This window comes from Ascaphus truei, chromosome 4 (assembly GCF_040206685.1).
Source record: "Ascaphus truei isolate aAscTru1 chromosome 4, aAscTru1.hap1, whole genome shotgun sequence".
In the NCBI taxonomy this organism is placed as follows: Eukaryota; Metazoa; Chordata; class Amphibia; order Anura; family Ascaphidae; genus Ascaphus; species Ascaphus truei.
In genome coordinates, this window is record NC_134486.1 from 354,971,810 (window position 1) to 355,031,230 (window position 59,421).

A 59,421-nucleotide genomic window follows, 5' to 3' on the forward strand; every position below is an offset into this window, starting at 1 on the left:
CGTTGTGAGGTACCTGCCCAGGTGCTCCAGCACCCGGGTATGGCCGAAAGAACAAAAGGGATCCGCTGATCCAGCGACGGTGATGTCAGCGAAGCTTCCACCTCTGCGTGGGGTGAACTTCAGTAGGAGGGTCTCTCACCTTTGATAGTCTATGATAATGCGGTGGTGGTCCTGACCCAGGCAACAGTCCGCAAATTGCTGTGCGGCATCTACAAATGGCTCTATACACTAACTGTATACAGCTACAGGGGAAATGCCCCCTAGTTAGGGGTTTCCCTGTAGCAGCCACCATCTGATTAGGTGAGAAGGCCTATCTTGGACCTAAAGGGTTAATCTGGCCTAGTCTGGATGCCACTGACACCAAGACCCTACCTTCCCTTGCTCTGTCCTGGCTCCAACTGCCTAACTGTTCTAACTGTCCTAACTGCTCTAAATAAAGCAGCCTTATTGGCTGAGCCGTGCCACGTCATCCGTCCATCCCAGGATCTTGGGAGTTGTAGTTCCCCTGCGGACCTCTGTTTGTAATGGCCGCCGCTTCAGGATGTCCACTGCGCATGCGCAAGGTGAACAAACATGACTGCCGCGATCAGGGGGACACTGCGCATGCGCTAACATCACTGTGCATGTATACAAACATGGCGGCGCCCTGAAACGGACACCGCCGAGGACCTCCGGCGACCCGCTCGCCATCCTGAATGCCCCCATCACTCACCGGATGCACGGGCAGCACCCGATCACCTCCCCTCACTCTCTCCAGCCTTTGCAGCGCCTACTGACCCTCATGCCGCACCGGAGCGGCTCCCGCTTCAGCCGCATACTCCCGCCACCAAACGGGAGGTAAGAGGCCTAAAAGGGAAGCCCAGAGGGGAACCCAGGGGGGACCTGCCTACACAGTATTATGTTCAAAAACCTAAAAAGTATCTGGCTGCACGTATATTCTAGGATAAACATATAACACATTATATGCAGTGGTTGGATTCAAAAATTTTAATAACCGGCTTTTACCTTCACCTGGGCGGGTGGCGGGCGGCATCTACCAGCATGCTCCCCCTGCAAATCTTCTCAAAATGGCTACGCGGCGTCACATGGCACCGCGTTGCTATAGCAATGGATGTCACAATATGCGGTTGCGTCACGTGGCATTCCCATCGGCATGGCAACGCGGCGCTATTTGACGCCGCACGGCCATATTGACAAGATATGCAGAGAAGAGATGCTGGTAGATGCCGCCTGCCACCCGCCCGGACAGGTAAGAGAATTAAGCACCGGTTCGGCGGACTTGTGAAATTTTAGTAACAGGTTCGCACTAACTGGTGCAATGTGTGTATGTATGATCAAATTAGATACCAATAATAATACAATAACTAATAATTATACAAATGAAACATATGATCAAATAATAACAATGATCTCTAAATTAGCTAAATTCATATAATCCATTTTATAATTAAAAAAAACCCTGAAGATTAAGGTCAGATCCACAAAAGCGTGGTAAACTTTAGCATGCCTCATCTTACATTCATATGAATGGGAGTAAAGGTGTGCTAAAGTTTAGCACGCCTGTAGTGGATCGAGGCCTAAGTAAGTATGTATTTTGTCTGTTTTAATGAATTGTGTAGTTTCTATTACCATATATTGCAATCCTTTAAAGCAGCAGTCAAAGCTGCCGGGTTTTGTCCCTCCTTTAATATGTGCATCAATACAATGCACACAATGATAACTAATAAGCTAAATTGCCAATGAATTCGTTCTCCTGTGATTAATTGGCAAAGATTCGGCTCAGGGGTTCACTAAATGGCAGCAGAGCAGTATTGAATCAGTATCTGTGACTTTGTAAATAGTTGCTATAGAAATAAAAAAGGCTTGTTACATTGTAATACATTAAAAATGTCATTGAGTTGGGAAAAAAATGCTACAAGTATTTTCTCATAGGAAAGAATTGATTTATTCAATTTTTTTTTAAAACCACACGTAGGATATTGCTTGGTCTGCAGATTTAATCTACCCTTGAAAATATGTCAAAGGAAAAATAAATCTATGTATATGAATTGGATTATGTATGCCCAACCTACCTCCATGTCATCAAAAGTTAACAGTACGTCCCTGGTTCTTTAAATATCAATTGGTTATTAAGATGTCAGAGTAGTGTGAAGTTAGAAGGACTGGGATCAGAGATAGTAAACAGGAACTGGATCAATATCTCCCAATGGCAAAACAGGAACTGGATCAATATCTCCCAATTGTATGGACGGCAATCATCAGTGATGCAGGGTTTGTGGTCTCTACGCCGCAATTTAAGTCAAAAGCGTTTATGCCTGTGAAAGCATGTGTTAACCGCAAAATATCCCTTTGATAAACACCGGTGCCTTTAATAAACACATTACCTCATCATCACTAATGTATCAAAGATGGACAGAATTCTCATACAATTGCTTCTGCTGCTTTGAATGATTTTATATCTTAAAGAAGCAGTCCAACCTGCGTTTTTCCCCCCTTTAATATGTGTATCAATATAATCCACAGAATAAGTAATTAGCTAAGTTGCCAATCAATCTGTTCTCCTGTGATCGATCGGTGAAGATTCGGCTTGGGGGTTCACTAAATGGCTGTCAGTGCAGCAGAAGAGAACCAAAGATGCAAAGTTCTGGTTGGGAGATCATGTAACCAGGCAGTCACAAGATACAATTGGTGCACTGCTAGAGAGAGTTCAGGGCTCAAAAAGGGGTGTGACAGAGCCTGTTTCAGAAGAAGAAGGGGATGTGACTTTGTAAATGGTTGCTATAGAAACAAAAAATGCTTGCTCTATTATAATACATAAAAAATGTCATTTAGAGCTGTTTTTGAAAAGAAAAAAAATACAATTATTTTCTCATAGTACAGAACTGATTTGTTTAAAAAATAAAAACACATGTAGGATATTGCTTGATCTGACGCTTTAAGTGGCCAGTTGAACATACAGTAGCTGGTCCAAACCAAACCAGCTTTTTTAAACAACTTAATCGTGTAATTGACTTCCTTATAAATATTCAATCACCCTTAAAATGCCTCTTATATTATATTGGATCGTGTGAAAAATTAAGGTACAGCTCAACCCCGTTAAAGCGTGGTCCGCAACAACATGGATCCGCTTATAACGCGGTTTGAGCGTGGCTCCCGATTTAAGCAGAAGATCTCCTACCTTTCTTAATTTCCTTTTGTCTGCTTTTCTTGATTCTGTGTTCTTGCTTCTGGCGCACCACCCCTCCTCCTTGGCTTCGGCGTCAAATGACACTGCAGAGTCATGTGATGTCATGTCGCCATGGCAACGCGATGTCACGTGACCCCGTGGGGTCATTTGACGCCGAGGAGGAGGGGGGGGAGGGGAGCGCCGGCAGCAAGAGCACACAATCATGAAAGCAGGCAAAAGGGAATTAAGCGCTTTTTGGTGGGGCTTTGTTCTAAACTAAACAAAACATTGCACACACAAATTAAGCCTAAGTGAGTGCCGTGGATAAAGCCAATGCTGCTGCTCATTGCTACATACACTGTTTACTCTATGGTCAGAGGCATTAGCAGAATGGAAAAAACATATTTCCTTTTCCTTCTATTCCAGTGAGAGAGAAAAATCAGTTTACAGTGTTATTTAAGATTTCACACACACAAACACACACACACACACACGAGAGGAGAGAGCTGATACCAGGTAAGTCCTGCGTTGGGGTGCCACTGTGCCTCCGGGTTTGGGACAGCTGAGAGAGTTATCCCAGCTCTCCCCCTCCAGCGGACGCAGAACTCCTGATCGCGGCCATTTTCCCCCAAAATACGATTATAACGCAATCGCGTTGGGTGGACCCGAGCACCGCGTTACATAGCTACATAGTAGATGAGGTTGAAAAAAGACGTACGTCCATCAAGTTCAACCTATGCTAAATTTAGAAAAAAGATACTTTATCCTATATCTATACTTACTTATTGATCCAGAGGAAGGCAAACAAAAAATCCCAGAGTCATATCATCCAATGATATCTCATAAGGGGAAAAATAAATTCTTTCCTGACTCCAAGAATTGCCAATTGGATTAATCCTTGGATCAACATCATTCCCATGTATACTTATTTGGTATATCCCTGTATACCTTTCCTATCTAAAAAGATGTCCAACCTTTTTTTAACAAATCTATTGTATCTGCCATCACAGTCTCCATGGGTAATGAATTCCACATTTTAACTGCCCTTACTGTAAAGAACCCTTTCCTTTGTTGCTGGTGAAATCTCCTTTCGTCCAATCTAAAGGGATGGCCCCGAGCCCTTATTACTGCCCTTGAGATGAATAGTGCTTTTGAAAGCTCCTTGTATTGTCCCCGAATATATTTGCATATAGTCATCATATCCCCTCTTAGATGCCTCTTTTCTAATGTAAATAAATCTAATTTAGCTAGCCTCTCCTCATAAGTTAGATTGTCCATCCCCTTTATTAATTTGGTGGCTCTTCTCTGCACTCTCTCTAGTTCCATAATGAATTTTCTTAGGATCGGTGCCCAAAATTGTACTCCATATTCAAGGTGAGGTTTTACTAATGCTTTGTAAAGGGGCATAATTATGTTTACTTCCCTTCCATCCATTGCCCGTTTGATGCAAAATAAGATCTTGTTTGCCTTTCCAGCTACTGCATGACTTTGGGCACTATTGCTAAGTCTGCTGTCTACAAGCACTCCTAAATCCTTCTCCATCAAGGATTCCCCCAATTTATCCCCATTTAATTTGTAATTCGCCTTTTTATTCTTGCATCCCAAATGCATAACCTTACATTTATCTGTATTAAACCTCACCTGCCATTTACCTGTCCACGTTTCCAGTCTCTCCAAGTCCTTCTGAAGAGAAATTACATCCTGCTCTGATTCTATTACCTCACACAATTTAGTATCATCATCAAAGATGGAGACTTTGCTCTCGATGCCAACCACAAGGTCATTAATAAACAAGTTAAAAAGCAGGGGTCCCAGTACCGATCCCTGAGGTACTCCACTAATGACTTTAGCCCAACCAGAAAAAGTTCCATTTATGACAACCCTCTGTTGTCTGTCCTTTAACCAGTTTTCAACCCAGGTGCATATATTATTACCGAGTCCAATTTTCTTTATGTTGTACAACAACCTCTTGTGTGAAACCATATCAAAAGCCTTTGCAAAATCTGAGTAGACCACATCAACTGTATTACACTGGTCTAAATTCCTACTTACCTCCTGTAGGCGGACGCTCACAGAGGTATGCAAGGGAGACTGGTTATGGTGAAATTAAATAAGGTTTTTATTGCGCCTGTTTCCTTAACATCAGGAAACCATCCAAACAAGGGGTAAACAAAGCTTCTATTCACTTGGGAGTATTTCTAGTGAAATACTATGCAGTCCACAACTCCTTTTAGATAAGCATGTCTCCCAGCCCCAAACATTTAGCATGAAATGAACAGATATAAAAAGTCTTATAAATGAAATTATAAGTTTGTATATAAGTCTGTTTGTAGTGGTTTGGAGGGAAAATCTTCTCTGTCCCTGGTTGCTCCCTTTTCCTCAGGGTTTGTCAGCATTCAGGTTTAGAAGTTTCCCCTGTGTCTTGAAAGCAGCACTGCTGTTTCTTCTTGCAGGCTCAAGCCAAATGTCCCTATGTTCACTCTCACAAGTTGTGAGACTTCAGGCACAATCTCTCTTCCTGTCTCAAAGACAGGCTATTCTAAGCAATCTAATCAGGCAGGTGGTGTTTGTTAATTGACTACCAGCAGTAAACCACCACACTGCTGGATTAGAGGCACGTTACCTGAACAGGGATAACTCCCCTGTTACATACCTCCCCTGTTTGTGGGAAGCTTGGGCTTGCCACGGCCAAAGCCCATCCTTCCACTCTCATTCTAGATATCTCTGTGACTTGAATGAGAGTGGATGGAGGAAGAGAACCCTCACTCCCGCTGGGATTGGAGCCCTTTCTCCAGTTTATTCGTGTCTCCTCCCGAAGGTGCTTGAGATCAGCACTCCTCAGTCGCTCGAGGAGGACTTTTTCTAAGTATAGTCTTTTTGCTATGTGTGCGGTCATGAGATTTCCCTCGCGTCAGGTGCTTGTCTTATTGTAGGCAGACTGTATGGCAGCAGTTGCAGAGTGTTTAAAAACAGCCCTTTGAGTTTTCTGCTCTTGAAGCTGTCTCTCTGCCCTTTTCCCACTCAACGAGGTTGCTAGTTCAGCCTCTTTGGGATTAAGTTGCAATTCCACACCCACTTCCAGAGAATGTCCCATCTTTTCAGCTTCATCAGCTAAGGATTCTTCTGGTTTTGATTCAGCACGTGTACCTTCTTTTATTGCCTTTTGGGTGGCTGAAGGTTTTGCTAGTGCTTGTTTAGGTGGTTCAAATTTTGCAACCTTGTCTTTCAGACGAGCGGTATTCCCAGCTCTCACTGCACCCTTGTCTTCATGGGATTTTGTGGCTGTGGGATACTGACGCTTAGTCAGGGTCAATACTTGTCCTTGTAGAACTTTTATCTCATCCGCGAGAGATCCTTGTTTTTTGAGTGCGTCTTGCAAGTCTCTTCTCAGGGAATTTATCTGCATGCTTTGCTTTCTCTGAGCTTGCTTCAACATTTTTATTGCATTGTGAAGCACTATGAACTTCTTTGCTTGGGCCACAGTTACTTGTTTCAGTTTCTGGACCTTCTTGTGCTCCCTTTTGTGCCGAGTTACCTGGGTTCTAAGCTTGGCCTTTAGCGATTCTTTGGTGATGCTCAGGGTAGCCTTCAGTTTCTCATGCTGCTTTGCGGGGACATACTGGGTAATCAGACGTTCCTGCAGCACTTGTATTTCTTTAACAGCCTGTAGATTGTCTTCCTGCAGAGTTCGCTGCTTCTCCTCGGACATCTGGAGGTGCTTACGCAGACCTTGCAGTTTGTTCTGCAGTCGGTGCTCAGCTTCAACTTCTCACCTTCCAACAGTCTATTTCTTTCCTTAAGCTCGTGTAGCTTTTCATTCTTTTCCTTGACTTCGTCTGTCAAATGAAAATTTTCTTCCAGTTTTAAGTTTTCTCTTTTTAATCTTAAATTTTCTCCTTTTTCAGTCTCTGTACTATTCAGGGCCTCCTTGCAGTCCTCCTTCCATTTACGCACATCTGCTTTGAGAATGACAGTCTCCTGGCATGAGACTTCCTTCTCTAGGTTGAGGGTCTGAAGCTCCTTCAGAGATTTTGAGACCTGTCTTAAGATTGACAATCGTTTCTTTAGATATGTCCAGCTCCTCAGTGAGACTGTGTAGTTCCTTTCTGGAGACTTCCAGGTCTGTGCAGCAGCTGTTGGTATCATGATGTGAGGCATCCAGTGCTCTGCGGAGTGTCTGAACCTCTTTCTGAGATACGTCCACCTCTGTCCGGACACTGTTGACCTCCTGTTGTGAGGCATTCAGCTCTACGCGAAGAGTGTGAACCTCTTGCTGAAAGACTGTCATCTGCTTTAGTGCCTCCTCATATTTCCGCTTCAGCTTAGCCATCATTTTATCAGATTGGCTCTGCTTTTCATCCATGGCGGAAATAGTAGTGTTTGCAGTATCTAGCTCAGTCTTGAGATCGTCCAATTCTGTCCTGGCCAAAGAGTAAATTGTGAGCACATCTTTCTGTAGCCTCACGTTATTTTTCTGTAGCTCTGTGTAACCATCTTCCTTTTGTTTCAATTGTTCACGGAGCATATCACAGTCACGCCTGGCATTTTTCAGGGCATCTTCAGGGCTCGTCAAGGGATCGTCACTCACTGGTTCCGGCTCCACTTCCCTGGGATGGTTGGTTGAGGGTTCCTCACTGATGGCACCGGACAGACACTTCTTTGGGGTACACGACTTCTGCCTTGGGCCCTCTGGATATTCGGTTAACCGCGGGACGAATTCTCCATTTTCTCTAGGCTGCAGGGCAACTCGGTCCCCCTTTTCCTCCACAGGATCTGCGGACGTGTCTGTTCCTTCCACGGTAAGTGAAGAACCGTTTTTCTTTTTCCGCCTTTTTGTTTTGGATGACTCCGTCCCATCAGGAATACTGGGGTCTCCTTTATTTTATACTTCAGCAGCTTCATTATATTCGCCAGGCTTTTCTTGCAGTTGCTTTAGCTGACAGAAATATTGGGTGATCTGCTGCTCCCGCTCTTTCTCCTGTCGACCATATTCATCATCATAGAGAGCGGTCTTTTCTGTTCGTGCCGAGTTCAGGCACCCCCACCATTCTTGGGGTGTTTTGTGGGTGTGACTCGGTTCGGGTTCCCCGTAAGAGATGTCTTCCTCCTCATTGGACTGGAAGGGCCACTCTTCCGTGGGGTAGGGTTCATTACAGGAACGCTGCATCTTGTCCTCCATTTTGGGGCTCTCAGGTGTAGTTTTCTTCCTGACCGCAGGAGGCGCTATTGCAGCTGTTGCCACTGTATTTGCTAGAACCCCCAATTGTGGTAGTCTTACAGGTGGGCATATTTTGCTTGTAGAGGTCGTGGCTCTCACAGGCATCTCTGTAGACTTTTTACTTTTTCTTGGGTAAGTTTTACAATATCAGCAGTACTGTGCATGCATTCTCTCTCTTTAGGTATACTGGATGTGCAGTTGCTAGGTAAAAACTTCTATTTTCTTTACACCATTTACTTGCTAGGTGCAATCTCTCTGCTTCAGCCAAATAATGTGGTTTTCTGCTTGAGTTCAGTCTCAACTTTGGGTATTATGACATTCACTCTTCACACTTTGGGATACTTTTTACACAGCTCAGCAATTCCTTTTTTATAGTAGGCAATTTTACCCTCAGCACTTGTTTACTGAAAATTCCCCTGCTTCAGCACAGTCTTGCATCAATTTTCACATTTTTCTGCATATACTCCATTCACAACTGGTAGTCCTATGCGGTGTGGCAGCCTTTACTTGCAGAATCAGTACTGCTCATAGGTCACCATCTGTATTCACTGCTTCAGCTAAACATTTGAAAACAACAAACGCCTATCCCTTTTAAGGGCTAACTCACTTCTTGAACCCTGACTATGGCTGGAAGGCAAACCCCCTATTTCAATGACCATATTACACTTTATTGTGATAGGCAAATAAGGTTTACCTGCTTCAGCAGTCTCTCTCTCCTCTTGGGATTGGGGAAAAGAGTCCATCTGTGGTTTTGTAAGTTTCAGTGCAGTGTAAGTTTCCTGCCTGGGTGTGTATCACTTTAACTATGGTCTCTGCTGCATGAGATTTTTTTTGTTTATGTTGCTCAGACTGTTTGTAGGCAAAAAGCATAAAAAAAATTCACAGCCAAACTCCGGGTTCCTTCTAACTTCAAGAACCCCCTCTCGTACCACTTCTGACGACCATATGTAGGCGGACGGTCACAGAGGTATGCAAGGGAGACTGGTTATGGTGAAATTAAATAAGGCTTTTATTGCGCCTGTTTCCTTAACATCAGGAAACCATCCAAACAAGGGGTAAACAAAGCTTCTATTCACTTGGGAGTATTTCTAGTGAAATACTATGCAGTCCACAACTCCCTTTAGATAAGCATGTCTCCCAGCCCCAAACATATAGCATGAAATGAACAGATATAAAAAGTCTTATAAATGAAAGTCTTATCTGTTTGTAGTGGTTTGGAGGGAAAATCTTCTCTGTCCCTGGTTGCTCCCTTTTCCTCAGGGTTTGTCAGTATTCAGGTTTAGAAGTTTCCCCTGTGTCTTGAAAGCAGCACTGCTGTTTGTTCTTGCAGGCTCAAGACAAATGTCCCCATGTTCACTCTCACAAGTTGTGAGACTTCAGGCACAATCTCTCTTCCTGTCTCAACGACAGGCTTTTCTAAGCAATCTAATCAGGCAGGTGGTGTTTGTTAATTGACTACCAGCAGTTAACCACCACACTACTGGATTAGAGGCACGTTACCTGAACAGGGATAAATCCCCTGTTACACCTCCTCAAAGAAACAAATAAGGTTAGTTTGGCATGATCTATCCTTCATAAATCCGTGCTGACTATTACTAATAATTTTGTTTTCCATTAGGTATTCCTGAATATTATCCTGTATTCAACCTTAAAGTAGTTTCCCCACTAATGAAGTCAGGCTTACAGGTCTGTAATTCCCCGGTTGTGATCTAGCTCCCTTTTTAAATATAGGCACCACATCTGCTTTACGCCAACCTTGTGGTACTGAGCCTGTGGAAATGGAGTCCTTGCATATTAAATATAATGGTTTGGCTATTACTGAGCGTAACTCCTTGAGAACTCTTGGATGTATGCCTTCGGGGCCAGGTGCCTTATTTACTTTAATTTTTTCAAGTCGCTTATGAACTTCTTCCTCAGTTAACCAATTGTTAATTAATATGGAGGTTGTGGCTTCCTCCTGCGGCACTATTATTGAACTTGATTCTTCCCTGGTAAACACAGAGGCAAAGAATTTGTTTAATACCTCTGCTTTATCCTTTTCTCCAATAATCTGCCTACCCATCTCACACTGAAAGGGTCCTATATTTTCTTTTCTCATTTGTTTGTTAATAAGGTACTTAAAGAACATTTTAGGGATGACCTTACTTTCTATTGCAATCCTTTTTTCATTATCCATTTTTGCTAATTTCATTGCCGTTTTGCAATTTTTGTTACATTCCTTATAATTCTGATACGATGTCTCCATCCCTTCTGACAAAGAATCTAAACGCCTTCCTCTTCTTGCCCATTTCCTCCCCTATCTGTTTATTTAGCCACATTGGTTTTGACTTATTTCTTTTATACTTATTACCCAAGGGTATACACTGATAAGTGTGCTTTTCTAACAATGTTTTAAAGACTGCCCATTTATCTACTACATTTTTCCCTGCAAAAACATCATCCCAGTGTATTACTTGTAGATTAGACCTCAGTTGATTAAAATCTGCCTTTCTAAAGTTTAAGGTCTTTGTTGAACCCAAATAATCTGTTTTTGATAATTTATTTCAAAAGAGACAATGTTATGATCCGTTACCCAAATGTTCCAGGACTTGAATATTTGTTATTACTTCTACATTGTTTGATATGACCAAATCCAGTACTGCCCTTCTCCGGGTTGGTTCCTCAATAATTTGGGTCATATAATTGTCTTTAAGCACCCCAAAAACCTGTTTCCTTTTGTTGTAATGCTAATCTCATTGCCCCAGTCTATGTCTGGATAATTAAAATCTCCCATTATGCAAACATGACCCAGTTTTATACCTTCTCCATTTGCAAAAGTATTTTAGCTTCCTCAATCTCACAGATATTTGGTGGTTTATAGCATATTCCCACAAACATTTTCTTTATACTTTTACCTCCACTACTAATTTCTATCCACAAAGTCTCTACATTTTTATAATTCCCTTCATAAATATCATCCCTTATAATAGGTTTTAGATCTGGTTTAACATATAGACATACTCCACCTCCCCTTCTATTTGTTCGATCCTTCCGAAAAAGGGAATAACCCTCTAAATTAACTGTCCAGTCATGAGTTTCATCCCACCATGTTTCAGTAATGCCTACTGTATGATATCATTCTGCTCCCTTGCAGCTATTAATACAAGCTCCCCCATTTTATCTGTCAGGCTTCTTGCATTAGCAAGCATGCATTTAAGTTTTTTTTCAGCCTGTAATATTATCTTATCTGCTCCTTCCTTTCTGCGCCCACTTGGTTTAGTCTTTAGAAGTTTTCTAGTATTATCTGTATTTACTATGGGTGTCTCACTGCTTGTCAAACTCGCACTTGCCCCCATTTTACCTCCATACCACCTTGTATCCTCATCTATTCCATTTAGTTCATTATCTGTTTAATTCCCCTACCCTCCATCCTAGTTTAAAATCTCCTCCAACCTTTTTAGCATTCTCCCCCCTAGCACAGAAGATCCCTCTTCATTGAGGTATAATCCGTCCCTAGAATATAGATGACACCTCTCAGAAAAAGAGTCCCAGTGCTCTAAAAACCCAAACCCCTCCTTCCTGCACCACTTTCAATCCCAGACCCCCTCCAACAATATGTCTATCCGATCCGCAATGTGCCAAACCCGAGCACCCGGGAGACAACAAACTGTTCACAACGGGGTTAAGCTGTACCACTTTTTTTGTTTGGAACACTGGATTCAAACATCAGCTACTTATTTCTATTTGATTAATGATGGCACCATAATTAATGTCCAAGCAGACAGAGCAAACAGTGTTTCCCCCACCCCCTGGGAGATTCTACCATTACTGGTCGTGTGGTGCATGGTACCTGCTGGTAACGGGAGGGTTGAGCTGTCCGCCGGTGGTAATGGGGACACAGGATCAGGTTTCTGGGGTACATTACCCACATGGTTCTCTAGCAGTGCAGCGCCTCCATTTGCTGTAGGCTCCAGATTGTTACGCTGGTGCTGCCCGCAGACCAGACCCATCCCCTGAGCTGAAGGGGGAAGTGGTAATACACGCTTCCACAGCAAAGGGAGCATGTCCGGAGTGTGGTATAAAGTGTTGCCAGGCCAGGTGTAGTAAGGTAGACAATACTTGCCGGTACCGGTTGTAGAGGTAGAGTGAAGAATGCCTTGCCGAGGTCAGGGAGTGGAGAGCGGAGATAGGTTGTAGTCCAAGCCGTGTTCAGGGGTTACCAGAGTGAGCGTTGTCCAAGGAGTGCCGAGATCGAGAGCCAGAGGGGGTAGTCGTACAAGCCATGTCAGAACCTGTGAAAACACTCAGAGAATCCAGAAGTACTTCCATACAGAGACTATGTCGAGCAAAGACTGAGAGCAGAGAGGAGCTAGATAAAGCAGGGAGATCCAATCAGGAATGGAGGCGGGACAGGAAGAGCTACAGGGAGACACTGCAGATTGGTGCAGGCATAACAAGCCAGGTGAGTCTTGTTGGTAACCTGAGTATGCCTGTGTGTCGTGCGGGGGCGGAGCCTGAGGTCCGGGGGAAAGGAAGAAGAGTGTGCAGAATGAGCGCGCTCTGTAATGCGTGTACACGCGTGGACCGCGCCAGAGGAAGGTGCAGGTGTGCGCGCGGGAGGCCGTGGGCGTGCCCGGCGCTGAGCAGAGGAATTGCCGAGGGGAGTGGTCCCGCGACAGCAGCAGGAGTGGAGAGCGGTAAGGTAGGGTTGAGTTGTGTGTCCAGGGAAGAGAGTGCTCTGTGTGGGGAGCGCCGATTCCTGACACAGATAGGTGAAGATGATCTCCTATAGTAGAACTAATCACCTCTCCTCCCATTAAGATCACACACCAGGCAGGAGGTATAACAACAGGAACTACTTTATTCTTTCTTTCTGTACAGCACAGTAACAAGGCAGGTCTCTGACCACTGTAGTCCCTGGGATGGTCAACTGTAGGATGGTCCCTGGACCTACACTACAGGCCAATGGCACCTGCAGCAGTCCTAGCTCTTCCCTGGCCCTAGCTCTTCCCTGGTCTCCCCTGGCCCCCCACAACCCTCCCTGGTCTCCTCTGCCACCCTCCGCCCCCACGGCCTCCCCAGGAGCCCCTTGGGCTCCCCTGAAAACCCCTGGTCCCCCCTGGTCTTCCCTGCCCCCCTTGTCTCCAGTCAGTCACCTACCTATCCAATCAGTCATAGTCACCCACCCAAGTGGCAGTCATCCACCCATCCACCCAGTCAGTCATAGTCACCCACACAAGTGTCAGTCAGTCACCCAGTCAGTCACCCACCCCCTCCCTGTCACCCACTCCCTCCCTGTCACCCACTCCCTCCCTATCACCCACTCCCTCCCTGTCACCCACCCTCTCCCCGTCACCCACCCTCTCCCCGTCACCCACCCTCTCCCCGTCACCCACCCTCTACCCGTCACCCATCCTCTCCCCATCACCCACCCTCTCCCCGTCACCCACCCTCTCCCCGTCACCCACCCTCTCCCCGTCACCCACCCTCTCCCTGTCACCCATCCCCTCCCTGTCACCCACCCTCTGTCTCTCACTGTCTTTCTCACTCTCTCTCGCTCTGTCTCTCACTCTCTTTGTCTCTCTCTCTGTCTCTCTATGTCTATGTCTCTCTGTCTGTCTCTCTCTCTGTGTCTGTCTATCTCTCTGTCTGTCTTTCTCTGTCTGTCTGTCTCTCTCTGGCTCTCTGACTCTCTGACTCTCTCTGGCTCTCCATTACACTCTCTGTATCTTACACTATCTGTCTCTCACACTCTCTGTCTCTCTCTCACACGCTGTCTCTCTCTCCCACTCTGTTTTTCTCTCACACACTCTCTCTCTCACACACTCACACTCTCTCTCACACACTCACACTCTCTATGTCACACTCTCTGTCACACTCTCTCTGTCTCACACACTCTCTCTGTCTCACACACTCTCTCTGTCTCATACTCTGGATCTGGATATCTTATTTACCCAATATATCTTAACTGCCCTATACCTACACCGAAATAACAGATCTGACTCTCAAGCTTCACACGGGAGACATCGGAATCCCCCATAGCCCAGAAGACAGGTAGGGAACACCTCCCCTCCAATATATAACATTGCGGGAATGAGGGTACCTGAACATTGAGGGACTGCGGATCAGTAAGATATAAATAAACTGTTATGTCAAAAACGATTGTTATTTTTAGTTCTTACTAGGAATTTATTCAATTAATTTTTTTAAAGGCGGGGCAGGGGGCGGGGCTAGGTGGCGAGTAGATTATTTTTGGTTCGGCGAGTAGTTTTTTGGGTGATTTGTCATGCAATATATATATATATATATAGATATATATTAAACACAGAATATAATAGTAATAAACATATAAAATAAATTGGAGACAGTCCACAATAAAAGTTCAGTGTAATAATATCGTACTATAAATATATATATATATATATATATATATATATATAAATGCACTCCATATGGGTTCAGAACGTGAAGCAGTCTGAATGTGGCTGCTAAAGGACAGATAATGGTCGGGTTACACTAAAAGTCAATATATGGCTAGTCGGTAAATGACGTGACCATGGGATTAGGTAGTCCTTGATGTTTAGCCTACACATAATACCCACGGTGCCAGAAAGGGATTTACACTGAAGGCACAGCATCCTATGAGCGCCAACAGATAGTAGTCAGCTGATTTCATTGACCACAGAAATGTGGTCTACTAGCAATGACCAGAGACCAGGCAATGTGTCCTAGGGGTACCACCTGATAGGGGTCTGCTGGGTAAATTTGCCACCAGCCTAGTGGTCTGCTCACATCTTGCCCCAGTGACAATATGCAGGGGTCTGCTCATTGCTACTGATCATAGGGCACCAGGTAGGAAGAATAATATTTAGTAAAGGTGCACATTTCTGCAGGCATCCAATAATAGTTAGTACTCAGACCTTTTAAATAGGATGGGATATTCAGTCGCCTTGCCCAAGTGGCAATATGCACGGGTCTGCACAGTGCTAATGATCGTAGGGTAAAAGGTAGGTAGGATAATGTTTAGTGAGGTGCAAGATCATCCAGGCTGCCAAATAGTTCATACTCAGACTTTCAATAGGGTGGTAAAATGAGCCATGTGTAGTACAAATGTTGCTCAGTAAAGTAGAGGCAGGTCACCTCCGTAGGGTGTGGTTCCCGTGATCAACAAACCTCAGGCAGCAGTCAGAGGCTGACCGTATTAATAAAAATCACTTGCCCTACATACAGAACCCTGCGGTAAAGGGAGGTGCGGGCAGTGGGAAGGGAGAGGTAAAGCTAGCAACTTTGGCTGAGATGTCCCTAGGTGCGATCCTGACACTGCTGAGCACCTGATGCGATCAAGGAGTACGTGTCGCGTGATACGTGATATCATGTGACACCAATACCGTACCATTTTGGGGCATGCCGTACCGGCCTACAAGCAGCTTCCCCTTCTGCTGCTGCACGGCATACTCGCTGCTTCTCTGCGACAAAGGGTCAATCAGAATATTTGGCGATGCTGATAGACTGTCCTCATTGACGTCACTACATGGCCAGTTTATCAGAGTTGCTGCAGCTTTTAATTAGCCCTTTGTTGCAGCGTGAAGCGGTGAGGAAGTTTCTTGGGACCCTCAGATCTGCTGCACCGGGCTACCATGTGGTGGAGGTGAGGACTCTGCGGCTGCGCCCGGTACTCTGCCACTACCTGCCCTACCTTCTTAGCACTGCAGCCTGAGACTTAGAGTAAGAGGCTGGTTTGTGTTATGTATTTATAAACATGGTTGGCAAGTGGCTTCTCCAAAAACACTGGACACAATGGTGAAAGGTGCGACGCGCTCACCTTGGCCCCCAAGCTCCTGATACCAGCAGCCAATCAGGATGGAGGAAGCTGCCCAACCCCCTAGCAACAGCCGACTCTCTCCCTGTTCGGTGAAATCTCACGGCCCCCCAAGTCGGTCAGGTCACTATATTCAGAGAGGTAATATCGGATGTGACGATAGGGGTAAATATGGCTGCTGTTAATAAAGGTCAAGCCTGCCATTACCCCTACCTGTCAATAATACAGTTGTATTATGTGATATATATATATATATATATATATAGCAGATAAAAAGATCACTTGTGAGCACATTCACATGTCTTAGGCCGCGCTTATAGTGCCGGCGACGCAACGTCTCCCGAAAACAAATACATTGCCACCACCGCGGACGGTTATAGTGCACGTGACGGCGACAAAGCGACGTCGCGGAAACAGGAAGCTGGCAAAATTTGATTTTTCAAGGGATGTCGCGTCACGTGACAGCCCTTGAACAAATCAAATTGCCGGAATCCCGCGACCCCGCCGCCCTACGAAACATAACTTTTGCCGGTGGCGGCTGGTGACCTCACTCCCCGTCGCCATCGACGGCACTATTTCCTGTATTACCTCTAATTTTTTACTGGACAGATTCCAAATACACTACAGTCCAATTCAATACGGGACACCTTACCCCTATTTGTAAATGTATTAGGGGTAGGGGGTTCTTATGACGGGTTTTGGGGTCTATATGAGGGGTGTTGGAGGTTTTATGAGAGGTTTGGGGGTCTGAGTATGTTGGGGGTCTATATGAGGAGGGTTTGGGATCTGTACCTTTTTTATACGCTTATGATTTTATTGGTACATAAGGACTAGGAATGCTATGCTTCAGGGCATGGATTCTGCCAATTGTATTGTATGTCTTTATTTATATAGCGCCATTAATGTACACAGCGCTTCACAGTAGTAATAAATGTGGTAATCAAATAAAGACTTAGAACTTTCCAACTAATATTTACAGATTTATTATAAATCATTCTTCCTGGTATTGCACAGGTTATTAAGAATTTATATTAGTGTTAGGGACCCTTGAAACGTGGTCTGCCGTGCAGTTGGCTCAAGGGCTTACAACAATTTGGCCAAAATGTTAAACTAAAAGACCATTTTATTTAATAGATATTTATACATATATATTTAGGCACTGTACCGTGTATGAGTTTCACTGGATGTGCACTGAGCTCTGTCTGTGTTTTATGTTCTGTCTCTGGTTTTAAATCAAATAAATAACAGATAATATAAATAACAGATCATGGGAATAAGTGCTTTAGACATTAAAGTAACATTAAGGAAGAGGAGTCCCTGCCCCGAGGAGCTTACAGTCTAATTGGTAGGTAGGGAGAACGTAGAGACAGTAGGAGGGAGTTCTGGTAAGTGTGTCTGCAGGGGGCCAAGCTTTATGTATCATGTGTTCAGAATATCTACAGTGCTATTCATATGCTTCTTTAAGCAAGTGTGTCTTAAGGTGGGTCACCACATGTACCTTACATTTTATTGATATCGTTATTTATGCGGGAGTGGCCCATATTTATCCTCCCGTTGCAGATTTTTTGTATACCTCACAGAAACTTCTGCTGAAATACAGTACTCATATAATATTTATATTGTGACAGAAAAAATGTCTCACAAAACGGTTCCTGACTTCTGCAAAGTGATGCAGTGAGTGATCTGCCTAAGTTCCTGTTCCGCATATCTTTGTTTACCCACGCTTTCTAAATATGTATCCTTGTATCTCTGGTATATTGCTGGCTCACAAAACCTGTCCCGAACAAGCATGATAGAAATTTGGTAGCTTTAGCAATACTGTATCTGCATTACAAGCACATCAGGTACTGAGGACTTTGAACTAGGAAAGTAGAAGTTACGTTTTTGTAAAAATATAAATAAAGGCACTGATACTATTTATTTATTTTGGCATGGCATTGCAATGGAGTCTGTCAGCTCAGAAATTATTTCTGCCAGCCAAAACATGGCTGCCTGCTTTAAACCTGAGCAAGGGTTGCAAGCACTTCCGCCCTCACTTTCTCTAGAGCTTCAGCCGTACTTCTGCCCGGACATTACGCCAGAGGCGGGGCAAATGAGAGAAAAGCTCAGGAGAAATTTCCCATGGTCCTTTTCGCCTACCCGAGATCTGGCGCGCTCTCGCGGGTACTCGCCCTCTTCCTAGGCCGTCACTGAGAGAGGACGGTAAGGGTGGCGGTTCCTTCCCGGTTCTGTAATATGTCATCTTCTTTATATTTGCGGCCTGAAATAGTCGCACATGTCGGCAGTAGAAGGTCCCTTCTTGGCTGGGTCACACGCGGCTCGGCGCCGGGGGCCGTTGCTGCGGAGGATGGCGGCGGATGGTGATAGATTGAATGTGGCGGCCGGCGAGTGATGGTGGCTGCGGGGGGTTCTGGGCGATGGAACCCGGTCAGTGTGGGACACGTGCGGGCGCCATGTGGTCACACAAGTTTGGTAGTGTGTGTATATCTATATATCACGCTTAAAGGGCTGATCTGTGTATATAGTCACAGTGCATGACCTGACCGAGGGAGAAGTGCCTTGGCCTCTATATCCCTGTATGTAGTGTATATACAATGTAGTTTTCTGTGGTGGGATCACACTACTGTGTGTGTGTATATATATTTATTTATATATTTATTTCTCATTAGCAGTGGTGGTTGCGAACTATAGTAAGGGTTAGTGTGTGGGTTGCTGGCTCAGGCCTAGCTGTGTGGTGTGCAGATATATACGTATGAATATAGGTGTATTTTCAGTGTCACATTATATACACTGCATATACAATTTATCTGAAAAACCAAAACAAACTTGTGTTAACTATTTAATAATGCATATCTTCAGAAGTAGCTTTCTGGTGGATTGATTTCTTCGTTTCCATAGAATAAATTGTAGTGTACACTGCTTTAAATAAGTTCTATACATTAATACCTGAATAAAAGGGCATTCTGATGTCATAGCATCAATGTTAACAGAGAATATTATTTGGGTTGAAAATTTTCCATTTAACTTTGTATTCAATGATGTGACTACAAACCAACGTGGATATCCCGTGAGGTTGCTCTCACGGGCCCTGTCCAGGTGGCGTATGGGAGCGTAGCGTCTTCTGGCGCAGTGACGTACAGTCCCCTTCCACAACGTTGGAGAGCAAGTGTGCCCCCAGCCCTCAGGCTGGTGTGGGCAGCGTCCTGTATATTCCTACAACTTCCCAGAGCCCTCGGGCAGTGATTGGGGAGACAAACCATGCAGGATACAGACTGTTATTCAATCTCTGTACACTACATTTAATCTATGAATTTACTTTTTGTTCTTTTTAAAGATCTCATTCCTACAGTAAATTCTACACTTCAGGACCATTATAACTATTGAAACTCTCACTACATCCATAGCCCCATGAATGTATTCACAAGCACCACTGTGATTGTAGTCTGGGCCATGTGCATGTTGCTAGGCCTGAAACATACATCACAGACCGTGCTGCTTCTTCCGTGTAGTAGACCATTAAAGATTAAGCAGCTGCTCTGAATATCTACATGTTGCAGTCGGGGGTAGATAATGTATTATCAGTTGATTTACGGTCTCTCCATCTCCCCTCTTTTTACAGAAAGGCCATGTTCAGTTCAAGCGCCAAGATCGTAAAGCCTAATGGCGAAAAGCCCGACGAATTCGAGTCGGGCATTTCCCAGGTCAGTAAGATGTCGTGTTTGTTACTGCGTGTTTGAAATTGTAATACTAGTTATGCTATTGAACGGGTATTGTAATATTGTGGATTTAGGTCATTAACAGAGAATATTATTTGGGTTGAAAATTTCCATTTAACTTTGTATTCAATGATGTGACTACAAACCAACGTGGATATCCCGTGAGGTTGCTCTCACGGGCCCTGTCCAGGTGGCGTATGGGAGCGTAGCGTCTTCTGGCGCAGTGACGTACAGTCCCCTTCCACGACGTTGGAGAGCAAGTGTGCCCCCGGCCCTCGGGCTGGTGTGGGCAGCGTCCTGTATATTCCTACAACTTCTCAGAGCCCTCGGGCAGTGATTGGGGAGACAAACCATGCAGGACACATCTGAATAGAATCATGCAGTGGTATTTAATGCAGCACTACACGAAAATGATTTCAGGTACTGCAGTTGGCACATTAGTCCCATTTATTTGGGGAACAAGAATATAAAACGACAGCACTGTTTTTATAGCAAAAGGTGCTAAGAGTCTCAATTAACTTATGAGAAGCATCTTGTAAATAATTTGAGCTGGTTCTTTTACAAATGTTAACGGTTTTAGGACATGTCAAAATTCCTGCTAATATAATTTATGGTTTAAATATAAAAGTTGTAGTGTGAAACTTCCATAGAAGCTGTAACTAACGAGAACGATTACTGATCATGAATGTATGTTTCTTTATTGTAGGCTCTGCTGGAGTTGGAGATGAACTCTGACCTTAAAGCTCAATTAAGGGAGCTAAACATCACAGCAGCAAAGGTACAAAAGATAATTCAATACCTTTAAAACATGTTTGTTCTTCAAAATAAATTGCTACTTTTTTAATTTTATTTAAGATTTACTCAATGCCCAAGACAAGTATTGTATAAATATTAAACCCATATCTTAGTTTTGTGGCATTTCACATCACTACATAATTAGCATTTCTTTTATTGTAAAAAAAAGTCTTGGTGAACCGAGGCTCTCCATCTGCCAGGCATTTTGTAGAATTGTAAATGAATTACATCCTCAATTCCATTTAATTTATTACAAAATAGATATACCACATTACATTATTTTATTAAGATAGTAATACATCAAACCAACGTGGATATCCTGTGAGGTTGCTCTCACGGGCCCTGTCCAGGTGGCGTATGGGAGCGTAGCGTCTTCTGGCGCAGTGACGTACATTCCCCTTCCACGACGTTGGAGAGCAAGTGTGCCCCCGGCCCTCAGGCTGGTGTGGGCAGCGTCCTGTATATTCCTACAACTTCCCAGAGCCCTCGGGCAGTGATTGGGGAGACAAACCATGCAGGATACATCTGAATATGTGGATTTACAGAAATCCTTGCAAATGTTTACCATATTTACTTATGTTGGTCTGTAACATCAGCTACCCTCCTATGTAATATATTAAAATATACTTGACAAGCGCAAAAAGGATTTAATTACCATTGGACGATTGAGCTATAGAACTGGTTTTTATTTAGAAGATCATTCCTACAGTTAATTCTACACTTCAAGACCATTATCACTATTGGAACGCTCACTACGTCCAAAGCCCCATGAATGTATTCACAAGGACCGCTGAGATTGTAGTCTGGGCCATTTACAAGTAGCTAGGCCTGAAACATACATCACAGACCGTGCTGCTTTCTTGTAGTAGACCATTAGTCTGAATAGGAGCATGATTCTGTGGTACAAGATTCAGCAATATACTTTTGGTTAACAAATATTCCAACTTAAGCGCTGAAGGGGCCTGTAACACGGTTATATTGTTGCAGGATTCAAGTGTTGTGGGCAATACTGCTGTTTTAAAAAAAAAAAATAGATATATTTTAATTGCCATTTTTCATGCATTAAAAAAAAGGGAGGAAATATCGTCCTTGGTGCATATACTTGACAATGTAGCTATATACATTGATGGCGCTATTTAAATAAAGACATTTTACAATGTCTCCAATATTTATCGTATTAGTGGTCTCGGATTCAATTGTAAATAGACCTGTGCAGTGGCTTTAATAGCTTCCCTTATACTGTGCGTGATTCTTAATTCTTTTTAGCTGCCAATTGTAGGGAGTACCTGGAGGGGCATCTTTATGTACAAGGTTTTAAATTTGGCGTTCCGGTTCAGACAAATTTGCATTAAGAATCAGAGAGCTAGAAGTTTCCATGTTTTCTTATTCTTCCACTAGTGTACAATAACTTTTTGCTGTTTCTCTTTCGCACAGGAAATTGAAGTCGGAGGTGGTAGAAAAGCCATCATCATCTTTGTTCCCGTTCCTCAGCTGAAATCTTTCCAGAAGATCCAAGTGAGGCTGGTGCGTGAGCTGGAAAAGAAGTTCAGCGGCAAACACGTTGTCTTCATTGCTCAGGTGAATAGAATGAAGTGATTTCTGCATGGTTCTACTGGACAGTGTATGAAAGTATATATGCTGGCATTTGTGCTTCTGAGTCTTTGTATATATGCTTTGTGCTTCTACGAGTCCAACACACTTCTTTGTTTTCTATTAAAACAAGTTTCATACTTAATGTATTTACCTTTTATCCAGTATTCTAATGGTTTTAAGCCCATCAATGTTTTATGGTCCTTAGGCCGTGATTATACCAAAAAACGCGGACGGCTTAAAAACAAGTCGCTGTAATCAAATGAAACCTACCTCGCGCTCCGCGCATACTGCAAAGCGTCAGCCTCCTGGAGAGACTTTCAAAATAGTTTTTCTTGAGGCGACAGCCGCGTCACGTGAGCGGTTCAGCCAATGAGGGCGAACCGCTCACGGCCACGCCTCCCTGTCTCATCTCCTGTTTCCCCTGTATGTTCAAGGTGCCGGACGGCAGCTGCGCAGGGTGACGTCACCGGATGGGGCTGCCGCTCGGCTGTATCTGGTATAATCAAGGCCTTGCTATTTACCTGCTTACTGTTGAGGATTGGCTATCAGGGCTATTGGCTTTATTCAAGACACAGATATTTAGCTCTGCAATAGATGTCAAGTGATGTCCTCTTGCTGAGACGCAGTTTCATATGCCAGTTTTTGGACTTCTGTTTATGTCCCATTTTCTGTAAAACACTTCTTTGGAAAGAATGCTCTCCTGCTTAGTTTTAGATCTAAATCAGTCTAACAGCATTATTTGCCTATTATTTTGTAAAGCAGAATGTGTACTGTACATTAGTATTAAATCTAGCATTCAGACTTTTAAGGCCCAATGCGTTGCTAATTTTGCAAGCTTTCTCATTTTAGTGATTACTTTTGGTGAATATCGGCACAATATTTCCCTTGTTGGTACTGCACTGTTCCTGTGATCCCTGCTGTTATCACTCTTGCCATATTAATGCTTTTAATAGATTAGATACGGTGCACTGCAGTCTCCTTACAAGCCGCATTGTTTTGTGTGCCGCATTGATTATTGGTAATATGTACCCCATGGTAGATCCACAAGTTAACTCCAAAGTCGTGCAAAACAATACATTTCAATATCATTTTGATGACCAGTAGGAAACAGCAACGTCATCCGTGTGGGCTCCTTTATTGCCCGTGCGACGTCTAAGTTTTAAACCTCCATGAAGTACCGGTGACAACTTCCCTGGTAAGCATCTCGGGAAGAAAGGGGCCTCGAGCTGAAATTAATGTGCGTCTGTGCCAGAGACACCCTGCTTCCTATTGCTGTAAAAGAAAAGGGAGTGGGGGGCGTTTCCCAGACAGTGTTGTTTTGATTGATTTGTTGCATTTAATGCCTTCTATTTCTGTTAGTCTCATTCTGCTAGATTCAGGACATCCATAGCTTTGCATAGAACAGTGGTGGGATGCAACTCCCGCGACTCGTAAAGTCGTGAGTGGAGTACCTCAGGGATCGGTACTGGGACCCCTGCTTTTTATCCTGTTTATTAATGACCTTGAGATTGGCATCGAGAGCAAAGTCTCCATCTTTGCTGATGATACTAAATTGTGTAAGGTAATAGAATCAGAGCAGGATGTCATTTCTCTCCAGAAGGACTTGGAGAGACTGGAAACGTGGGCAGGTAAATGGCAGATGAGGTTTAATACAGATAAATGTAAGGTTGTGCATTTGGGATGCAAGAATAAACAGGCTACTTACAAATTAAATGCGGATAAATTGGGGGAATCCTTCATGGAGAAGGATTTAGGAGTGCTTGGGCACTATTGCTAAGGCTGCTGTCTACAAAGTCATGTAGTAACTGCAAAGGCAAACAAGATTTTATCTTGCATTAAACGGGGAATGGAAGTAAACATAATTATGCCCCTTTACAAAGCATTAGTAAGACCACACCTTGAATACTGTATGGAGTACAATGTTGGGCACCAATCCTAAGAAAAGACATTATGGAACTAGAGAATGCAAAGAAGAGCCACCAAATTAATAAAGGGGGTGGACAATCTAACTTATGAGGAGAGGCTAGCTAAGTTAGATTTATTTACATTAGAAAAGAGGCGTCTAAGAGGGGATATGATAACTATATACAAATATGTTTGGGGACAATACAAGGAGCTTTCAAAAGAACTCTTTATCCCAAGGATGGTACAGAGGACTTGGGGTCATCCCTTAGGGTTGGGGGAAAGGAGATTTCACCAGCAACAAAGGAAAGGGTTCTTTACAGTAAGGGCAGTTAAAATGTGGAATTCATTACCCATGGAGACTGTGATGGCAGATATAATAGATTTGTTCAAAAAAAAGGTTGGGCTTTTTTTTTTTTTTTTTTTTTTTTTTTTTTTTACAACCTAGAGGCAATACAATGTATTGGAGTATAAATAATTGTACCAACGTGAATATCCCGTGAGGTTGCTCTCACGGGCCCTGTCCAGGTGGCGTATGGGAGCGTAGCGTCTTCTGGCGCAGTGACGTACATTCCCCTTCCACGACGTTGGAGAGCAAGTGTGCCCCCGGCCCTCGGGCTGGTGTGGGCAGCGTCCTGTATATTCCTACAACTTCCCAGAGCCCTCGGGCAGTGATTGGGGAGACAAACCATGCAGGATACATCTACATTCCAATCCATAAATATTCCTATTTCTTAAGATGAGATTTATTCCAAAACAGTTGATATTTAGTTTTAGCCCAAAGCAATTCTGCATCTGAATAAGAGTGCTTGATGGTTAGACGCTAATCCCCCCCTCCCCCCCCGCCCAACAAAAAGTAGGTGCGCCTCACTGCTCCTAAACATGGGGTGTTGTGATTGGCTCGGACGTAACATAGTGTTTTTGTCATGCTAGTCTAAACTGCTTCATGTGTTCTAGTTGTCCATATTTCACATGGAAATTTGGTGCAAGTTTTAATAATAACTTTTTTCATATAGCACTTTTCTCCCAATGGGACTCAGAGCTTCACAATTACAGTATAGTGCTTGGTACGCAGCATTGTACATAGGATTGTTACACAGTCCCTGCCCAGGTGAGATTACAATCAGGGGGATAATGACTTGCCCAAGGTCACAAGGAGCTGTTTGGGATGTTCCAACTTTTATGGGATAATGGGGCCTAAATGATTCCTAGAAGTGTTGACTTTGAATCTGTGAAAGTCACTGTGGGGTAGACTGCCCCCTCACCCTGTTAATGTTTTGAACATTGTTGCATTTTGTTTTTTTTAAAAGTGGCCATTTGTATATAATTTTTTTTTTTTAACAGAGAAGGATTCTGCCCAAACCAACAAGAAAAAGCCGCACAAAAAACAAGCAAAAGCGTCCCAGGAGGTAAGTGACCATATCCTGTCCAGGGGGGTGGAGGGGAGAGGAGGGGGGTGTAAGTGAGGTGAATAACAAACGGTTCTTTTATACCCATGCAATGCGAGCGACTGCAAGGGAGACAAGGTTGAAGTCTGTTCTTTGATTGGACGGCTGCGTCACATGATGCGGCTGTCGCAACCAGAAAACAAATTTGTCAACCGCTTCCAACTGTCGCCCGCATTGCAGTAGCAAGCGGCGCGACAGTCACGGTAGGTATAGGCGCTTTGTGGGGATGCATACCATTTGTTTTGGTGCTGTGCGGCCTGCCTCCTGTCGACGCCGTGCTTTTTCGGTATAATCACGGCCTTATACAGATTTGCATGGCTTCATTGTTCTTTTTGCTGAGGTATGGTGGGATATGTTGCAATATTCTGCATTTATAGTTAAATCCTATGATCAGTTACCCTGAGATATATTGTGTTCTCACTGGAAACACAGGCTGGCTACGTCTTGTTTTATTTTAGTAGACCTTGATTTGTCACGCTGTTTCAGCATATCTGTGCTGGTGAAAAGGATTTAAAATAAGTAACTTGTAAAGAAGCAGGGGAAATACTTTGCCAGTGTTGGAATATGCAAATTTTTAAGTGTTAAATACATCCCCATTTTTGCACTGCTTTTATTTGCAGGCTCTAGCTCCACACACCTTGTAAAATACGGGGGTTACGGAATTACAATGCTGATTTTGGACTTCGGCAAACTGAATACCCGGTTTAATCCATACTTCTAATCCTGCTGTTATCTGTCAGATCCATGACACTGGGAAAACTAGTTGAAAACAGATGCGATTTGCACTATTTGTGTGTTCTTGGGTCCCCTGGCCAAGAAATCCATTTACGTGCAGGTGAATCCAAAAACAAATGGTTAGGGACACCTTATTAGAACCAACGTGGATATCCCGTGAGGTTGCTCTCACGGGCCCTATCCAGGTGGCGTATGGGAGCGTAGCGTCTTCTGGCGCAGTGACGTACAGTCCCCTTCCACGACGTTGGAGAGCGAGTGTGTCCCCGGCCCTCAGGCTGGTGTGGGCAGCGTCCTGTATATTCCTACAACTTCCCAGAGCCCTCGGGCTGTGATTGGGGAGACAAACCATGCAGGATACATCTGAATATGAACATGTACATATTTGAATAGTTAATACATAGTCTTTATTCCCAAATGGTATTCTGCTACATTGATCTTCAAGTGATTATATAAAAAGCAACAATCCCGCTTACTTTTGTTTGTTTTGTTACATTCCCGTTACTTTTGACAGGATGTGAACATGGGGTTCCCCTGGAGCGGAACTGTGGTATTTTCAGCTTTGGGGACCACCCAGTTCCATGGACACTTACCGGCTTTAAATATCCTTTTAGCGGAAACAAAATGGCTGATAAATCTCAGGCCAATAGGAAGGAAGCCACAATATCGATTGCAGCTTCCTATTGGACGGCCGTTTAAAGACCAGGAAGTATTAACTTCACTGGTAAATATCTTTGGAGCAGGGGGTCCTCAAAGCTCTAGACACAGCGGTTCAGCTTTCGAGGACCCCCTTGCTAGGTTCCTACTTTGTATAAAGAAAAAGTGTTGCGGTTTCTGCTTTAAGGAAGTGTTGGGTAATGATCCCAATAAATATTCCCCTTGATTATGAACACTTTAAGACTGCTGCCAGGGTGGCGCTGAGCGTGCATGCGCGGTGGCGCAAGCAAGCGGCAAATGTGCTTACTCTGCAAGCAGCTAAGCACCGCTCTTGCTCACGCTGGCCACACACATTGCCGCAATGTTTCATCGCGGTGAGCGTGCCCGCCTGCTCAGCACCAACCTGGACAAGGCCTAATGGTCTGGCATCCCAAGAAAGAAAAGAAACAAGTACTAGACTCCAGACCTACGTTTAACAAGTTCAAACGGTATATTCTAAATTTGTTTGCCAATTTTTGGTAATAAAAAAATATATACTTAAGGGGCTGGAGATATAGCCTGCCAAATCCATACCTCCCATCAGTATTAAGAGGCACAGTGAGGGTGTTGCATGTTATAGCAATCGAAAGTGATGCGCGTCCATTACACATTAACTTTGAGCAGCTTCACCAGCCCAAGTTTCATTCCACATGTAGTCTGTGGGTGAATCTGTTCGAGACATCAAAAAAACAAACAAAGGGGAGGTGTATTCATTGAACTGTGGTATTGTTACAAACGTCACAAGTGACTGCGTGCAGTGTGAGAGCTATGGGGTGAGTGGTTTGTCCTCTCTCCTGCTATCATACATAAGAAATCCCCACATGTACAAAAAAATACTGTAGATGTATACATGATAAATATAGCGTATGTATATATGTGCATAAATAAAGACTTGCTGTATGCACACATGCAAATCACACTGATTTAATTTGTGGCACTGTCAGGTCGTTGCCGCTTCCTTCTCTGAAAATCTGTTGGCACACTGGAGTGTCTAGTTTTTGATGCACATGTGTGATATGTATTTGTGTATATGCAGGGCTCGACAAATACACGCCTGGGGACAAGTGCATTTTGCCCCCTGTCGAGTGCTTACCTGCGGCGTCTCCCGGCATTCTGCGTGTTCTCCCCTGCAACTTTGACTGTTTTCCCTGCAGCTCCTGTTAAAATGGCTGGCGGCGTCACATGACGCTGCGTTGCCATGACAACGGGACACTACGTGATGTCACGCGGAGTCATGAATGACAGTCAAAGTTGCAGGAGACAGGGCGGAGACAGCGCACTACGCCGCTGCCAAAGGTAAGACGGGGCTAGTGTTTTTTTTTTTTTAGACTTTGTTGAGCCCTGTGTATATGTATATGGATAGATATAGATATTGTGCTGTATTGCAGTGTTTACCTTGTAATAATTTGCAGAATATTTTAGAGCCCTCCTGCTACTACGTTGACAACACTCCCAGCAGTAAGGATTTAAATAAAGTACTTGTAATACTGATACTCGTTGTTTCCATTTCAGCCGCACCCTGACCGCAGTACATGATGCCATCCTTGAAGACTTGGTGTTCCCAAGTGAAATTGTGGGCAAGAGAATCCGTGTAAAATTGGACGGCAGCCGGCTTATCAAAGTCCATTTGGACAAAGCACAACAGAACAATGTTGAACACAAGGTAGTAGTTTTAATTTGATGCTGGAATAAACCAATCGACATAAATTCTTGTGAGGTTACAAATGTAAGAGCATAGATGTCTGATGACAAATCATGTCTATTTGACTCCTGATGATCACTTTATTCCTTATTGATTGTAGACAATTCAAATTTTCTGTGTGTTTACTACAAGCAAATACGTAAGAACTACAAGCAGACGGTTTTAACTAGACCAGCACATTGTGATGCACCAGTTGGCAAAATGCTTGTTTTCCTGGCCCCTCCAGCATTGAATGATTTTAATAATACTTTGAAGGAGCTATTATCTTGCTAAGAAAACAAAATCTCCTTCAATGTATTTGTAAATCTGTCAATGCTCATCCAGTTAATTTTGGGAGAATGAAAATAAGAAATGTTATTTGCCTTCATAAAAATTAACATGTAACTGAGGTTACATGAGATCCTCAATACTGAAGTTGATGGTGCAGAGGTAACCAACGTGGATATCCCGTGAGGTCGCTCTCACGGGCCCTGTCCAGGTGGCGTATGGGAGCGTAGCGTCTTCTGGCGCAGTGACGTACAGTCCCCTTCCACGACGTTGGAGAGCAAGTGTGCCCCCGGCCCTCAGGCTGGTGTGGGCAGCGTCCTGTATATTCCTACAACTTCCCAGAGCCCTCGGGCTGTGATTGGGGAGAAAAACCATGCAGGATACATCTCGGTATTGATGTAGTCAAATGTGACACCCCAACCATTTTGGTGCTAGAGCGAGACTAATGTGCTTATGGAAGATCTGATATGTATTTTAATGGCGCTTATTGGTGGATATTATGTCCTCTGAGTTATGACTTCAATGCCATTGTTTTTCCCCAGGTTGAAACCTTTTCTGGTGTCTACAAGAAACTCACAGGCAAAGATGTCGTTTTTGAATTCCCCGAGTTCCAGCTGTAATGTGCAAAATGACATAATAAAAAGTACTCATTGTTACATGCGTGTCTATTTTCCTTTTCAGTGTATAAACTGTTCAAAAAGTATTAGGCAAATCTTAGATGGGTTTCTTAAATTTTATATATATATATCTATATATATATAGATATATATAGATATATATATCTCTCAATTGTCATAGTTTTATAAATTCCCCTATCTATATACACACATCATAATGCCAGATCCTCAAAAAAATGTTTTAGAAAGCTAGAAAAATATGTAACAGTAGTTTATTTTGGGACAACAAACAAAATGAAATGTGTAGGGTTCTCCCCCCCCCCTCACTGTTTCTATAATTTTGTAGTATTTCAGCTTGTTTTTAACATAATCTGGGTTTAAAGGGACAAAATAGAAAGACATTACCTTCTCACCCATATCTATTGTAAGTGGTTTTACAAAGCACCAAGTCATTAATATGAAGACAAAGAATAAATCAAAAGATGTAATTGAAATTAAAGTGCAAAAGAAGGTCCCCAGCAGTGCAGTCCAACGATTATCCTACTCCCAACTCATCAGTTTACGTGTTGAACCTCACAAACCATTCTAAGCAAACTTCTGTCCTTGTCCGCGTTCTTCATTGTCTAATCCAGGTTTTCTTGATTTTGTGTTCTGGAGCGATCAACCCTTTTGTGCCTCGGGATCAAAGAAATACAGCTCACCGGACGCGGTAATTAATATAATGGATTAGCCCAAGGGGGGGGGGGGGAGAGAGAGAGAGAGAGAGAGAGAGATAAATATTTACTTGATTGCAAAATGTAGATGGTAATTCCGCTAATGGGTGCTTACAGATCTGGTTTTAGTGAACCCCCATTTGCTAGCTGTGGATGCAGAACGCTAATATGCAAACTACATTAGTTATCAGTATTATATACGATTAAAACCAACGTGGATATCCCGTGAGGTCGCTCTCACGGGCCCTGTCCAGGTGGCGTATGGGAGCGTAGCGTCTTCTGGCGCAGTGACGTACAGTCCCCTTCCACAACGTTGGAGAGCAAGTGTGTCCCCGGCCCTCAGGCTGGTGTGGGCAGCGTCCTGTATATTCCTACAACTTCCCAGAGCCCTCGGGCAGTGATTGGGGAGACAAACCATGCAGGATACATCTGAATATGTGGATTTAAAGAAATCCTTGCAAATCTTTACCATACTGGTCTACTTATATTGGTCTGTAACATCAGCTACCCTCCAATGTATATACCATGGGAAAAGTATGGGAGGGGTGGGAAAGGAAAGTAAACCTCTGCTCAGCTAACAGGTTAGTTATTAATGGTGTAGATGAGGTGCTTGTCTGAGAATTTGCAATAAACCGAAAGAGAAAGAACTCAGTTGAAGTAGCACTCAATTATCAATGATGATTTGTGTATTGATTAAAAATAATCTTTATTCAATTTAAATGTTAAAATAAATGGTGTACAAATAAAAAATAATCTTGACATGAATATGTCAGATATCTGGGACTGCCAGTAGTAGCGGATCGCTACATAAGGATAGACCCCTATTGTCGGTCTAAGAGTAGCAGTGTCTAGTTGCTTAAGTTGGTAAAAGTAAGTAATTATACTCCCCCTTGGCCAAGGTGAGGAGTATAGTGATGTGGAACTACAGATGATAAATCTCGTCAGCTGCTTGTATGATATAGTTTAACACAGCAATTTGTGCTGTAGTGATATGGTATGTTGTAGTTTAACGCCACGTTGCTATGCAGATGGAGGAGCAATAGAGTGCAGCCTTGCTGCTTGTCCTCAGTGTATAGATGTATATCTAAAGTTTAGCCATATATACAGCCCCTTGCTCTGAGCCCCCTGTGGTCGCAGTTACCATCAGGGGCAGTTAGATAGCAGTGAAATGCTGTCAGGGCAGTAGGAATTGCGGATGTAGGATACTACCTGTGTATCAGCTGTTTGGACAAAGTTGCACACGTGTGTTCCGCTCCTAATCACTGCAATAGTTGTTGCAGTGGAGTGTTAGGTTAGCTGTCTTGTCTATAATGATGGCTTTCCAAACCATTCACCTCAATATCGCAGCCATAGTAATATTAAAGTCCACCACTACTGAAGTACAATACAGTTGTACAATACAGCATTTCACTGTTATCTAACTGCCCCTGATGGTAACTGCGACCACAGGGGGCTCAGAGCAAGGGGCTGTATATATGGCTATTCATCTATATACTGAGGACAAGCAGCAAGGCTGCACTCTATTTGCATAGCAACGTGGGCTCAGAGCAAGGGGCTGTATATATGGTTAAACTTTAGATATACATCTATATACTGAGGACAAGCAGCAAGGCTGCACTCTATTGCTCCTCCATCTGCATAGCAACGTGGCGTTAAACTACAACATACCATATCACTACAGCACAAATTGCTGTGTTAAACTATATCATACAAGCAGCTGACGAGATTTATCATCTGTAGTTCCACATCACTATACTCCCCCTTGGCCAAGGTGAGGAGTAAATTACTTACTTCTACCAACTTAAGAAACTAGACACTATTACTCTTAGACCGACAATAGGGGTCTATCCTTATGTAGCGATCCGCTACTACTGGCAGTCCCAGATATCTGACATATTCATGTCAAGATTATTTTTTCTTTGTACACCATTTATTTTAACATTGAAATTGAATAATAAAGATTATTTTTAACCAATACACAAATCATCATTGATAATTGAGTGCTACTTCAACCGCATTCTTTCTCTTTCGGTTTATTACCCTCCAATGTAGCAAGTATATTAAAATATGCTTGGCAAGCACAAAATGTTTTTAATTGCTATTGGACAATTTAGCTGTATGACTGGTTTTTATTTAGCAATATTATATCCATATTTAAATGGAATAAATACTTGTTTGTGAACCATACATAACCCTTTCAATTTGAACAGAACCTATGTAATGTAGGCACCCCTTTTAACTGGCCAATGAAATATTGAAAATGAGTAACATTTTCCACCTTTATCATGAAAACATTCAAAGTTTAAACAACGATTAAAAAGTTGTCTTATTTTTTTTTTTTTATCTTAAATGTCTTATGTTTACACCATTCATTTAATTTGTCATATAGGGGCCAGCACCTCTGCAGATGCATTAAATGATAGAAAATACAACTTGTTGCTTGTTCTGCATATTGACAAATGAAAAATGTACTTATTTTTTTGCCTACCTGGAATATTAATAAATCTAAGCTGGAGTTCATACAAGGCCAACATCTGCGTACACAAAGTCCTTTTGGATGTGTTAGCTTGACTAGATTGTTTGCTTCATGTAGCAGAGCTGGTTGCATGTCATACTGACAATCCTACATCACTTTCATACAGGTATGGGTATTTACAAGCTGTGTTCATATGGTTCCACCTTCCGTTTGCAAACCCATCTCCAATAAACAAGGTCAGGATTTAACTGGTCTGTACCATCTTCATTCACTGCTGCCTACTTGGAGGGGTTATAAAGGCACAATACAACCAATAGATAAATAGTGGCAATACAGGAGCAGAGCACCAACAAATATGTGATTGTCATTGTCAACTCATTAATTCACTTGATAGAGACCTGTAACTTAAGCAGTGTACTGTAACATTTAATATACAAATGTCTTGTAATTGGTATAAGAATCTGCCCAAATGGACAACTTTAAGGGCTGCCTTTGTCAATATAATTGTACATTCCTGTTATCTTCTTTTTGAGTAATTTTAAATCCCTGCGTACTTTGTGCCATTAACATTCTGGCATCAGGGCCACATGGTTGCTAGTTTAATGTAACAATGACCTGGTTTAAAGTGTTTTCCTTATGGAGTCTGCAACCCGTGTATGGTGCACAACTGGCTTTGACACCAATGTATCCTATAGAAACGTTCATTAGTTCCTGCAGTAAAAGTTCAGAAGTTCCTTCTTAAAAATTAAAAGATTTTTATTTTTTATTAGTTTTTTTAATATGAAACAATATAAATACAATAATTAAACATGCATAGTAGAATGAATATATAAAATATTTAAACTGCTGAATACTGTAAAATCATGTTCAGCAGGGGTGTGCAAACGGGGGGGGGGGGGGGGTTACAGAATCCCTGCGCACTTCCCGAAAGCATTTAAATTAAATGCCGGGGAAGCGGCAACGGCCTCTAAACTTACCTTGGTTCGACGACTTCTGGAGACGCATCGCCATGGCAATGCGGCATCAAATGGTAACGTGATGTCATAACACCCAGTATGTTAACCAAGGTAAGGGGGGGGGGGGGCGCGCAGCGAGGTGGACAGACAGCTGGGAGGTGCAGGAGAAAAAGAATTTGCTCCTCTGATCTACAGTATATAATATGAATCTAGCATGAAAAAAATTAACTTATTAACTAACCCATGACCCTCTCCTTCCACATAACAGCTCATATTATGTAAGAATTCTGTAAGAACATTAGACATTGCCACAAAATAAAAAGATACCATCTTCATATCTGAGACCTTTTAATTTCAGAACAAATGCATTTGGGGGGGAGGGGGCTTGAGTATTGCAGTGGGCCTGGAGCTGCAGCCTGAGAGAGGCTGGGAAACGTGAGAGGGAGGGGAAAGTTTAAATCACGGGTGAAAACAGACATGTATGGGAAAGGATACAGGAAGGCAGAGACAAAGAGAAAATGAAGTACGAGAGAAATACATAAGTGGGAAAAGAAAGATGAGAGCGCAGAGACATGAGGGGGACCTGCACATGTCTAGCTACGCCACTACATATATCCATAAATGTATAGGTTTTTAATGTCCCTTCTTTAACAACTAAATATGACAATGTCCTTGTTTGCAGTGCAGTTATTATTCTCATGTATTTATTTTATTTATAAAATGTTTTACCAGGAAGTAATACATGGGCATACGGATCCATAATGATTTTCAGTTAAACACAAAGGATGCCAAACTGTCAGGAACAGAACATGGTATACGCCAAAGCAACACCACCAAAGGTGCAGTCTTATTCTGTATAGGACTAAATTAACTATTAATGATAAAGTGATATATTTTGTAAACCATTCAGACAAGTATATGCATTTTTTTTTAAACACGTTGACAGATATTTGTCATTGTTTTTGGCAGTTTGATGGTGTTTAGAACCACCATAATTACTCAGCCCTGTGCTTTAGTATGGATATATACAGTAATCCAACACAAAACCTGATTCACCATTAGTTAAATTGCTGGTGCTGGCTCATACAGGAATAAAAGTTGTTAAATCAACTTGGACACTCTTAAATCATATGACGGTTCTCCTGCTGGAGACATGATCTTGCCAGCTGAAGCGCCTATTAGCAGTATATACCTATGTATGAGTTAAAAAAAGTTCTCTGTGAGGAAGAAGTGGGGCGAAAGGATGTATGATGATAATATGCAGTCATGTGGATGCCGCAGCAAGAGAGTGTAAAAGCTACATGCTGTAGCGTAAGCATCAATGTCTAAGGCTGCGAACCCGCTGCGGCCGGCGGGGCGCACGGCCGCGAACCACCAGACCCTTGCCCGAGTGGTCCCTGCCCCCGCTGCCTCCTTCCGGCAGGGCTGACTACGTTCTGTGACGCGTCAGCCGGGCGATACTGCAAGAATCTTGTGAATTTCGGCGTTGACGCGTCACGTGGTATGCGAGTCAGCCAATGGGGAGGAGGGGAGGGACGGAGCTAGGTGGGAGGCGCCTTGGGCGGGGAGCAGGGAAGGAGCTGCGTGTTATTAAAGTGTGTGTGTGTATGTATGTGTGTGGGGGGGTGGACGGCACCACGATCAGAGCCCCTCCCACTCCCTCCAACTCCCGCCCCCCTCCCTATCCGGCTCCCTACAGACCGCATATCGCGGTCTGTGTCTGTCAGCGCCCCGCCTGTCTGCAGCCTAAGGAAAGAATGGAAACCACAAATAAAACATTGTAACCATTAAACCACACTATCAACTGTTTTAAATAATTTTATTCTGATTTTGTTAATACACAATTAGATAAAAACATTCTACTGAAAATTCTCCTGGAAGAACTTCACTGGTTCTTTAAAGAAGAACTGTTTGCCAGCAAAAATTGAGTTATCAGCATACAATGATGAGACTTCTGTGTTCCAAATGATATTCCATGATTTAGCCTCTAATATAATTGTATTGTATGTCTTTATTTATATAGCGCCAAAAGTGTACTCACCGCTTCACAAAGAATACAGTATAGGGAATTTTAAAAATACAATAGGTGCAGCAAAAATCAGACAATGGGAAAGGAAATCCCTGCCCCGAAGAGCTTGCAATCTAATTAAAAGATAATCTCCACTAATTGACAAACTAGTCAGGATGTTAGGCTAAACGTAGTGTCTAGCCACATGTTGCATAAATCAAACATGACTGCACTGACAGATAAATATCTGTCCTCTTTTTATTTAGAATACATATGGTATTTCAGGCTGAATCATGGAATGGAATACAGATGGGGTTGGAGACTTGGGGTTTGGCATCCCTTTCTCCGGGCTACGGGTTTGTCCCTGAAATCTCCGGGTGGGCGGGTGGTCTGGACGGCAGTGAGCAGTGATGCGCTCACGTCAATGACAGGAGCCGGGCGGCAGAGGATTGGATGGCTGTGGTGGAGCGTGCTGTGTGCGCGCACACGAGCGCTCCCAAGTACCCCCAATTCGGAAGTCAAGTCCTCCTTGACTTTCATTGTCTCCACTGCAGCCAGCTACAGGTCACTCACCTGTTCCTGTCCTCCATTGCGATGCCACGCTGCTCACCGAGTCACACTCACTCCGTCCTCTCTGGCTGTCCTCCTGCTGGGACGGCTGCTTCAAGTGCCTGTTCCCCTGCTTCAAGTCTGTTTATTTATTACTATGATGCACTGGGAGATAGTGTGTGTGCGTGCGTGCGTGCGTGTGTGCATGTGTGTGTGCAACTTTTGGCTGCTGCTGCCGCCATTAGTGATTCAAGATGCTTTCCACAAACTTGGCGTTTTCTGAGATTGTCATCAGCGTTGTTTATAAATAATAGAAATGACATAAGGTAATATACAATTCCATATACCATTAACGCAGCAACTGTACCTGCAACAGCAATGTCTCTCGGCATCTCCCCTGCACCTACTGTCAATATGGCTGTGCGGCGTCAAATGGCGCTGCGTTGCCATGCCAACGGGAACGTTACATGATGTAACAGCATCACGTGATTCCCGTTGCCATGATCATGAGATGCCACCTGATGTCATGACGTCATGCGGTGCCACGTTGTCATGGCAACTTGACGCCGCGTGACGTTGCATAGCGTCCCGTTGTCATGGCAACACCGTGTCATTTAAAAAAAAAAATCTCCGGGTTGGCCGTCAGTCGAAGGTGGCAACCCTGAATACAGAGTTTAACACAGGTGAAGTATCAGCAATCTCCCCCGCAGTTGTACAGTGGCGGCCGACCTGAGTCTAAATCGGCTAGATCCGCGATTTTCAGATTATCCCGGTTATGTGCGGTTTTGTTTCGTTTTCGCCCGGAGTGAACTGCGTTATTTTCGCGCTCGTGATATTAGCATTTGTGAAAAGCTTCTCGCTATCTGCAATACTGCAATACCATGTAATTACTCGGGGGCGTTTGCGAGCTGTTGTCTTGGAAGTCTAATACCTTCGCGGTTCAACCTACATCAGTACACAGTCTGTGTGTGCGCGCGCAGTAATTGTAAATTTGCATATTTAAAGTATACATGCATTTGCAGTGCTGTTCTGCAGTACAGTACAGTATGTCTCATTTGAAAATTGTTGAAACACATAGGCGTGTACTGTACTGTAACAGTGTCACATTTCGGCATATACAGCGCTCTCCCCTCGCTCGGGATAATTAACTGCACTGCAGGGTATTTCAACTTCTTATCTTCTGTGCAATGCAGTACATCTCTCCCACACCATTCCTTTGAACGTGTGTCTGGTTTCAATCACATTCCTGCTTGAGAGCAGGAATTTACTGCGCATGCGCTTGTAACTTCGCCCACCACTGCTTGCTTGAGTGAGTGAATTTTTTTTTTTTTATTGTAATTTTTTTATTTTCTCCACAAGTAGTTCGTAGTGTATAGATGGTCACTGCAGCAGGAATTCAACCGGAAACATGAGTAGTTAAAAACAGCTTTATTAAACTAGAGTGCTGCGCATCACAGAGAGCCACTCTGACGCGTTTCGTTCCTGTGTGGAACTTTATCAAAGAGTAATGGTCTCTCACACTGAGGTCAAATATATACACACAGATTCTTATCCTGATTGGTTAGCATATAATTGTAAACAGGTAATAGTAATCAGTGATTTGTGTAATTGGTATTGGAAACACCCTATACAGACAACAGTGTGTATGATAGAACAACAACAGAATTAAAAATATATCAAGTAAACAATACACAGTTACATATAACTTAAAATCACAAACAGTGAGTTGCAGCATCTATGATATAAAAGTATATATCATATATAACACAAAATAGATAAAGTTTCAAAAAATCATTGAGTCATTATAACTCTGTGGAGAATGACATAATATTTATGAAAACAAAAGCATAAAGTGGCAACAAAACGATGCCAATTGTGAAGATAAATGCAACTATGCAATATTCATAACTCATGGAGGAATATATACATTTATGTATCCAATTATGCATTATATTGTGATGCATAGAAAAAATGCATAGAAAAGATATGCATGAGATGCATATAGACACACACTTTAGAAGCACCGGACAACACGGGGTTCACTCCCCCACAACCATTATTTTCTCCACAAGCCTGCAAAAACCATCTTACTGTATTACGATATTCAATCTGTGCTGTACAGTAGCTTTTGTCTGCGACCCTGTGAGTTTGACTGCTCATGGTTGATTTGTGTGCTTTTTACGTACTGTATTTGGGGGTGTATTATTATGATGAACTGCCTTTTGAAATTAAAGTATGTCTTTAGCTTTGAACTTCATGCGTCTGTCTTTAATTTTTGGAATCTTGCCATTGTGTTTTTAATCCGTCCATAGCCGAGCTTCAAAGCCTCACTGCGCCTGCGTGTAATCCTTGTTCAGATGGGAGCTATTTAGCTGCTTACTGCGCATGAGTCACCCAACCCCCCCCTCTCCACAGAGTCATTCGACAGACACCTCCACAGAGTCATTCATTTTCTGAAGTTAGTCATTGTGTTTTTAATCCGTCCATAGCCGAGCGTCAATCGCCTCACTGCGCCTGCGTGTACTCTAAGCCTCTTTGAGATGGGAGCTAGCTGATTACTGCACATGACTCACCAAACCCCGCCCCAACCCTTTGAGGCTTTGTTTATGGTAACACTTAGGAAAATCCCTTCTCGAATTTGAAATGTAAATCTGATTTGCACAGCATTGTGAGAATTGAGAGTAAAAAAAAACATTAACTGATTCATGTTGTTTTGGCATTCATTCTTATTCATTGGTGTACTGAAGGGGTGGGTGGGGGGGGGGGGGTTGTGGTTTTTGTCAATGATTATGATTACCAGGAATGTGAATAAATATTTATTTTATTTCATCAGGAACAAAAAAATACAAATATAAAAATAATCATGAATAATACATAATGCAGTCTTTATTAAGTTCTTCTGGCAGATTGAAATTGTATAAACATTTAGAAAACATTTGTAAAACATGGAGACACATGAATTATGCACATTTATAAGAATATTATGTAATAATATATATATACACTGTAATGTATAATATATGTATACTGTATATATATATATATATATATATATATATATATATATATATATATATATATATATATATACACAGTATACTGTACATAGTAATATTATTTTTTCCGTCGTTATCTTGTTCCTCATTCCGTGTACAGTACAGTAGTTCATTGAGAGAGGAGAGGTTTTGTGTACATCAATACTGCTGTTTATATACTGTACATTTGACTGTACAAACAGATTAGACTGGACACAACACCCCACCTCCCCACAGGCCACCCTTTTTTCCTGAAATGACAAGAAAACAAAATTAGTGCAGTTACTGTATGTGCGAACTGTATTATGGCATTGTGTGATATGTAGTACTACTTTAGATGGCTGGTGCTGCTTTCTCTGAAAAAAAAAATGACCAGTTAGTAGGCAGTTACTGTACTACTGTCAAACTAGTCTACTCTATACTGGAACTACTGTATACTCTGACTACTGTTAAATACTACTGTATGTAACCTGATGGCTGTTGCTGCTCTCTCTGTAAAGAAAAAACTGTAACTACTGTATACTCTGACTATTGGGAAAGAAAAAATCTGTGCCATGCTTACCTGTATCATACTGTACTTACAATACTACTGCACAGTACTACTTTCCTGATGCTTGCCCATTACGCGCGATCAAAATGGGCAACACAGTCGCAATATGATCTATATATTTATTGCAGCGTTCCACGGTGAGTACATCGTTCCAAAAACTCATTATGCCTTTCAACAACTCGTCCTTTTTGGAGGGTTTCGCCACTTTCCGGATATGGTCCTTCAGCTGATGCCAGACCATTTCGATCGGATTGAAGTCTGGCGATCTGTCATTGGAAAAAAAGGACAATTAGTTTAAGAGATACTGTACACTGTAAAAACAGTGGGGGAAAAAATGAGACACCGTCTACTGCACTTACTCCGCTGGCGTCTTCACCCAGTTGATACCACGCTCAAGGATATGCGCTGTTGACGCGGTGTGCTTCGGATCGTTGTCCTGGTAGAAGCGGTGACCATTCGGGAACTCGCGTGTGATGTATTTCAGGGACAATGTTGTCTTGGAAGAAAGCTTTATTCATTATTCCTATAGCAAGAAAAGAAAAGTGCTAAAAAAACTGCACAATAGTACAGTACAGTGCATACAGTAAGGTTACACTAGTAAAGTACAGTGCATAAGGCTACATTATATTTGATATATTTTACCTTCAAAGATGACAATGCATCCTGGTCCACGCCTAGAGATGGCACCCCACACATGCAGCTTCACGGGGTGTTTTGGCCGTGGCTTCAAAGATATGCGGCCTTTTTTGTGGAATGCAAAGCTTGCAAATCTCTCCAGCGACACAGTAGACTCATCAGTGAAGATGCAATCCTGGAAAGTCTCACCACTGTCGATCCATGCCTGGGCCTGGACCACTCTTTTGATTTTGTTTGCGTCCCGTATCATGGGGTACGCTCTGTAATGACAAGGAATAAATAATGTTAGCGGTACAGTACAGTTTCCTAAACAACACTTTTACCTCCTGTACTGTCCAGTACTAGCCTCACACGTCCATATTTCCATCCAATGCTGCGTCTCATCTTCTTTATGCTGGTCTCGGATACAGCGAGGTTGTGATTTTCCTGCATATACAAAATATATACACTGTTGTAATATAAATATAAATATACAAAATATATACACTGCTGTAATATAAATATACAAAACATATATACTGTTGTAATATAAAACAAAAATATTAGATACAGTACTGTAGATGTACAGTACATTTTTGGATCAAATTTTTTTATCAAAGTTTTATAAATATAAATATACAAATTGTATATACTGTTGTAATATAAATATACAAAATATATATACTGTTGTCATATAAATCAACAGAAATAACAAAAATATTAGATTTAAATGAAAAAATATTTTTTTTAATAGTTGTATAAATATACTTACGCGTTAGTTACCCTTGGTGCTCTTTTGCGGTCTCTGTTTTTTCCGTGTGCATGATAGCTCACGGTGGTTGCTGGCACAACGATGCCAGAAGTAGCTAACCAGCGTTGGATAGCAGCAATTCGGTGTCCGCTCGTGTACATGTCCTTAATTCGCATGCTGAGCTCCTTGGAAATCTTTTTAACAACCATTGCTGCGAGTAAAAAGAAATACAAACACAAGAATGTATATTCGATGTTTAGTCGATGTGTATTCAATGTGCAGTGAATCCACAAAATGGATGGTGTATTTATACGGTAATGCCATAAAAGGTTACACACTTTGCATAGCCCACCACTCAATGATCTTTATCTGTTTTGACTTGCCGTCCTTTTATAAAGGAGATGTTGCGTTTTGCTTATTTTATGAATAAAGAATTTGTTTTTAAAACGTGACTGTAAACCATACTGACTGACATAAATGTTTTCACACATGTAGCAGTAAACCATACACCTGTTGATGTTTTGAACTGCTGTGCACTTAAAATGTTTCTACATTGTACAGTATTTGTAAATAAATGTTTTTGTACTTACTCCACCAATAAAAGAACATGTTGATTTGTTTTACATTGTTCCATTTGCTCCTTTGCTACTGTAACAAAATACAGTGTTTCTAGAATGTCGAGGCATACTGCACTGTATACTGTAGGCATGCTCAGTATAAGAGTATTAAAAAAAAATAGAAGACACAAACTGTACTGTATGTACTGGCACTGTATACTGTAGAAGACACAATGTATGTTATACATGTAGAATAAATGCATAGTTTTTATTTTTTCAGGTTTATTACACAGTATACTGTACTGTATATAAAAAAGTATTGTACAGTATACTGTACGGCCGGAAAACATCAGCATACTGTTTCAGGTACAGTATTACAGTATTCTATCCTAATCAATAACTATGACCGCTAAACTATAGACTCCTGTACGTGTTTTTTTTAAATCCAATTCAGCAGGCATTGTTACACAAAGCGATATTATCCATCGAAATCCCTCCATTAGCCGTTTTCTTTTCTGAGGAAAAACAAAAAAAGGTTTTACTGTAATGGTCAGCCCCCTAAAGAAGTTCCCAGCCAGTCCCACCAATAATTTTTCTCGGGGGGCGTCTCCTGTTCACATGCGCATGCGCCTACCGTCGATGTAATGACACGCATACTGTATGCGTTTCAAGAAGGTTCCAATGCGCATGCGCCTAGCGTTCCACCAATTGTTCAGTATCTGCAGTACAGTACTGTAGAAGCCGCTCAGCCAATAATATTGCTTACAGGAGAATCGCTTGACTTTTGAATCGCACCGATATTGATACTGTATTGTCAAAATAAAAAAAAAACACAGAAAATAATACGGCAACAATACTCCCCATAGAATTTCCCATTCAGCTGGCGCCAGCGCCGGTCCACTGCCAGTCCAGCGTTCTTGATCATCCACGTCGATAGTTTGCAGCGGGACTAGTCCACCTGTAGTCAGCTGATGAGGCTGGAAATTGCTTAGGTACATGCAAGCTTGATCGAAACTGCATGCGAAATCCGGCTCAGGGTTGTCACTGACGGCGGGACCGTCATTGGAAGCCGGTGCTGGTGCATTGCTTGGCAGCGACTGTCGTTTCTTAGTTGGTTTTAACACGACCCTTCGCCTTTTGTCGTCATCATGATCATAGATACAGGAAAAAGCTGGTGATACACACCAATACCCTCCAACAAATTGTGGCTCAATACGATAAAAACAGGGATCGCTACATAACCTTTTCCTTATTGCACGCTTCCACGTATGAGGAGCTGGTGAAAATTTGTAAAAGTCATAGTTTCCGACAAAATACTGATAAATTTGAACAACTGTTGCCATCTTATCCTCTGTTGCATTAATCGCGGCCCATATCAAATACGCGTAACTTCTGTCGGGTTTTTGGAAAGCGGGCTGCACTTGAACACTCATGGCGGGTGGGTCTCTGGAGAATACTGTAACCGAAACTGGTCTTTGTCTTTCTTTAATATGAAAAGCCTAAATTGATACATTTTTGCAACCTCTTCCTTCAGTCTCAAGGCCAAGTTACAATAGCACACTGTGGTATCTTTTTTAAACGAAACACCTGCAAGTCGACACATTACTGAAGCGCATGCGTATTACAATTCATGAATATCTGCCATCTGGCGGACATGAAAAAAATTGCAACCTATTAAATCCGAACCATTCTCAATAAACGCATCAACCGCGCGTCAGCCGCGCATGACCCGTGGCTGGGAACGCAAAATGAACGCGGCATGCGCCAGGTGAAGTGCGTCGCATTCCAGGAAAAAGCCTGGGAAAAACCGGCGATGTGTTAGACTCAGATGTGCCGCAGCAGTAGCTGGGAAATCCCCCAGAGCTGAACCAGTGCTTTTCATAGCTATGGAGACCTCCCGGCTGAAAGACATTTACAGTTTTATGCACCAGTAGAATCAAAGATGATTGCCAGGGTCGTCCAAAGGAAACCTCTGATGTCGTCGTGGCTTCCTATTGGTGCGTGGGATTGAGGCAGAGTTTGTGGCCATTTTGATTTCCTACAAAGTAACAGAAATATTGGCAACTAAAAAGGTACATTTATAGAGAGCCAGGTTTCTGTAACTAAGAATAGTGCCGGTCCGCTCGGGAATGCTCCTTAATCCAGATTTTGTGCAAAAAAGTAAATAGGTGGGATTGCTGCTTTAATGCAATTTTTGATGGAATATACAATGCTCCTTAAAAGAAATAGAGTATAAGAGACTTATATTTTAGAGTGGTCCTATAACACAGGTGATTGTGATGGTGACTTATATTATTGATGTTATGAGCAGGGCAGCTGTGGCTAATAGAAGGTGATGGTGACCTACTATTTTATGTGTTATCATTCCCAAGAGTCATTTAATAAACAGCAACATACCATCTTCTGGCATTTAGTATTTTTCTATAGTCTCAATAATACATCAAATTCAGATAGAGGAATATGCAATAAATTGCAATATATTTCTTCTCTAACCTACAATTGCTTTTCTCTTGAACCCACTGAGTGGTGTAGAAACATGTACCCCAGTTGCTAATCTGTTACAGGAATCAGAATACATACTGGTATTACATACTGTTAAAACAACTGATTCTCTGTAAAGAAACAGGTATCAGTCACTGGCAAATTGCACCCATAAATCTTATCCACTTGGGTATCTATCACTTCTAGATACACAAGTGTCTCTGTTATTAGAAACTTCTATGTCTTACTGTGAACAGTCATCAAGTATCTCTCTTTATTTAGACACTATTTGTCACTTTAAGACAAGCAGCTACATGTCGCTATTTAAACACACAGGCATCACTCACTAAGATGGCTATCGGTTACCTTTAGATATACAGGCATCAGTCACTGTTAAGATAAACAAGTAGCTTTACTGTTAAGAAATAAAGGCATCTATCAGTGTTTAGCCACATTGCTATCTGTTTGTTTTGCTAGGATAAATTAAGCTTGTACAGCACTGTATTAAATGAAAACGATGAGCAGCACAGCAGTTAGAAAATTAGACAGAGAACACCAGGGAAATTAAACCACTTTACAGCCCACAGGTAATGAAAACCACAAGATACCACACTGCCTTGCTCGCGTTCAGGATATTCAAAATATTGCATCTGCACCTTGAAATGAGTCCTTGGAAATCTCCCTCAGAGGATCATAATATGGTATCACCCAGTTAATATTGGCGTTATACATTCTGGACATTAGGACATGTTTTAATCCTAACTGGTATGCTATGTAGGATTTATCCAGTTATACGTCTTGTCATTGGGACCTGTATACCTTTATATCTTCACATAGACACCTGAGGGGATCCATTTGCGGACATTTGTTCTTCCGTCTATATAGACTGGTGTCTGCCATTTATAGTTTTTTGGAGCATCACGCAGTTTCCTTGATAATATTCGAAATAATGCACTTGGGACTTCCGGTATGGTGCCAGAGAGGATGGACGGGAGAGGCTGAGCTCTCGAGCAACCCCACAGCACACGCTGTTTAAGGGCAGCAAAAAATGATAAATAAAACTCGACGCTCCCATAATCAAGGGGAGAGCAGCTCCCCTCCCCAAGCACATCATCAAATCCCCCATGGCGCTGAAGCAGCAGAGAGAGGTGAATGTGGGGAAATAAAGAGCCTTCCAAAATGGCGGTAGACCACATAGACAAGGGAGCAGGGAGAATCAGCGGAACAGTACGGGGCACCTGACAAGGAATCAGGGTGATAGTATGTAGGTGAAGTGAAAATAAGCGCAAATTAATTATAATCGTGCAAATGTGAATAACTATAAACAGACTTGTGGTGCAGCTCCCAAGAGACAAAGGGTTTTTTTTTGTCTTAGGCTGAGTCCCCAGTGTCCCCGGCATGCGCGGCGCACAGAAGGTACGTTTCTCTATGGTGCCGGCCCCAGTATCCGCCTGTGCGCCCCGGCGCGTTGCGCGTCAACATTTTCGTAAAGACAAGAATTGTGTCTTTGCTAGTGGTGATGGAGCGCTGGCCACGTCACGGTGGCGGTTCAGCCAATGAAGGCGAACCATCCGCATGATGTCATGGCCGTGCCCCCACGACGCCCCCACCCCGTCACGATCTTGACTTTCCTTCTGAAGCTCAAGCAAGAGCGCAGCTTTCACCCATGCACGCGCCGCCAGGCTGACAGCAGCTGACAATGGGGCCGTAGCCTTAGGAAATACAAGAGAGTACAAAAATTGGGGCACAAACACAAACAAATAAAGTGTAGAAGAGTGTTCAGTGCAGGGGTGATATATGTGAAGATATAGGAATGGCTTACATCAGGTGAAAAAATGGGCTCTTGAGCTGCAAAACCTGAGAAGACTTCCACTTAGGAAGAAGGAAAAAAGACAAACAAAAAATTTAAAAAAGAGCCTCAAGGTATAAAAACCTAGGATGGGTTTCATGCTTTGGTCCCTCCTGGTCCCTGGTGTGGTCACCCGTAGATGACCACAACAATTCTGGCTGTGTGCCAGGGTTTTCAGCCATGTTACAGTGTAGCCTGTTCCTCCAGCGTCTCTGTGCGGCGAGCTGCTTGGCGATTCGCTCCGATCCCGTCTCTGACTGCTGTGACGTGACTTGGGACTCAGATGATCACTGAGCTTCAGTGCGGGAGACGGAGGGCAGCCGGGCACATCGAGGGGACACTGTGGGACAAAGAAACTTGGCGATAATCTTGGCAATAATCCAACGCGTTTCACTCTGCAAAGAGCTTCCTCAGGGATAGTATGCAGACATGGCCAAAGCAGTAGCAAGAGAGCTAATGCCTGCACTGAAAAAGAAATTTGTAGAACTGCAAAAGTCCCTGGAAAATGTCAAACAGGAGCTCTCCCTGCAAAATGTAAGAATGTGAGAGATGGAGACCAGAGTGGGAGATCTGGAGGATAACTTTGGAGAAACACAGAAGGATGTCCTGGAATTAAAAAAGAAAAATCAAGTCCTGGAAAACAAGGTAGATGCCCTTGAAAATAGATCCCGAAGGAGTAATATTGGAATCCCAGAGACAGCAAAACCCTATCAACTTATGGATTTCGGCTCCAAAAGGCTACTGGAGACCCTGGGTCTACCTCTCAATTTAGCTACAATCAAGATGGAAAGGGTGCAGAGATTGGGAGTGACAAAACATCAAGGAGAGAGACCAAGAGCAGTGATTGGAAAACTGCTGGATTTTAGCGAAAACAACAGACACCTGCGGGCATACAAAGAGGCAGGAGGAATCACCCATGAGTGCTGAAAGATATTAATCTTCCAGAACAACTCGATCGCAGTCTAACAAAAGGGAAGCATTTGGAAAACGTTGAAGCTCTCTGTTTCAACAAAATAAGAGATTCATGCTAGGATCTTCACGGCAGAGGGAGTAAAAATCATCACAGAGGAGGGAGCTGCAGAATAGTATATTCTGGCCTACCATAAAGACATTGAGGACAGACAAGCTAAGTGGGACCATGGATGCATGCAGGAACCTTATTCCCAGACCAGGGAAAAATACATTAATTAGAAATCCCCAAGGAAATGTCTAGAAGAGCTGAAATCAGGCATAAGTATTGTGATCTAAATGTGGTACTCATAGATATAAGTGCATATTCAGGAGTTTAACCGCTTATACAGTACTAGATATTTTCTTTAATCATTGTGCATATGGAGGTTTTAGCCCAGATTCCCAGATATCTTTCCAGTCCTCTCTGTCAATGTCTACTTTTAGGTCCCTGGCCCACATTACCATATATCAATGGCCAGGAATATTTGCTGCTGCTTCAATTATAAGTATATTGTGGTGATCAGACCCTTCTGGTTGGTCCCTTTTCTGCAAAGCTACTCGAAGTTCGATAATTCAGGAAATTCGAGTTTCTTAGAGACTTTGGGGCCGATGCAGTAACTTGCGAGAAGGCTGAATTTGGCTGTTTTATTGCGAGATTGGCATGTAGTATGCAGTTGATGGCGGTATGTGTGCGAGTTAACTGAAAAACGGCATATGCAATTGTTGCCGGAAATCAAGCGCCGGCGGGGTGGCGAGAATGGCTATTTCGCCATATTAAGCAGCACGCAGAATTCAGTAGATGCCGAGTAAGATCTCGGGGGTGCGCGGGAGAAACTCCTTGCGAGAAAAGCGCCAAAAAGCTGCGGCACCAACAAGCAGGCGAGAGCCGAAAATTTCAGCTGCTAGTGACATTGTTGTGTCATTGTACTGTTGCTGCTGGCAGCGCAGCTTCAATTGTATTACATGTCATTCAGAACCTGTTACATGTGTTGTTTATAATAAAATACATTATTAATGTGAGCCAAAGGTGTCTGTCTTGTGAATGACAAGAAGCAGGTATGTTCCTAAAACTATCTATTGAGGGACAGCGCTGTGAAAGCCTTGCTAATGTCACTAGCAGCAAGAAACACACTGCTGTGAGTAACAGAATGTAAGGTCATACTATCATGAGGTGATTTTTTCATGTTCAAAAGTTGCCGCCAAATTCTCCTTCAATACAGATACATGCAGTCATCCCCCTCTTGCTGCATGCACGGGTTACAGTACACACAGCAACTCACTGACATGTACTGTAAGCTTTGCAACAGAGTCCAACACACAGACACAAATGTACATGAAATGTCACAAGTCACATGCACACATGTATCACCTCTTCACGTGTCAAAGAACAGAAGACACAACTGTAGCACTGCACCAGGTATGTTTCTAAAAGTATCTAATTAGGGACAGCAGTAAAAGGTTTGCTAATGTCAGTAACAGCAAGACAGTCACTACCGTGAGTAACTGAATGCTTTAAGCAAGAAGGAGGTTTTTTTATTTATGTGCAGAGGTTGACGCCACATTCAAGTGAAATACGGATACATGCAGTCATCCGCCACTGACTGCAGGAACGCGGAGCGCTGCGCCTTGTACTCGCAACATGTGCAACTCACCAATTTCCCTGACAATCGCCATTTACTGCATTTAGCGGCAAATTCCCGCCAAACACAGGAGATTTAAGCGCGCTGCCGACACACACATATCGCAAGTTACTGCATCGGCCCCTAAGAATAGTGCCTAATTTGCAGGTATTTGAACAGGTGAAGGTCTGAGGCATTGTATTTGACCCGGAGGTCTTGGAAACTTAGTAGCTTCCCTCTGTATAAGAAGTCTGCGATAATTTTGATATTTTTTATTTATTTCGAATAGTTTTGTATCGCAGGCCGGGGGAAAATTAGGGTTATCAAAAAGGGGGTGAGTTGGGATAGGGTCGATGAGATTTTGAGTTTCTCTGTTGTTTTGGACCAGATATTCCAGCTGCATTTCATTGGCCTTAGCTTGAATGTTTTTTTGCCCAACTTTTTTTTTCAGGAGCCCATGGGGACAGTGGCAGAGGGGATGCCTTAGAGCAGCAGTAGGTAAACAGGGGGGCGGGAGAATTTCTTGGGGGGGGCATGGCGGTTACAGAGGCCCAGCGCTCTTCACCACGGCACTGCAATTAAATGCCGGGGGAGGCGTATGGCCTCTGTAACTCACTTACCTGCTGCCAGCCTGCTCTTCAGCGACACGTCACCATGGCAACGCTTGTCAAATGACCTGATGGGGTCACATAACGGGACGTCACATGACCCGCGACGTCATTTGACACTGAGCCAATGGGAGAGGGGGCGCGAATGCTGTGGCTCCTGTGAAGGGGGCCGCAGCTCAAGAAGTTTGTGCACCCGCCTTAGAATATTGAGATTCAATAGCTAACCAGCCGTATTGGTTTGCGTCGGCATTCCAGACTAGCACTTGCCTGAGAAGGGCTGCTTGATAATATTCCAGGATGTCCGGAACCCCCAGCCCACCTCTTGCTCTAGAGGTCAGCATGACTGACCTGACCACCCTAGGTCTTTTGCCCTGCCAAATGAATTGAAATATTTTGTTTTGTAGGCTTTTTAGTTCTGGCCCTGGGATCTGGATCAATATAACTGCAGTTTATATCCTTTGTGGGTTAGCTCAGCAGAGCACAAACTGGGAGGGGTGCGTCCTGCAAGGGGGGCACAAGATTGTTGTGGGGGAGCACGGCAGTTGAAGAGGCCCCGCGCTCTCCCCCCAAGGTATTTAAATTAATGCCGGGGGATTGCGTGAGGCCTCTGCAACTTCACTTACCTTCTCTTCAGCAATGTGTCACCATGGCAACGCGGCATCAAATGACGCAGCGGGTCCTGTGACGTCATGTTGGCATGGCAACCGGAGAGAAGGAAATGGAGGGGGGTGTGAGCAGGGAGGAAAGCAGGCGGGGGGCGCAGCAGGGAAAGATTGTGTACCCCTGGGTTAGCTCACCCACTCCAACCTGGTGTAATTCCTGCACAGCTAGGCTCCTTAATCGCTCTCTGTAGTAGCCTATGTCTGCCTGCTTCCCTCTGCACTGTCAGGTCCTGGTCGCTGCTTGGCCCTGCTGCATGCACAGGTCCATTGGGGCAACTCTGTCTCTCTGCAGTTCCCTCTCTCTTAGGGGTCCTGCACGGACTCTCTGTGCAGGATGGGCCTGCACACCCTCACTCCCTCAGCTCCCTTTCCAACTGTCACCAACTGTCATTCCACTGGCTAAGCACAGTCACATGGTCCAGTGGAATGTAATTCTTAAAGGGGCCATGTTCTGCGCCGACAGCAGACACAGGGTGTTACATGCTACAAAAAGACAAAAAAATAAGTATTTGTATTAATGTGACAAAATAATATATGGTACAAAAAAAAAGGGTCCAAGATATCCCAGAAAATATGCAATGTTTATGGGTAGTCTAATTAGGGTGACCAAATTTTGAAAATGAAAAACCGGGACATTTTTTTGTTGTTGACATAACAGTTTATTTATTGTAGTACACTTATACTTTACTACCATTAGTCCTTGTTACATAGGTGTGTGTGTGTGTGTGTGTGTGTGTGTGTGTGTGTGTGTGTGTGTGTGTGTGTGTGTGTGTGTGTGTGTGTGTGTGTGTCGGATGACCTCACTCCTCACTAATCAAACAAAAAAAACCAGATGTGAATTATTCTGAACCCCTTAACCAGTGTCAGGATGCCCCCTCTTCACAATTTCTAAAGCAGCAATCCCGCCTGGGATCTTACCTGATCCGCAGTCCCTCAATGTCCTATACTGGAGGGGAGGTGTTCCCTACCTGTCTTCCGATGTCTCCCGTGTGAAGCTTGAGTCAGATCTGGAAGAAAGCAGGATAGGTTACTTCGGTGTAGGTATACGGCAGTTAAGATAAGACAGGGAGGGTGAGAGAGACAGAGAGAGAGGCAGAGAGAGACAGAGAGAGAGGCATAGAGAGAGAGGGTGAGAGAGGCAGAGAGAGAGAGGGTGAGAGAGAGAGAGAGAGAGCGTGAGAGAGACAGAGAGAGGGAGAGGGAGGGAGAGAGGGAGGGAGAGAAGGGGAGGGAGGGGGAGAGGGAGGGAGAGAGGGAGGGGGAGAGAGAGGGAGAGAGAGGGGGAAGGGAGAGAGGGGGAGAGAGAGAGGGGGAGAGAGAGGGGGGAGACGGGGAGGGAGAATGGGGGAGATGGAGAGAGGGGGAGACGGAGAGAGGGGGAGAGGTGGAGACAGAGAGGGTGAGACACAGAGGGTGAGACAGAGAGGGGGAGACAGAGGGGGAGACAGAGAGGGGGAGACGGAGAGACAGGGAGAGATGGGAGAGAGGGAGAGAGGGGGAGAAAGGGGGAGAGAGGGGAAGAGAGGGAGACACACGCACACACACAGATACACACGCACACTGGATACACGTACACACACACACACACACACACACACACACACACACACGTACACACACACACACGTACACACACACACTGGTACACACACACTGGTACACACACACTGGTACACACACTGGTACACACACTGGTACACACACACACACACTGGTACACACACTGGTACACACACACACACACTGGTACACACACACACTGGTACACACACACACACACACACACACACACACACACACACACACACACACACACACACACACACACACACACACACACACACTGGTACACAAACACACTGGTGTACACACACACACACACACACACACACACACACACACACACACAGGTACACACACAGGTACACACACTTAGGTACACACACACACTGGTACACACACACACTGGTACACACACACTGGTACACACACACTGGTACACACACACACTGGTACACACACACACTGGTACACACACACACTGGTACACACACAGGTACAGACACAGGTACACACACAGGTACACACACACACACACACACACACACACACACACACACACACACACACACACACACACACACACACACACACACACACACACACACTGGTACACACACACACACACACTGGTACACACACACACACACTGGTACACACACACACACACACTGGTACACACACACACACACTGGTACACACACACACACACACACACACACACTGGTACACACACTGGTACACAACACACACACACACACACACACACACACACACACACACACACACACACACACACACACACACACACACACACACACACACACACACACACACACACACACACACACACACGTACACACACGTACACACACAGGTACACACTGGTACACACACAGGTACACACTGGTACACACACACACACACACACACACACACACACACACACACACACACACACACACACACACACACACACACACACACACACACACACACACACACACACACTGGTACACAAACACACTGGTGTACACACACACACACACACACACACAGGTACACACACAGGTACACACACAGGTACACACATAGGTACACACACAGGTACACACATAGGTACACACACACACACTGGTACACACACACACTGGTACACACACACTGGTACACACACACACTGGTACACACACACTGGTACACACACACACTGGTACACACACACACTGGCACACACACACTGGTACACACACACACTGGTACACACACACACTGGTACACACACAGGTACACACACAGGTACACACACAGGTACACACACACACACACACACACACACACACACACACACACACACTGGTACACACACACACACACACACACTGGTACACACACACACACACACACACTGGTACACACACACACACACACTGGTACACACACACACACACTGGTACACACACACACACACTGGTACACACACACACACACTGGTACACACACACACACACACACACACACTGGTACACACACACACACACACACACACACACACTGGTACACACACACTGGTACACACACACTGGTACACACACACACACACACACACACACACACACACACACACACACACACACACACACACGCGCGCGCACACACACACACACACACTGGTGTATACACACACACACAGGTACACACACACACACACACACACACACACACACACACACACACACACACACACACACACACACACACTGGTACACAAACACACTGGTGTACACACACACACTGGTGTACACACACACACACACACACACACACAGGTACACACACAGGTACACACACAGGTACACACACAGGTACACACATAGGTACACACACACACTGGTACACACACACACTGGTACACACACACACTGGTACACATACACACACACACACACACAGGTACACACACACACACACACACAGGTACACACACACACACAGGTACACACACACTGGTACACACACACACACTGGTACACACACACACACACACACACACACACACGTACACACGTACACACGCACACGCGCGCACACACACACACACACACACACACACACACACACACACACACACACACACACACACACTGGTACACACACACTGGTACACACACACTGGTACACACACACACACACACACACACACACACACACACACACACACACACACACACACACACACACACACACACACACACACACACACACACACACACACACACAGGTACACACACACACACAGGTACACACACACACACACACACACACACACACACACACACACTGATGTACACATACACACGCACACTGGTGTATACACACACACACACACACACTGGTGTATACACACACACACACAGGAACACACACACACACACACACACACAGGAACACTCACACACACACACACACACACTGGTACACACACACACTGGTACACACACACTGGTATACACACACTGGTACACACACTGGTACACACACACACACACACACACACACACACACACACACACACACACACACACACACACACACACACACACACACACACACACACGTACACACACTGGTACACACACTGGTACACAAACACACACACACACACACACACACACACACACACACACACACACACACACACACACACACACACACACACACACACACACACACACACACACGTACACACAGGTACACACGTACACACAGGTACACACTGGTACACTCACAGGTACACACTGGTACACACACACACACACACACACACACACACACACACACACACACACACACACACACACACACACACACACACACACACACACACACACACACACACACACACACTGGTACACACACACACACACACACACTCACTGGTACACACACACACACACACACATACACACACACACACACACACACACACACACACACACACACACACACACACGTACACACACAGGTACACACTGGTACACACACAGGTACACACTGGTACACACACACTGGTACACACACACACACACACACACACACACACACACACACACACACACACACACACACACACACACACACACACTGGTACACACACACACACACACACTGGTACACACACACACACACACACACACACACACACACACACACACACACACACACACACACACACACACACACACACACACACACTGGTACACACACACACACACACACACACACACACACACACACACACACACACACACACACACACACACACACACTGGTACACACACACACTGGTACACACACACACACGAGTACAGACAGAGGCAGCCACGAGCAGGCGGCTCCCCGCCTCCCCCTGCACCCACCCCCACGCCCATCTCCCTCACCAAGGGGGGGGGGGAAATGGTAGCGCCGGGACGCAAAGGTACAAACTGCCGCCCCCCCTCCCCGGACGGGCAGCCACGGGTTCCCGGGGCAGAACGGGGGGACAACTCGCAGCCACCACTGCCCGCCCCCGTGCCCATCTCCCGCACCCAGGGGACCGTAGGGGAAGGGAGCGCCAGGACAGGAGGCAAAGGATCAAAAACCCACCTCCTATCACCCCGGGCGGGCAGAGGGGGAGACACCACGCAGAGGAGCCAGGAGTGGGCAGAGACACACACACCACATGTGCTCTGCAGCAGGAAGCGGAAGCCCCGCCCCCAGGCACCCTGGCCCTGCCCCCCGCCCCAAGACACCCTGGCCCTGCCCACCCACAGGCACACAGGCACTGCCCCCCCAGGCACCCTTCCTTTCCATTCCCACATGCCAGGCCTCAGTGAACGAGGATGCCGGGGGCGGGGCTTAATGCCGGGATGCAGGGGATTGGCCAAGGTAGCAAATGCCTGGGGGCGGGACTTTGTACAATGCCGGGCCGCATCCTACAATCAGCAAGGCCCATCATGTTTCTACAGAAGCCCAACCCCTGGCATTAAAAAAAATACTCACCGCCGGGCTGCTGCAGTCTCCTCCTCCGCGCCGCCGCTCACTCGCGCACCGCCGCGGACATGAAAAAAAACGGGAACACACGGGGAAAAACCGGGACATTTCCAGAACACACAGGAAACCGGGACAGCAACCGAAAAACCGGGACTGTCCCAGCAAAAAGGGGATGTCTGGTCACCCTAAGTCTAATCCATTTATCACAGGACCTTATAGGATTTCAGAGGAGCTGGCATGCTGCAGTTACTGTACAGACAAATTAAGTATTTTGTACAGTAACGATAACCTGATTTACTAGCAAATAATTTAAAGCAGCAATCCGGCCTACATGTTTTTTGTTTATTTTTTTACAGCACTGAAACTGGCGTGGAACTGCATTATTTTTAGCTCCAGAACCGGAGATATTTACAAGTGTACTTAAATGTGCTAAAGCTTCCTCAAGGGAAATCAAAATGGTCATCAAATCTCACGAGTCCAACAAGCCAATAGGAATCCGTACTGTCAAACTTCCTATTGGACGGCCATAGAACTGTCCAGACAGCCCAACGGTTCCAATGCGGAAAAACAAACATAGGTAAAAAAAAAGCCAGATTGCTGCTTTAAGACATTGAATATCCATTATTTTAGACAACATTTCTGATGACATCTACATGCTACTCATGTAACATTATGTCACGTGACCACGCGGCCTAATTTGCCGCTGCTTTGCCTTGGTGATGCTTCGCCCGAAGACAGCTGAATCAAGGTAAGTGGGTTACAGGGGGCTCGGGCGGTCCCCCGACATTTAATTTAAATGCCTCGGGGAAGAGCGTGGGGCCTCTATAATCTCTGCGCCCGCCAGTGTGCGCACCCCTGTACTATGTAACTATATAAACTGGGTATACGTAGGTATAATATTGTCAATGTTCTTTTGTTTTCCTCTTTCATACATAGTTTCACGAACCCAATTCCTTAAATGTATTATTCAAATGTTTTCCGTTAAAATGTAATATAAGGAAATGGCACTTATTAGGTGCTTTATTTTGTGTTGGAGTGAAAGGGTTAAAAAAAAACCAAAAAAAAAACCCTCCACACAACCAACCGAGATAGGACGTGCCCCTAAACATAGCTGGGGTGGGTTACATCATAAGCGTTTTCAGCTTTCCCACACTTCATCCCTAATTATCCCGCAAAGCAGCTGAACATTTTCAAACAGGAAACTGTTTACAGATAACACTTGTGTCTCTTTGAGTTTGAAAGCTGAAGGCATCTTTTTCAATTAAGATCTGTCAGACTTCTGTAAACAGCAGCGATGAGGTTCGTGTGTCCTGCCAGTTCCAGCTGCCAGTTCCAGCTGCAGCCCGCTCAGGATACAAGGTAAGAGGTTTCGCACAGCACGCTCCTATGGGGTTTCATTTCATCCAGCTTCAATAGGTGCAAGAGGCGTCTGTAGGGTATGACTATAGGGCAAATTATACACCATGGCTTCAGGTGAGTGGGACAGACGACATCAACGTTTCGCCAGCTGCAAACCTGTGGCAAAACTAGTGCATTAGGCTTACTGAATAAGACCATCCCATTACTTTCAATGGGAATGTTTTTCCTCGATAGATTTGGTACAATTTGTTTGCAACACTTTTGCAGCCCACTCGGGTCACCCTTGCCGGGCTGGAGGCAATAGTGGCCTTAGTTAAGGGCAAACCGGGCAATTGCCCGGGGGGGGGGGGGGGGGAGGGTGGCCCAAATTTTGCAAATGTTTTATTGGGTGAAGAAGTTAATATGGGTTTTAACTACCACCTAACAAGTTATGTTCTAGCTATTTAACTGTTGGAGTGAAGTGTTTATATAATGTTACATGTATTATGTAAATGGTAATATTCTTCACTCCAGTTGTAATAACTATGAATAAAATTGAATGTATTATGATACTTTCATTGTGGCTTCATCGACAGGGTAAAGTGACATTTAAATCAGAAATGCCCAACTTGCGAAGTGACTTACAAGTAATCAAATTAAAACTTCTAAGGGGCCCCCATTGACTCTCTTGTCTGGGCCCCTAAGAACCCTAAGGCCGCGCGTATAGTGCAGTCTACAGCGACCGCGTGACGTCAGCCGTCGCCGTTGTAATAGCGATTACTGCTTATAGAGCAGGAGACGAGAGGGCGACTGGGGGGTGGGCGGAGGCGTGACCGTGAGCGGTTTGCTCTCATTGGCTGAACCGCTCACGCGCTCCTGACGTCAAGCGGCGGTCGCTGAAAAAATAAAAATACTTTGACTTCCAGCGATCGCGACTGCTCCGTCGCTCTGCAGCGCCGTCACGGTCACGTCCACTATGAGCACCCGTGATGGACTGCATTTACTTTCTACGGCACTGCGCGACGCCGCTGTCGCCGTAGCCAGCACTATAAGCGCAGCCTAAGGCCGTGCCTAGCCAGAGATGTCTTGTTTAGACTGGTATATCTATAAGGTATAGTGGTGTGTTAGTCTAAATAAACTTTATATAAACCTTATACAAAGTTCTGCAACTATAAGTGAACCCATTAGGAGTAAAGTAAATTGTGTTGTAGGCTGCTGCAGCACTGAAGGGGTTGCTATACTATACATCTCTCAGTGGGTGGAGAATGACTATAGATCATTCTGGCGCTCAAATGATTATTATCTTTTGGTTGCAAACTTGATTCTTCATTTTTAATCTTGTAGTGCAACCAAAAGCTTCTTGATCGCCACAACTACTAGTCAAGTCCTACCCCGGTGATTACTTTCTCTTGGATGCTGCATAGTAGTTTGTATTATTTTATACAACATGTCCTTGAAGGTGTATTGATTTCCTGTATTTAATTGTTGATAGTACTGTACATTACTTTGTCCGTGGGGTTAAGCTTTATTTCATGAAGTTATGATGGTTGCTAATTTGAAGGAAACCTGTTATTAACTGGAAAAAAAGAAGGTGATATATTTCAAGTGTGTTTCCAGCTGTGCAAGTTTTTGTTGTTTTGATAAAGAAGCCAGCTTAACTCCTTTGATGCTGAAGGGGCCTGAAATGCATGACTCTGCTCCTTCAACACAGAAGGGGTTAAGTGTCTGATTGGTATTCAATATCCAAAATGTGCTTCCCTTCTTGGGTTAGGTCTCTTGAGGGAGCCAGCGACCAAAGAAGAAATTATTCCTTGTCTGGAACATTATTATTCTCAATAGCCTTATGTGTTCCAGCCCGAGGTGTAAATGCTGAATAGAGAGTGGACGTTCCATACAATGACACAACCTCTTTGATGTCAGATGGGGACGGCAGACTAACCTGTCAGGGAAAGCTCTGCTTTTACAAAACACTAAGGGCCTCATTCAGAAAGCGTTCATAAGCCACTTATCAAGCACTTATCACCCAAAATGCCTATTTCAGTAAGCGGTGATAAGTGGGTGATAAAAGACTGAATTGCTCAAAAAAAATTGGTCATAAAAATAAATCACAGAGGCAGCGGTGATAAGCCACTTATCACCACTTTTCGGCATGTTCATAAACTCGTGCAATTCTAGTAGCAGTGATTTGGCTGTGAACGCCTATCACCGCTCTAGAATGGTGATTTTATCACAAAATTCTCACGCCAGAAAAAGTTGGCTTAAAGGTGTTGGAAACCTGCAGAGAAGCGGCAAGATGGGACTTAGAAAAAAAATGCATTTTTCCTGCATAGGATTGATGGCGGGAATCTCTGGAGCTGATATCCATTAATATTAGCACCAGAGACCCCTGGCATGAATCCTGTGCAATAAAAATGCATTTACAGTAAACTTCATTACCATAGCGGATAGCCTCAGGGACCCC

At 43.9% G+C, this 59,421-nt stretch overlaps 2 protein-coding genes and 7 non-coding genes across 12 annotated transcripts in view; all 9 read left to right on the plus strand.

The window, feature by feature from the left end:
* The first annotated feature begins 18,259 nt into the window (after positions 1 to 18,259).
* RPS7 (ribosomal protein S7) lies at positions 18,260 to 29,689 on the plus strand. Of its 3 annotated transcripts, none has more exons than XM_075598295.1 (7): positions 18,260 to 18,384; positions 19,802 to 19,883; positions 20,605 to 20,676; positions 22,128 to 22,271; positions 25,533 to 25,597; positions 28,577 to 28,730; positions 29,576 to 29,689. In XM_075598295.1, exons 2-7 carry the CDS (start codon positions 19,809 to 19,811, stop codon positions 29,651 to 29,653), a joined length of 588 nt encoding a protein of 195 aa, XP_075454410.1. In that variant the 5' UTR covers positions 18,260 to 18,384; positions 19,802 to 19,808; the 3' UTR covers positions 29,654 to 29,689. The 3 variants fall into 3 exon arrangements, with proteins under 3 accessions (XP_075454410.1, XP_075454411.1, XP_075454409.1); XM_075598296.1 differs by lacking the exon at positions 18,260 to 18,384 and adding an exon at positions 18,437 to 18,609; XM_075598294.1 differs by lacking the exon at positions 18,260 to 18,384 and having other exon boundaries at positions 28,577 to 28,727.
* LOC142494087 (small nucleolar RNA SNORA73 family) lies at positions 19,234 to 19,455 on the plus strand. The gene has a single exon (XR_012801323.1). It is a non-coding gene; the product is annotated as a small nucleolar RNA SNORA73 family (small nucleolar RNA).
* Positions 20,044 to 20,265, plus strand: LOC142494092 (small nucleolar RNA SNORA73 family). The gene has a single exon (XR_012801328.1). It is a non-coding gene; the product is annotated as a small nucleolar RNA SNORA73 family (small nucleolar RNA).
* LOC142494091 (small nucleolar RNA SNORA73 family) lies at positions 20,999 to 21,220 on the plus strand. Its single transcript, XR_012801327.1, has one exon. It is a non-coding gene; the product is annotated as a small nucleolar RNA SNORA73 family (small nucleolar RNA).
* On the plus strand, positions 24,672 to 24,893 carry LOC142494093 (small nucleolar RNA SNORA73 family). The gene has a single exon (XR_012801329.1). It is a non-coding gene; the product is annotated as a small nucleolar RNA SNORA73 family (small nucleolar RNA).
* On the plus strand, positions 26,512 to 26,733 carry LOC142494089 (small nucleolar RNA SNORA73 family). Its single transcript, XR_012801325.1, has one exon. It is a non-coding gene; the product is annotated as a small nucleolar RNA SNORA73 family (small nucleolar RNA).
* LOC142494088 (small nucleolar RNA SNORA73 family) lies at positions 29,200 to 29,421 on the plus strand. Its single transcript, XR_012801324.1, has one exon. It is a non-coding gene; the product is annotated as a small nucleolar RNA SNORA73 family (small nucleolar RNA).
* An 883-nt stretch (positions 29,690 to 30,572) lies between the features above and the next one.
* Positions 30,573 to 30,794, plus strand: LOC142494086 (small nucleolar RNA SNORA73 family). The gene has a single exon (XR_012801322.1). It is a non-coding gene; the product is annotated as a small nucleolar RNA SNORA73 family (small nucleolar RNA).
* Positions 30,795 to 56,800: 26,006 nt separating this feature from the next.
* Positions 56,801 to 59,421, plus strand: part of COLEC11 (collectin subfamily member 11) — a 35,682-nt gene continuing 33,061 nt past the window's right edge. Inside the window, exon 1 of one of the 2 annotated variants that reach the window (XM_075598297.1) lies at positions 56,801 to 56,981. The gene's annotated coding sequence lies outside the window, so the exon portion shown is untranslated. The remainder of the gene's footprint in view (positions 56,982 to 59,421) is intronic. The other variant, XM_075598298.1, reaches the window with a different exon arrangement.

What these genes read in the sequence shown, in the direction of transcription:
- RPS7 (XM_075598295.1), top strand. Translation starts at nt 19,809, where the DNA reads ATGTTCAGTTCAAGCGCCAAGATCGTAAAGCCTAATGGCGAAAAGCCC. An exon ending in TCGAGTCGGGCATTTCCCAG is followed by an intron (nt 19,884 to 20,604) that starts GTCAGTAAGATG and finishes TCTTTATTGTAG; the next exon opens with GCTCTGCTGGAGTTGGAGAT. An exon ending in ACGTTGTCTTCATTGCTCAG is followed by an intron (nt 22,272 to 25,532) that starts GTGAATAGAATG and finishes TTTTTTTAACAG; the next exon opens with AGAAGGATTCTGCCCAAACC.